Source organism: Megalobrama amblycephala, linkage group LG9, assembly GCF_018812025.1.
Source record: "Megalobrama amblycephala isolate DHTTF-2021 linkage group LG9, ASM1881202v1, whole genome shotgun sequence".
NCBI lineage: Eukaryota > Metazoa > Chordata > Actinopteri > Cypriniformes > Xenocyprididae > Megalobrama > Megalobrama amblycephala.
The window spans coordinates 4581319-4653407 of record NC_063052.1 but is presented as its reverse complement, the minus strand read 5'-3'; the positions used below and the strand labels follow the sequence as shown (position 1 = coordinate 4653407).

The window sequence follows — 72089 nt, the reverse complement described above, 5'->3', positions numbered from 1 at the left end:
CTAAAAGGGATGAAAGATCTCAAGCATTTGTTTTTGCAAGCTCAAAGCTCAGTTGAGTCTTTCTTTTGTTTGCTGACGATTTTCTCAGTATTGCCCATCTCACCTTGACTCCTTGTCATCCTGGCTGGTTCAAGCAAATGATGAAAACAGATGATGTAATGGTGTGTAAGTCAGCAAAGCTTGATCAGTTGAATAGTGCACTTGCTCATTATATTATTAGAACCATCGACCTCCTCTCTGATCACGTCTCAAATAATCTGATCACAGTTAATGACCTGAGAGAGAGAGATGCTTTGATATTTGAATTTTTAAAAAATATTCTCCTTTCTGAGCTTAAAGTCAGCATGAAATGGAAGTTCACCCTATCTATTTTCTAAATGCATCTTATTGATCTTATTGTGAATAATTCATCCAATCATATATGTCTCATCTTTTGACAATAAAAAAGCTTGTAATTTTTAATCAAAATGTCATAACTTGATCTTCTGGTGAAACAGATTTCTCTCTGGTGATGTATGCTGGACTTTTCCAATCATTAGTCCACTTAAACCTGCTTCTTTTTTTACAATTGACTGCAATTGACCTGTCTTAAAGAATATAATAGAATACCATTATTTTAAATTGTAATAATATTTCACATTATTGCTGTTTTTCTGTATGTTTGATATACACCATATGATGAGCTTGAGATATGATCACAGAGGGTTTTTTCACAGCCTACCTGACTGAAAGAGCTCATTATTTATGCAGGTCATTACAGGTCTTTATGTGATTCTTTTGTCTTCCCGGGTGAGAATGACCCATTATTCATGATAATTCACGCCTCCACGCATACTGTGTTTCTTGACAAAAAGTGTCTTACAAAATTTAAATCTCTCTATTATTTTACATGAACGAGTAGGCAGCATATTTTTTACATCATTCTGAAGCAAAAACTCTAGTCTACAACCTCCAATATCCAGAAGTCTTGTGAACACATATATAATATTATTTTTTTGTCCTTATTTCAGTGAATTAAGTTTTTTGTTTTTTCAATAACCATGCATAAATGTTATTCCTTCAAAAATACAAACATGTACATACATGTTTCTCACATATTATTGTGGCCTAGTTTGTGCTGAATACAGTGTAATGACACTTTTTCCATTAATATGTTTATGAACAACTGAAAAAAGCACAAATGTCAGGGCATGTCAAAACTTCTCCAGGGCCCTGAAAATCCTCAGACCCCAGAGGGTTAAGCCAATTAACAACTAAGGGACAAAACCAAGTTCTCATCCGACATATTTTTCCGATAATCTGTTTCATTCGGATGTATGCCATGGTACAGAAGAAAAGATTTGTCATTACTTCCGTTATATTGCAACTTTAAAATGGCTAAGAAATAAGTCATTCGTAGCCTGATTCCTCTGAAGAGAGGGAAACATGTTTGAGAACAGTCATTACTTTTGCTGTTCCGTTTAGCTAGTGGCACAGAAATTACACAGCAAAATCCTCAGAGTTAAACCAACTCTGCTCAGATTACATATGGTCCCTCTCTATATAGTGTTAAAGTAACACTGAAGCAGAGTTAAAGTTAATGAGATAATTAAGTGATTAATTAAGTTATGATTGACCATTAGTGATGAACACCTGCTGTTAACAAGAATCACTGAAGAGAAATATAATAACTACAAATGATTTCCAGCCACAGCCTTAGATGAAATCAACTGAAGATAAAAGACATTAAATTAAACAACTCCACAAACAGCATGTTATCTCATTCACTAAATCAATTTAACCCTTAAATGCATGACTGTTTCACCAATCATTCTTACATATTCTGGTCTTTATCGACCCGGATCAATATCTAACACGGAAGGATCTCTACCTGTTGCCATAATATAAAACTGCTCTGATATTAGAGTAACAATTACAAAAGAATAAAATAAAGCATATTTTGTTACCTTTTGGAGCTTGAAAGGGTTCAGTTTGAGCAGATGTTTTATGCCATCACCACTGTCCTCGTCAGAGCTCATTTCCCAGTAAATTCAGCAAATAATAGGCTATTTTTATGTTTGAGGTCATGAATATTAGCCCATTTGCGATCTCAAACGTATTCTCAAAACTATATAATTTTCAACATCTTCAAAATCAATATTTTGATCGCTAACAGCTTCACCAGATCCATCCATTAACAGTTACAGTCATATTTGACTGCGTTCAGTACTTGCTCTGCAATAAATCGCTGAGCCATTTCATGTTTGTTTTATTATTTCGTTTTCTGTCTGAATGAGTCCTCACTTCAGCATTGTGTATCAGACATTGCCACCTTGTGAAATAAAGGTGAATTGCACTTTTTCCGTCATCTAAGATTCAATTATTGTTGTGCAGAAAAAATATACGTACACTCATACACACCTCGGGTCGTTCGCGACCCTATACAATTTTTATACAAAATGAACGCAAAAATAGCCATTCTTTTATAATTTTGTGATTTTTTTCTTGTTATATTCTTTATAATAAATTGATTGAGGAATACCAAGAAGGTTGGGTAGTGAATGATGTTCCGGGTCACTAAAGACCCGAGGTATGCATTTAAGGGTTAACTCTACTTCAGTGTTATTTTACCTCTATGTAGAAAGGGACCATATGTTCTCTGAGCAGAGTTGATTTAACTCCGGGGATTTTTCTGTGTAGGGACAATGGCATATAAGAGTGTCCATGATAAAGAAAAGGAAAAACCTATGCTGTTTACATGTTCTACATCAGAATGCTGACTCGTTATTGGCCGGCTCGTGCGTCAGCATCACACACATGAGTTGTGGTGCTCACGTCAACAACGTCGGCCAATACTGAATCGGCATTCTGATGTAGAACACGGAAGCGCTGTACTGTCTATACAATGTAAACGGCATAGTAGACTGACAGGGGAGAGACGAATTTGTCAAAGTCGATTAACTTTATTTTGTTTTTGCGCACAAAAAGTATTCTTGTCGCTTCATAACACTAAGGTTGAACCACTGGAGTCACGTTGACTATTTTAAAGATTTCTTTACTACTTTTCTGGACCTTGAATGTGGTAATTATGTTGCTTTCTGTGGGAGATAAAAAAAACATCTCGGATTTTATTAAGAATATCTTAATTTGTGTTCCGAAGAGGAACGAAGGTATTACGGGTTTGGAACGACATGAGGGTGAGTAATTAATGCCAGAAATTTCATTTTTGGGTGAACTAACCCTTTAAGATCTTTTCAAAATTTCATTGTTTTAATATATTATTATTATTATCATATTACAGAAGTTGTATCACTCTGAAATTTATGAATTAGGCCCACTAAAGAATATAATTGTTTTTTTCTAGTCATCTACCTATGAATTGCACTTTTATGAACTGAACCAGAAATTAAATAATTTAAATAATTTAAATAATTAAATAAAAATGAATTCCTTTTGCTTGTTGACTATTTGATAATGTAAGACAAGTGTGTGTTTGTTATGTCATGGTCAACAGGTAGCCTATGTGTGTGAGATGTAAAGATATTGTTAGAGATAGACATGAATGATTTAAAGTGAGCAATATACATTGAATGAATGAGTGTATGGAGCAAGGCACTTGATGGATGCAGATTTAATGTCCCGGTGGTAAATTGAGCTGCTCTCGGCAGTAAGGCGAGCGATTTGGTATTCTTATCATGAGAGTGTTTTTCTGTGGCCTGGTATTATAATGACAGATCAGAGCAAAGGGGCTGAAAAGGTCAGAGTCAGTACAAGCTCAATCTGGAGTACTGTCTTCATTCTACTCCTAATTAAATGTCAGCATCACGACCAGGAGGAGACAAAGCAGAGGAGAAAACCTGGATCTAAATGTCACTTCTTGCACAGGCCTGTTTTCTCCAATGACGGCCTGAGCAACTGTGGCGACAGAGTAATCCTGAACACTGAGGTGACAGCGTCTGTCTGTCTGTCTGTCTGAGAGATTAGCCACAGAGCAAAAAATTCTTACTGTGTACTGATATATATTTCCCTGCCCCCCTATTTAGCCTAATGATGCATGTTGTTTATTTTGGGCTTGTTTTGTCAGATCAGTTTTCTTGTTTTTTTTCTGAAGAGGTTTTGGCAGCTCTAGTTCTGCAACGTCTGCATTCTTCCATCTGATGTGGACAGAATATATGCATCAGAGTGGCCTTAAACTCTGATGCTGTCATGATGATCAACATGTATCATTTTAACACAATGCTTACAAATTTGTAACTATTTTACAACCCGATCTCACAGCAATTCGTACGTATTTTAAGAGGTGGCTAATTCGTATGAATTTGTATGACCTCATTTGTACGAATTCGTATGTTTTTTGCTAAACCGCATGTATTTTACGAGTTCGTGCTTGCATTTTTTTGTTCCCAAAAATAGTGTATTTTTGTATGAATCACATCATGTGAATTCATACAAAATTGCCACCTCGAAAATTTGTTTTCTTGAAATCTATTTTTGTCACAATGAATCAACTTTTAGAGATTTACAAGATTTCTGAGAGATAGTTACTAGTTAGACAGTGTAGTTGCTAGGTGCATCTACTGAGCAGGCAATAACCTTTTTTTTCCCCCTCAAGAATTGTATAATGTAATTTATTTCTGATTTGTTATTACGGTTTTGCTTTCAGAATTCTAAAATGATCACATATAAAATGCTGAGGGAATTGTGAATTGTCCATTTAATTCTTCTTCAAAATTATTTAAAAAAAAGTTAAGAAACCAGAAAAGTTAAGGAGAATTGCAATCAGAATCAGAATTGTGAAATTTCTTATTTCTATGGTCAGTTTATTTAGATCAGTTGGGGAACGTTTGACAATTAGGTTTTACTTTTTACGTAAATCGAGTTTTATGTAAATTACATTGATATAACACTGAAATTACACTGAAAATTTTGAGATCAGCCTCACAATGGGCCAGATTTACTAACAGCTTGCACCAGAGCAAACCCTCTTTTTGCGTTAAACTACTGTCCAGATTTTCTAAGGACACGCAGTGAAAAATTTACCCTGAAAAGACGTGGACACAGTTATTTTTGTGGCTGATCTTATTGCATGTGCATTTGTAGGAGTTTTCCTTTCAGTCGCAAAATTTATGGGAGGAGAGTATTTAAATGAATCATGCAACTTTACTAAGGTTTGTGCTAGTTCCCTTACCTGGCCAACAACAAAGAAGCAACTTGGGCATCACTACTAAGAAATTTTGTCATCAAAATTTTCTACCTCGTGCATGCTGTACACTGTAAAAAAAAATCCCAGTAAAATTTACGGTAAAAAACCGACAGCTGTGGTTGCCAGAACTTTACCGTAAAAAATACAGTAGCAACGTAAAAAAAAAAAATCTGTTAAATTTACGGTAAAATAACGTATTTCATTGACTGATATAATGTTAATTTACCAACCTAATGAAGTACTAATATTTTTTTTGTACCTTTATAATACACTGACAGTCACCAAACACAGTGGTGATAAGAGTCACATGATGAATCAAAGTTCATCACAAGCAGATTTTCCACAAGCTGAGAAGAACAACACTAACATATAGAAGGTGCACACAGTGTCATTCACACACACACTAAACACCATCATGGTAACATGCATGAAATTTTAAAAATGCAATAAACATTAATTTAACAACATTAGATGCAACATAAAACCCTAATGTACATAACTGATTAGAAAAAAATGAGAAAAAAAGTTATGATGAGAAACAGAGTTATTTCAAAGAAAATATATCAAATGTGAAGTGTCACGCAGGGAATTGTGGGAATGTCAATTTACGTTTTTTCACTGTAAATTTTACAACGAATTGTTATTTTTCACTTCCAAAACTGTGAATTTAACGGTATTTTACCGTAAAATTACATTAAATGTACCGTTAGATCTATTACAGTTATTCACCGTATATAGTACGGAAACTTTCGGCATTTTTACAGTCTTTTACACGGTCATTTTTTACAGTGTACCAGAGTTTATATTTGCTTCTTGTCTTTGCCAGTCGTTCTGTCTTTTGTCTTCTTTGTCAATACAGATACTGATTCTCCCATCTTTTCTGCTAGTAAGGCAAGATAATAAGTGTTCCATTATCTAATTTTGCTCTTTTCATCACCAAACAACACTACGCTATTAGTTTATCTACAGCGGCTGCAGACAATGAGCATTAGGATTCTCTCCAATGTTTAGTGTAACACCATGGGTCACATCATTTCAACATGCATTATTTCTTAATGTGTAAAACTTTTAAAATTACCAAACTACTGAATGCACCTTTTCAGGTCTCTTCTGAAATTATGCGAGATTACTGGAGTCTTTCTCAGAGAATATTTGGAGAAGTATAAAACTTATAAAAGTATAAAAGTAGAGTCTCCAGTGCTCTCCATTTAATCTCATAACTGTCTTTAGGCCATATTAAAGAATTTCCTTCTTGTGGGTCATAACTGAAGCGGGTGAATTTTAGTTATTGAATAGCCAGTATTTCTTATTAATGCGCCCCCATTCTGTTGCATAAAAATCTTTTCATGCAAACGGACGTGCGAGAGCTAGCTGAATAAACATGCATTGAATTACTAATAGTTATCCCTCTGTAGTTTAGTCTCGTCTTCTGTCTAACTTTGAATGACACTAGCTTATCGATCATATGTAGCATCAGTTGTAGTAGCAGGTTGAACTAATGACTTGTGTGATTTATAATTCAGATTATGGTATAATCCACCATGTTGTCTGAGACTTTTTCTATTTTTCTCCAAGACATACACAAAGTGTCTGCTTTTAAATGGAGGAACCTCATGAATAATTCATGTTGACCCACTTTTCCCCCCATTAGCTTGATATAGTGCTGGAGCTCAATAGCAGACAGTGCTTGACAGGTCCTCCAGGTGTGGGAGTTTGCTTTTGAAATAGACTTCACCTCTTTATTTTTTATTTTTATTTTTAGGGAATGTGCTGGTTTAAAATACCACGGTACTGGTAAGGGAGTGTGGGACTATCTCTCTTTCACACCATGCTCTCTCTCTCTCTCTCTCTCTCTTTCTGTGTGTGTGTGTGTAAGTGCAGTGTGTTTTGGGAATTATCATCACGCCTCTGTCTCAGGGGTCATATGGATGGATGTGTTTGCTGTCCACAGCCGGGCCATTACTGCAGCACAGCAGTCAGGAGAGAAGGAGTCAGGTGGACCTGCAGTAAGAAGTAGGTTACATTTACATGAATTACAGACATGTTCCCACCTCTCACGCTGCCCCTCTACCCCCCAGAGACCCGAGAAGAGACTTTGGAAATACAGTTAAAATTACAAACAATGTTTGTGTGGTTTCGAGTTTGCTTTCTTAATGACACGGCTTAAAGGGTTCATACATGTTCAGCATTTTATCATTTTCCCTGATGTTCACTTTTATAATCTTACTTAAGGTTACTTGTAAAAAAATTTGTGTGACAATTTTATATTTTGTCTACCCTGATTCAGTACTGTAAGTCAAGCAGCGCCAAAGCACAACCAAAACAATGATTTCCGCAAAATGCGTGCAGTTTTGTGCAGCTAGAGGGCCAAAAGTTAGTGTACCTTTAAAATAAGAGTTATGGCACAAAACTATATTAGAGCCCACTGATTCTCATTTCACATGCAAAGAGGCCATTTAAATAGAAATCTTAAAGGTACAACTACAAGAATGGGACATTTGAAGACATTTGAGAAAAGTGGATAAAATTATAAGTGAAAATGATAAAAAATGGTATGATATGACCTCTTTAATACTTCTTTGTCTTAAATGACCACTATTATGATGCCTCTGCAAATGTGAAATAAGTAACAACACCCCTACTGAACTGAAGATGCAACTGCATTGTGAACATCAGTCTCTTCAGAAGGGCAAGAAAATCCTGTTTTCTATCATCTGACCCCTTTATAATGAACAACACTCAGCTATTCAGGAAATGACATGTTGTTAACGATATTACAGAAAACGGAAGGATGGTTGGATTAGTTTTACTCTTGAACTTCAGCAGAATTGAGTGCATCTAAATGTGACAGACTCAGGAAGCTAACTGTTGATCAGTGGCATGCAGCTTCCATTTGCATAATGGTTTGAATGTTTTATTATTATGGCTTTGGGTTTTGTGCTGTTTCAGTCGCCTTATGGAATGAATATATTCATTCATTGTTCTTTTCGGAGTAAACTGTCAACAGTGAAGGTGTTTCTCTAAAATATATGCTCAAACATTCAGACTAATTCACCATCTATGTCATTTAAATTATTAAAACTCATGTTAAAAATTCACACACATAGTATGTGGTGTAATCTCAGATATTCGTGCCATATTAAAAATTTCCGTCATGAATATTTCAGCCATGGAGGACAGCGGAAATTAATCTCGGATCTATTATTAGAGTAACCAGACTGCTTTGGCATGCAATGAAATCAATCAAATTGTTAAGATTTTAAAATCCTTGAATACCGCAGTCTATTATACACCTTAATAACTGCTAAAGATGAATATCACAGGGCTTTAAATAACACACACATATATATATATATATATATATATATATATATATATATATATATATATATATATATATATATATATATATATATATATATGTGTGTGTGTATGTATTGTGTTACATATTTTTATGGATGGGTAAGTATGAGTAAATATGATGGGATTTTATGGTTAAAGGGGTGGTTGATTATGATTTCACTTTTTAACTTTAGTTAGTGTGTATTGTTGCTTTTAGAGCATAAACAACTTCTGCAAAGTTATGACGCTCAAAGTTCAATGCAAAGGGAGATATTTTCTTTTAAAGAATTCGCTGTTTAGGAATAAATGGCTGGTAGAGACTACAACGATCTTCTTCCCTGGTTGGTGACATCACTAACCCTAAAATTTACATAAACTCTGCCCCCGAGAGAGTGTTGTTGCCATGTCGTCATTTTATGCCGGACTGCTTCAGAAACGAGGGTCAATTCAAGCACATGCTAATCGATAAGTTGAATCAACTCCACAGCAACTACATACATTTATCCACTAACCATTCAGAAATGTCCAGATGCATTCTAAAAGTTGTAACTTCTTCCTGAGTCTCTCCATCAGTGTCCAACTCTAGTTTGAACAATGTAAGGCTGAACACCGTTACTGACAATCGTCATTTTTGCTGCATGAGATTCTCCCGCTTTGTTGTTGTTGAGCAACCAAAACGCGAGCTGTTAAAGCTCCGCCCTCTTCTGGAAAGCGAGCCAGGAGCAGCAGCTCACTTGCATTTAAAGGGTCACACAAAAACGGCATGGTTTTGCTCACACCCAAATAGGGGCAGATTTGACAAGCTATAATAAATAATCTATGGGGTATTTTGAGCTGAAACTTCACAGACACATTCTGGGGAGACACCAGAGACTTATATTACATCTTGTAAAAGGGGCATAATAGGTCCCCTTTAATCAGTAAAGTGGAGTTAAAAGTTGAAGGCAGCTCAAAAAAAAAAAAGTAGATTTAGTTACATTGTTCAATGAAGGTTAAAATAAATGAGGGGAAGCATTGTGAAAAGAAAATAATATACTGCAATCACAAACATTCCTATCTGGACAATATTACATTTCTCAGAGGACCCTTGAGTTAGCTGAAAAACAAAGGGTAATTTGTTCGGTAATTCCAAGTTGTTTCCAAACACAAATTTACCAGACTCTCCTCAGGGAAAACTAGTTCTATCTGAATAGGGCTATGGATTTATATCACCCAGGTTTAGCATGTCCTTGAAAAATACAGGTTCCATGTGGTGTTGTTTATAGGATCCTGTCTTTTATGATGTAATGAGAATTTCGGTAGCTGTATGTTACCATTAAGCTGGGCACCATTGTCACTTGTCGGCTGCATAACGCCGCTTTGCTTGACTGTCTCGGTCGTGAGTCATACGCTCTCTGCGGTGGATGAACGTGGAACCATGTTCATTGCTTAAATCACAGGATTTCTCACCACGCTGCTGGTGAGATAATTGTGCTTTTCCCCCTTTTCTTTGCATTTCACAGTCTCCGTTCAGACCAGTGACATTTGCTCCCAGCTACCCCCGCTATTCTCTTTTTCTCTAATGATGGGCCGTGTAAATGTGTGTTTGTGTGGGTATGGTAAGAGATGCGCTGTCAAAGAGAGCTGTCCACCCACTAGCCAGTTGTTACAGGAAATGTGATAAAGAAATGCTTTACACGTTGTCCTTCTCCTTCGCGCTCTCTCGCCATCGCTCTGCCAACTCGACACACAGACACACAAGCATGATCCGCACCTACTCTGGAACAACTGTTTCTGCCGAGGCATTGCTGTTGGTATGTTTGTGTATGATTTCTTGAGTGGAAGTCAGACAGTATTTTCCTCTCTCTCTTGGTCCAGCTGTACACACACAATTTGTGATTAATGAGGAAGCCGGCCAATGTGGCTGTGACAGTGCTCCCCGACATTGAGTGGCAGTCTTGGTGAGCTCTTTCGGAAACCAAGGAGCACCTTATTAAGCTGATTGATTACCAAGAACTTTTTCCAGGTTATTGTGGCCTCTCTTAAAGTTCAGCTCCTATATAGCATTAAACATATCTGGACCCCATGTCAATGAGGATTGGCCATGTTTATTTTGCAGGTTTAGTGTAATCAGTTATCAGCCTGTTGCATCATACAAACCCGATTCCAAAAAAGTTGGCACACTGTACAAATTGTGAATAAAAACAGAATGCAATGATGTGGAAGTTTCAAATTTCAATATTTTATTCAGAATATAACATTGATGACATATCAAATGTTTAAACTGAGAAAACTGTATCATTTTAGGGAAAAATTTTAAATTTCATGGCATCAACACAACTCAAAAAAGTTGGGACAATGCCATGTTTACCACTGTGTGGCATCCCCTCTTCTTTTTATAACAGTCTGTAAACGTCTGGGGACTGAGGAGACAAGTTGCTAAAGTTTAGGAAATAGGAATGTTGGCCCCATTCTTGTCTAATACAGGCTTCTAGTTGCTCAACTGTCTTAGGTCTTCTTTGTCACATCTTCCTCTTTATGATGCGCCAAATGTTTTCTATGGATGAAAGATCTGGACTGCAGGCTGGCCATTTCAGTACCCGGATCCTTCTTTTACGCAGCCATGATGTTGTAATTTATGCAGTATGTGGTCTGGCATTGTCACAAAAAGACGACATCTGGATGGGAGCATATGTTGTTCTATACCTTTCAGCATTGATGGTGCCTTTCCAGATGTGTAAGCTGCCCATGCCACACACCCTCATGCAACCCCATACCATCAGAGATGCAGGCTTCTGAACTGAGCGCTGATAACAACTTGGGTTGTCCTTATCCTCTTTAGTCCGGATGACATGGCGTCCAAGTTTTCCAAAAAGAGCTTCAAATTTTAATTCGTCTGACCATAGAACAGTTTTCCACTTTGCCACAGTCCATTTTAAATGAGCCTTGGCCCAGAGAAAACGCCTGCGCTTCTGGATCATGTTTATATTACGCACAGAGATTGTGGAACTCGGAAAACTGTGAAATTTAATTTGGTCTTGAGGGGATATATTGTACACATAACATTGAAAGCTAATGCTGTGCAAAGCATGTGTCCTAGTGATATCACCTAAAGAAGGCATGTTCAAGATGAATAACAAGGGACCTAAAACCGAACCTTGTGGCACATCATACTTTACCTTTGTTGGACTGATCTTCATTTCCACAAACAAAGTGGTAGTAAACTGACGGATGGGATATAAACCAGATCAGTGCCTGTTGATCATACTGATTGCAGAAAACATATATAGAGCTATACTTTGCATAAATTACATAAAATGCAAATGCATCTGTTAGAGCGCTGACCTAGTGGTTGGCCTACATATATTTATTTGTATACATACATAGATAAAAGTGGCAAAAAGGACGAAAATTAAATAAGTGCTTACGTTTGTGGTCGGTGGCTTGTATTTGAGTGGATAAAAGTCATATATATGATTAGAACAATACCAGTGTGAGAAGAAGCAGAAAAAGGAGCCACATAGTTGTTCATGCAAAGATCCTCATTTTCATTAATCCAATCATTTGCACAAGCATTCACACTAATCAAAGAGCCGCCACATTGCCAACAGTGGCCTACATACAGAAGCCAGTTTCCTCTACTTATTTATTTAAATGCTATCTTCATAATACAAATACTCTCATAACAACACGCCAAGAGTGTGAGGATGTTGCCAGCCTTCATCCTCATTAGGAGAAATGTGGTGAAACACAAGATGAGAAGCACTTTTCGGCTCCTAACGAGGCCTCAGGAAAAGAGACCTGAGCTCCGTTGCATGAAACCTGACTCTCCGCCCTGCTCCCCATCATTGTTTGCTAATAAGCACAGAACTGTGTCTCTGCCGACTATTTTCGCTCGCGATCCGCAACATCATTATTACGGCTGTTTGAAGTTTTGCTCTCCTTTCGTGCACATCTGCTCGCCTGGCATGCTCGGGGAGCACAGACACCGGGAAGGAGGCAGGGATGAGCGGCAGAATCGAGAGAATGAGGGAGAGAGAGAATGCAGAGGCGAAATTTGCATATCACATAAGGAGAGAGGTTGGAGAAAGAGTCCTGGAGCAGATGTCGATTTGCATATTCAACAGTGGGCCGGCTGAGAGGGGGTTAGGAGATGTTAGCTGGACACTGGCCTATTGTGTTGCTAACCTCTCTAAATGCGTGGAGAGCCCGTGTGCTCGGGAGGGGGCGCAGGTAATGAGGACAATAGGCAACCTGTTTCGTTCTTGTATGTTAGTGTTGGTTCTCCTGACAGACTGCTGCGAAGAGCCCTGGCCTACTTATAACAGGTGCAATAGGACTGAGCCTCCCCACAAAATGGAGGAATTTTTATTTTTTTTCTGCTTGATACAAAAACTGATGGTTCAGTAGCCCAGAACATTACCTATAGAGAAAAACACTGGGTTTATGTTGCCACTTGCTTTTGTTCTTTCTTCGGTCAGCATTAGGGCAAGCCTAATAATATCTTAGAACAAGCCTCTGTATCTTTGATTAAGCTGAATTTGAGAATTTGACTGAAGAAATGATAGGAGGAAAATTAGAAAATGAGGCAAGGAAAGATAGAACGAAAACATTTTCAGTTCATTGCGAGGTAGTGGTGAGTCACACTGAGAGACTGAGTTTGGACTTGGAAAAGGAGCTCAAATGGTAAAGATGGAAATTGAAATGATTGGGACTATTTCAGTTCCTCTTCCAAACCCATAGCTTTATGTAACCTCTCAACTTAGAAGGTTCATCCACTTCTTGTTTTCATCTATTCCTGAGGGAAGGGAACTTCCCCGGGTATTTGAAGTTTGCCAAGCTCGGAGCCAAGCTCTCGTTTGAGTTGGAACGGATGATTGACAGGTGCTGTTTGCAGGCATATTTTTGGCACTTTAATATCATCAAACAGAATGCACTCATCTGACCTGACAGATGTTAATTAGAATGAAAATACACTATGTATATCTTATCTAAAAACGCGCAGCACACAAATCATGACCGCCTTCATCATGTGTAATTTTAAGTCTCTCCCCCTGCCCCAACCCCCCCTCACCCTGTTTTTCTCTCTTTTTCTTACTTCATATCTCTATGGACTCATATTAAGATTCAGTCTTGCATCTACAGTTTAAAAGTTGGACTCCCACACAAAGACGTTCTACTAAGAAATACTGTACATATGAATCATAACCCTCAGAGCCTGAGCAGAATGAGAGAGGAAGGCTGAGTTATGTGTGGAAAGTGCAAGGAAAATGGGCCTGACCCATAACCCAATGAACTGTGAATCCCTGAGCCCTGCTGATACATGAGCACGCCAAGAAGAAAGATGCCAAGCCAAATGAACACACAAAAATGCTGTGTATATCTCTATCACATGACCCATTCCCATAGCAAATTTCACACCAAAGGCAACCAACGTTATCCAGATTGCTGAGACTGGAGGCCAGATGTGGATGCACACAGCACATAAACAGATGATTACGCTCAAACGTTGCTTGGTATCGTGGGCCATGTTGAAGAGACAGACAGCCACAGTGGAAAAACAACATGCAGTATCAAACTGCTGTGCCACTCCACTGAACATCCTATAATATCTTTTATGGTAATGCAATACATATATATGCAAATGTTTTGTGTTATCTCTCATTTCTTTTATTGTGTCTCTGGTGTTTCTTTACATCCCACTAATCTTTTCTTTAGGGCTACAACAACTAATCCATAATTAAATTAATAAGAACATAAACAAATTTCATTATCAGTTAGCTGGATATGTGTGCCGAGGCATTGAGAACATCAGTCAGTGAGTCACTTTATGGTACAGATGTATTTCTATAGAAAATGTGTGACTGAAAAATGCCACAGGTCACATAGAGAGCTGGAGGGGAAAAAGTGCATGATCCAATTTGTTCAAAACATGGAACACTATATGTTCAGTGCTTCAAATAAGCTCATACACATACAGTTTCATGCTGTTTTAATGTGATTGACATGTTTTTTCCCCCCCTCAGAACTTGCGTTTCAATATCTGTAAATGAAGGTGATTCTCTGATATAAAGTCAAGCGTATTTCATATTTCAGATTTGTCCTAAGAGCTATTAAGTTGTCCTTAAATCTTAGACATTGTAAGGGTGTGGAGATGTACCACTTGAAGACATGAATTAGGAATTGTAATGGTCAGTATGACAAATGTTTGGATGTGCATTAAAGGTGCTAAAGAGGATGTTTTGCTTTATACATTTATGCAGTATTACTTGAAACTGTCTTTACTAACTGATAAAAGACTATTTATTAGGTGCACTGAAAGGAATAATATTAATATACATGATCTGTGCACGAGGTAGGGCCTTAAAAACATCAGCCAATCGTTTACGCGATTGGCCCTCTGCCTTGTCAATCACTGCCATTACGTTCCTTGTGAGAGACGTGTGCGGATTGACCCTCTGGCTTGTCAATCACTGCCATGAGGTTCCTTGTGAGAGACGAGCACGGCTGCGCGCTCCAGTAACTTTCCACACTCTACAGGCGCTGCATGCAGTGTTTTTGTCAGGAGACAGGAGTAACAACTGCAGATTATGAGTTACATGCGGTGAGTCCGACACAATGAATCCACTAACACGACACAGCGAATGCCGGTGGTAAACACTCGTGTTCCAATACTCGTGCACGAGTTTTGGGAGCCGTTCCCTCTAAATTCTTACGCATGCGCTCATTTCAAAAACTCAGTAACAGTCTTTGGTTTCTCAGTCGACGAAAAGATCCTCTTTAGCGCCTTTAACTGGAACAGCCTAAAAAAAGTTTTATAATGTTATTGTACACCTTTTGAAGTTAAAGTAAATAGAGAATGCCTTTGAAATTCCAAATCAATTCCTGAATTTGAATTAAGGTAGCATATGGAATGCAGAATTTGAATATCAGGAAGTAGAATTAAAATGAATGGAAATTTATTGAAATTCTGTTAAACTAACTTTTTACTATGAGGCATACTTTATTAAGATAAACAGTCTTTTAAAATGTTGAAAAATGTTTAAAAGGTTTTTGAAGGCTTTATACGGACATAGAGAATGATAAATGGTTAAATGGATAAATAGACTGTGGATGTTTGAAATGCCACCTATAAAAAAATTGTATTTCATTTATATTTCATCATATTTAATAAATGATCTTTTGAGGATTAGGGTGGAAGAACACTTAATTTCTCATAATGCATAAAGTGTTGAATTTCTTAGAACACCATGACGGAATTACCGTAATAATAAGATTCTGACTTGTAAAAAGGGGAACTCAGAATACAACTTTGCAACTTGTAAACTCAGAATTTTCTCAAAGCTCCGACTTATAAAACCTTGCAAAAAGCTGCAACTTGCAGAAACACTCAAAATGTCAGAGACTTCAGCAGTAAAATGTAGTTAAGCAGTTATTTCATAGTATTTCTGTTTAGTAATTCCTATAAAACTGTTTAAGGTGCAATAGCTGATTTTCTACAGAATCATTTTTTGTTATACTGGTTGAAAGTTGCCTCATATCCTGATAGCAATCAATACGTTAACCCTTAAATGCATGACTGTTTCGCCAATCATTCTTACATATTCGGGTCTTTATCGACCCAGATCTATATCTAACACGGAAGGATCTCTACCTGTCGCGATAATATAAAACTCCTCTGATATTAGAGTAACAATTACAGAAGAATAAAATAAATCATATTTTGTTACCCTTTGGAGCTTGAAAGGGTTCAGTTTGAGCAGATGTTTTATGCCATCATCACTGTCCTCGTCAGAGCTCATTTCCCAGTAAATTCAGCAAATAATAGGCTAGTTTTATGTTTGAGGTCACGAATATGAGCCCATTCGCGATCTCAAACATATTCTCAAAACGATATAATTTTCAGCATCTTTAAAATCAATATTTCGATCGCTAACAGCTTCACCAGATTCATCCTGTAACAGTTACAGTCATATTTGATTGCGTTCAGTATTTGCTCTGCAGTAAATGGCTGAGCCATTTCATGTTTCTCTTATTATTTCGTTTTCTGTCTAAATGAGTCGTCACTTCAGCGTTGTGTATCAGACATTGCCACCTTGTGGAATAAAGGTGAATTGCACTTATTCCGTCATCTAAGATTCAATTATTGTTCTGCAGAATAAATATATGTACACTCATACACACCTCGGGTCGTTTGCGACCCTATACAATTTTTACAAAAAATTAATACAAAAATAGCCATTCTTTTATAATTTTATGATTTTTTTTCTTGTTATATTCTTTATAATGAATTGATTGAGGAATACCAAGAAGGTTGATGTCTAACTTTAAAAAATGAACGAGGAGGAGGGTAGTGAATGACGTCCCGGGTCACTAAAGACCCGAGGTATGCATTTAAGGGTTAAACGGTCTAAATGTATTTTTATAAATATATATCGTCTGTGGAAGGTGAAATAAAATGATGTCCTACCTGCCTGTCAACGTATGTTTTTGCATACCCTCACGCACCCTGTTTGCGCAGATATCATACGTCATCAGTGTGTTTCATGCTATGCAGAGTTTGTACAGACAGACCTCAGTCACAGAGCGCCACAAACAAACAGCAGCTGCCTTTTTTCAGTTACTACCGAATCAAAAAAACAAACTTATGATGCGTTCACGCCATAACTACCGTAATTGACCCTTCGCCGGGAGTTTGATTGACAAGTGATCTAACCAATCATGATGCCGAATCCGGCATTTTGTCCAACAAAGCAGTCAGGAGTTAGAAGATTAACCTCGGTGGACTTGAACTTGAAAAATGGTGTGTACTGACATCTTTCCGCATTTGAAACAACATTCCTTCTGATGTTCATACATAATTATTTGATGCTATAAAGTAACTAGTAAATAAATGATCGGTTCACGAGCCGCTTGAGCTGAGGCGCTACAGCAATCTGTCATGACACATTAAAGAGCTACAAAACGTTTTTTATTGTTCAAGTTTCTTAAAAAAAAAAACTCAGTTTGAAAGGTGGGACTTTGTTTAATATCATAAGTAACCTGCTCTGTGTTGTCAGTGTCCTCTTTGCTCCACGATGTATTTTTCACTCTGTGTGGTGTGACAGCGCCATGGCTTGTCGGACAAAGCAACAGTAACTAAGGGGGGCGGGTCTTTGTGAAGGGTCAATTAAGAGATGGAAACTCATGATGTTCTTACCAGAGCTGTTCAGTCAAACTCGGGATCATGCGTTTCCATGTCAACAGTATCAACACTGAAATGAATCTGCAGCAGTATGGTACAAGCTCTCTAAGTTGTTTATGTTTATTATTTTTGTAATATTATGTGCTTTGAGACATGAGGTATGTTAACGTCGTCTCTTGTCACGCTTTGCCGAGAGCAGCTGTGTGTGTGCGTGTGTTCATGTGTTTAGGCGGAGGTGTGGCTTTGGACGGCGATTTGTGGGGAAGCTGGGATCATATGCTTTCAATGCTAGCAGGCTAACGTTAGCATTTCCCATATCGCCTACTACACCTTTAATGGTATAATTATGTAAGAATAATCTAATGTCCCGCTAAATAAATGAAATAAAACAAACAATGGCTTGACTAACAGCACCTAGTATTTTTTTTTTTAAATGCTCTGTGCTTTGCTTTCTTTCACTAATGTATTATTTATTTTTATTTCACTCACATCCATCCTTCTTTCTATTATTTGGCCCTCTGTCCTCCTCAGTTCAAACTTGTAGCTGCTGCCCAACCAAAATGATATCGATTGGTATCCTTTGCAGCCTGATAACCTTGTGGTAATAGTGTTTCAAGGGTTGCATTGAATTTTTTTTTTCCAAACAACAACAAAAAAACCCTGTCATTTTCTATGATTTATTGTTCAGATAAGTACCAATTAAAGCTGCACCACTCTGCACCACACCGACTACACCAAGCATCCTGGGTAGCTGCGGCTGCCTGATTCATTCATGTTCTGATAGCCTGTGTCTATTTCTAATCATGTCCATTAATCAAAACGGACAGATGGAGGGACGGAAGGGAAAAACATATGAGGTTTCATCCTCCAGGCATCATAGAGTGTGGCTATTTTCTTCTTCTTCAGTGCGTGATTTGCACCTCTTCTCTTTGTCATCCAGAACTTATAGCTGAATAATAGAATGGCTCTCAGCCGCATGAATGCTTCGGTGTCCCCGAAAGAATGGCGAATGGCTCCAACAGATGGAAAGAGCGAGAGGGGGATGGAAAAAGAGTGCGAGAGAGCATGAAAGCAAGTGTGGAGCGCCATACACAGTGACACCTTCATAAAAATTTTAACGTTCTGTCCAATTGAGGACATCTTTTTCTTTGACTTTTTCAAGAAAACAGAGCAAAATGCGGACATAGGTGAGATTCCCTCTGTGTGCTATTGTTAAAAAAAAAAAAAAGTGCTAAAGGAAGTGACAGCATGAATTATTCTTTTTAAGGTGAGTCACCAGTATTCATATCCTTGCGAAATATAATATCATCATCTATTATACATCTTTACAGTGAGCGTCCATTAGCCTGCCCTTTATATATATATGGAAAACTGTCTGGCTGATATCCATACATAGAGAGCTTTTGCTGAATCAACTGATTCATTTGGACAAGTCAATATATCAATCTCAACAGCTGTATAAATATATCATGTTGTCAACTTCGATGGAAAAACAGGATAACAGCATTTCCCTCACATCTCTTGTGGCGTAGCATCTAAACAAAGTTTTTGAAAATACAAGTTCCTCAAAAGTTTGTTTAGTGAAATATCTTCAAAGAGCATGTATTGATCTAACAAAGTGATTTTAAAGGGTACTTTGTCAAAAGATTTGACAAACATCCCAGATTAATTATGGATTCAGCCCAACTCGTAAGATCTTTTTCCCTCCTTGGACTGCCTCTGAAAAAATGCTGTCTTACCAAAATCTCTTTTTTCAGAACTGTCTTATATAACTGTGGTATGTGTTTGTGTGTGTGTATTTGTGTGTTCATATGCTCCAAAAAGTAATTCTTGGGCTGAACTTCATTCAGTTGTGGACAGTGGTTCCACAAAATGGTAATGAGATTGGTCAGCATTAAATTAAGCTCAAAACACTGCTTAAATACCAAACTGGATTGAGTAAAACAATAAAATGAGTCAAACTATCCCAAACGGAATTTCTTGCAATTAACTAAAATGTTATTTTTTTTAACCATGGCTGCATCCAGATGATGTAGGTGACATCAAACATTCCCAAATCCAATGGTACTTTGGAAACTGGTCTGTAATAGGAGTTGCCTTTTCAGTTCGAAGCAGCACACAGCTGCAGCTTCATCTAAATTTTCATCTTCAACATTTACTTTACCCATCCAGTTACATACAAAGCATGCCGGGAATTAGAAAATACCTGCCCATGTAACAGACGTAGGCTACTAAGAGCTGTGCATGTAAACCTCATTCCCCTCATCTCAAAAGATGCTCTAGCGACTGACGCTAGAGGTTGCAGCCTTTAGCCTCCTTGTTAGAGTGTCCGACTCCCACGCCAGAGATCCAGGTTTGAGGCCTGCGCAGAGCGGGGTGAGTAGGACCTGGGTGAGGGGTTACATTGGTGCCATGAACCAGATGGGAGTGAGGTTTAGGGGGGTGAGTGTAACGGTGACCAGCTAGTAGTTGCTGTGCAAGTAAACCTCACTCCTCTGATCTCAAGAGATGCTCTAGCGACTGACGCTAGAGGTTGCAGTCTGTTACACTGTGAGTGTAACAGACGTAGGCTATCGTAGGCTATAGATATAGAGCCAATCGCCAATTGGTGAAGTCACTGCAGTGGCCATTAGAAGGTACGGTTCCTATAGAAACAATCAGAAGCGCGCCGAAATGACACACAACAGACGCACGCTTAGGACTGCACATGCGCATTAGCTTGATCCAGCCTGAAAAACACCTTTTTTTGGGCATGATTCAAGCGTTTAGAAACACAATTTATGAGACAGTTGTTGTCAGATTTCATTGGTGATTTCAAATATGAAATTTAACCAAAAGCTTGGCAAACAGCTTTGGAGAAGTTTCCCCTTTCAAAGAGATAGGAGCTGCACTTGCATGCCCGAAAAGCATTTCAAAGATGGCCACCAAGTGAAATGACTTGTCTTGAAGGGACTTTGGCATGGTCTTAAACTTCGTGGCTGAGTTGCTGCTGATACTAAACGCTTCCACTTTTCAATAACTCCTCTTATAGTTGACCGTGGAATATCTAGCAGGGATGAAATTTCACAAACTGACTTATTGCGAAGGTGGCATCCTATCACAGTAACACGCTTGAATTCACTGAGCTCTTCAGAATGACCCTTTTTTTATTTATTTTTTTTTTAATTTTGTAAATGCAGACTGCATGGCAAAATTGATTGATTTTATACACCTGTGGCAATGGATCTGACTGAAAAACCTAAATTCAATAATTAAGAGGTGTGTCCCAATAGTTTTGTCCATATAGTGTGTATGTTTATTTTACTGTATACTAAGTAATGCAGGGAGTCCTTGCTTTGCTGTATGTGCATGTGCAAGAGGTTTGAGAGTCTGAATGAGAAATGGACGAGAGTGGAGTAGCTCTTTTATTTATTCAGTCTTCTGCCCTCACACCCAGTCCTCTAAAAGAGTTAAATCTGGCAACAGTCACTAGGGACCCACATGCTGCATCCCAATGAGGAACATGTCGCTCTGAGATGTTGAGTGGGATGGAGTGGTGAGAGGGTGAGATGTGTGTGTAGGTGTGTGTGTGGTAAGGAGGACTAAGACTGTGAAGTTGCTTGAACAGGGTTAGTTGTCTTAACCCTGTCTTGATATTAGCTTTTTTTGATATACTGTGAGAGGCAGAAGCCATTTTTATTTTATTACAGTGCTTGGAGGGAACAAAATTCCTTTTTTTTTTTTTTGCTCAGCAGCCACAGTGGCTGGTCAATATATCAATCTTATATATCAATTTTTTTACCTGCCATCTTCATTTTTCTTATTCAAATATATAAAATTGTTTATTAAAAATATGAAAAACAACAACAAACAAACAAACAAAAAAAAAAACATGCAAATATGTCTTTAAGTGGGCTAAAACAAACATGAAAAAATAAGGGAAACAATTATTTTTGCAGTCACACTGTCCCTGTTGGTTCGCTTTTTGTCTTTTATAACTGTCCATTTATTTTTTACATTTTTTATTTTGTAATCCAGACTAGGTTCCAGATATTACTACAATATTATTAAATATTGTTGAATTAGAAAATGGTCATGTAAAGTGAACATGCAGAGCTTTACGTTCACAATGTAGATACTAGATATTAGTAACCACGAAATCAAAATGGACAATTTTTATTTTTTATGTAATATTGCAGTATTTATTACAAATGATTTATCCGTGCACATCTTTTTTTTTTTTAATTCATGTGTCCTCATAATCTTTAATCAGAATTAAACTTCCCCTCCCACTTGCAGCGACATCACTTTTCTTCTCTGATGGCGTGTTTACTGGTGTGACAACCTGTCACTATCATGTGATCACAGCAATAGAAAACCACAATGATTCAATGATCCAATCAATTCCCGATGGACAAAGTCCCGCCCTACATCTTTTCTTGTTCGAGAAGCCATTTCACTTGGATATATGTCACAATAGGAAAGAAAAGCCTATCACAACTTCTGTCTCATGCTGACTTTAATTGAATTGTTTCCTTGCAAATGCAAATTTTTTTTATGTTTGTTACTTTTTGTCACCATTTGAGAGAGGAGTTGAATGATATGCCAAACTCGAACCCACATCTCCAATACAAGCATCATGACTCGACATGTCTGGTGCATATTTTTTTTTTTTTTTTTTTTTTTACAAATATTGGTGACAGAGCCACGATACGCACCCTTGGACAAAGCTCGCCTGCCTTCATTTAATCACTTAGGGTTAGATTAAAATCTACCAAAAAAAGGGGCACACATCTGGATGATCCATCATTCAAAATAACTTTCTTAAGCCCAACGGACAGTTTCATTTTTCCAGTGTTTACACTAATTACATTTCCAACACATTTCCAGGAGGCTCTGATTAGCTAATCCTGGCTGTGATTGATGGACTGGTTAAGGAAAGAAAAGTTATTTGCCAGTGGAGTGTTAAATGGATGGTTTTGTATTACCAGCTTAATCTTCTGTCTGAGTCACTAATTATCCCTCTGTCAGCAGAAGCAGCGTCACTGACCTGCATGGTGCCGTCTCTAGGGTCTTGTTAGCGTGTTGCTGGCAGCAAATTGTGGCCTAATCGTGAACGATTGGATGGCCCTAAGTCTTTCAGCCCAACCTCATCCCTTGCTCTGTCACATCAGTCACACATTTTCCCTGGAGAATGTCATTCAGGCAAAGTGGAGAAAAAAAAAATAAACCTGTTGAAAATGCTATCTGTGTAGTGGAAGAGGGCTGTTGAGCGATGTCAAGGCTGATGTCCAGGAGGGGAATTTGGAGATTTGAGCTGACTGGCTGTGAAACCTGTGGCGATGAGTCCATGGTGAACATTTATTCAAGGACTGCAGCATTTCTTATAGGCTGTTCTTTTGAACTGACTTGTCGTGATTTTTTATGGACGTGTGATGTTATATGTGTCATGTTATTGACCCATCTATTAATTTATTAAAAAATAAAATTATTAAGTACAGTGACTTCAATACATGTGTTCTATGATGTTTTCATTTCTGTATTTAAAAATATATATATAATAAGTAGTTGGCATAATTTTGTATTATTTACTGTTCAAATGTTTTTATGTTTTAGGAAGTTTAGAAAGCATTTAGAAATGCTTACTAAAGCTGCATTTATTTGATTACAAATACAGTAAAACAGTAATATTGTGACTATCATTTAAAAAACTGATTTCTATTTTAATATATTTTAAAATGTAATTTATTCCTGTGACTTTTGATCAATTTCATGCATCCTTGGTTAGTAAAATGTGTGTAGTATGTATAATTATTTTACTTTTTCTGAAAATAAATAGGTGTAACTAATGTTATAATTCTTCTTTACTAAATTTAAACTTTTCTTGAAAATAGTAAAGTTTTCAAATACATATGAAACCAACATGAACATAATGAGTGCAATTCTAAGAACTTGACGTTTTAAACCAGATTTTTACAAACCCGATTCCAAAAAAGTTGGGACACTGTACAAATTGTGAATAAAAACAGAATGCAATGATGTGGAAGTTTCAAATTTCAATATTTTATTCAGAATACAACATAGATGACATATCAAATGTTTAAACTGAGAAGGGAAAAATAAGTTGATTTTAAATTTCATGGCATCAACACATCTCAAAAAAGTTGGGACAAGGCCATGTTTACCACTGTGTGGCATCCCCTCTTCTTTTTATAACAGTCTGCAAACGTCTGGGGACTGAGGAGACAAGTTGCTCAAGTTTAGGAATAGGAATGTTGTCCCATTCTTGTCTAATACAGGCTTCTAGTTGCTCAACTGTCTTAGGTCTTCTTTGTCACATCTTCATCTTTATGATGCGGCAAATTTTTTCTATGGGTGAAAGATCTGGACTGCAGGCTGGCCATTTCAGTACCCGGATCCTTCTTCTACGCAGCCATGATGTTGTAATTGATGCAGTATGTGGTCTGGCATTGTCATGTTGGAAAATGCATGGTCTTCCCTGAAAGAGACGACATCTGGATGGGAGCATATGTTGCTCTAGAACTTGGATATACCTTTCAGCATTGGTGGTGCCTTTCCAGATGTGTAAGCTGCCCATGCCACACTCACTCATGCAACCCCATACCATCAGAGATGCAAGCTTCTGAACTGAACTGATCTGAACTGGCTTCTTTTTTGACCTGTAGAGTTTTAGCCGGCAATGGCGAATGGCACGGTGGATTGTGATTTCTGGAAGTATTCCTGAGCCCATGTTGTGATTTCCATTACAGTAGCATTCCTGTATGTGATGCAGTGCCATCTAAGGGCCCGAAGATCACGGGCATCCAGTATGGTTTTCCGGCCTTGACCCTTACGCACAGAGATTGTTCCAGATTCTCTGAATCTTTGGATGATATTATGCACTGTAGACGATGATAACTTCAAACTCTTTGCAATTTTTCTCTGACAAACTCCTTTCTGATATTGCTCCACTATTTTTCACCGCAGCATTGGGGGAATTGGTGATCCTCTGCCCATCTCGACTTCTGAGAGACACTGCCACTCTGAGAGGCTCTTTTTATACCCAATCATGTTGACAAATTAACCGAATAAGTTGCAAATTGGTCCTCCAGCTGTTCCTTATATGTACATTTAACTTTTCCGGCCTCTTATTGCTACCTGTCCCAACTTTTTTGAAATGTGTAGCTCTCATGGAATCCAAAATGAGCCAATATTTGGCATGACATTTCAAAATGTCTCACTTTCAACATTTGATATGTTATCTATATTCTATTGTGAATAAAATATAAGTTTATGAGATTTGTAAATTATTGCATTCCTTTTTTATTCACAATTTGTACAGTGTCCCAACTTTTTTGGAATCAGGTTTGTAAAAATAATTCCCCTTTTCTGTATTGTGGATGCTCATATTTATCATTGACCCACCTGCCTTAAGTGTTTTAAATAATTGAAAAACATTTTTCATAGTCACTCAAGTTCTGTTTGAATATTTGTCACTTCATCTTTAGAATATCTTTGACACTTGTATTTGCCTCACGTATTTGTAACTTGCAGATGCAGCACCACTTGACTTTTCCTAGAAATGATCAGTTGCTGTAAAGGTAACCGGATTGTTTTCAAGCCATAATTTGTGTTTCGGTACCAGTAATGGCCTGCAAATTGCAGCTATTACATTTAGTTCTGTTATTTTCCTGCATATGACAGCTTTATGCCTGTCAAACTCTTGACTTGATGGGATCAGAAACAAAATAATGATGGTGATCACCTTTCATCCTGATGTTCATTCCATTAATTTGGGTAAGAAAACAATGTTGCAACTGTTGGATACCATTTTGGATGTGGTACTGTGTGCCTTTGAGATGCTCTCATTCGTTTCTCGGTTAAGAAATTGCCTCATTGCATGCAAACTTCATTGTAATTTTTTTCCAGGACTCTATGGGATTTGAATATTTCATTATAAAGAATAATGAAACTAGAAACTCCCATCCTTATTTGCCTCAAACAGAATAGTGCAAGTAGGAGTATAATGTTCATGCTGGCACCATTTCTCACAAACCATGAACTTCATTGAAAACAAGACAAATTTATCAACTGGGTTCTAAGTATATCTGGAATATAATGCTATCAAATGTTTGGTGAGCTGCAAATAGAGGTTTCTTATTATGTTTTTTAAATCTGTTTCATGAAATCCTAGCAAGACACCTGTTATCACTATTGAATAATATAATGAAGCAAACATCTTAAATGAGCTCTTATTATAAGCAAGGGTAAAACGTGGAAAATCATTTATAATACTATAGAATTATATCATATTAGTTTTATGCTAATGATGTATAAGTGACTACATGCAACATAGAGATATAAAATACAAAATAAAAACTAAATTACATTTATGATATATTTTAGGTAGCTCAGAGATGCCCAACCCTGTTCCTGGAGCTCTACCTTCCTGCAAAGTTTAGCTCCAACCCTGATAAAACACAATCATCTAATTAAGATCTTCAGGAGCACTTGATAATTACAGACAGGTGTGTTGAGCAGGGCTGGAGCTGAACTCTGTAGGATGGTAGATCTCCAGGAACAGGATTGGGCACCCCTGCTGTAGCTAGCTGTCATACAGGAAAGTTATGGTTATCTTAGGACTTTAAGTTGTCTCAGTTACTCGGGTTTTGAACCAAAAGGCATGTTGTCAGTAAAGGTCAATGTACGATCTGTGAACTGTATCTTTTTTCCTGTTCAATAAGTGGAAATGTTCAATAGCTTATTTTTTGTAGCCAAGGATTGAATGCATGTATAATAATCTATATAGAAACTGGGTTACACTTTATATATACACTACAGTGCTGTAGTTAAATTGTATTATACATCACCTAGATATTAGAGAATGACAAGCCGGCTGGCCCTTTGGCATTGTATAGAATACCTATAGGAAATGCCACTTATATAAACCATGTCATACTTTGCCTACAAACTTCAGGCAACATATGTATTTTTTTTTCTTTTAACATGAGAAAGTGATACAAGTTTAATTTTTGTCACTTTACTATCCCTTTAAGGAGCCAATTTGCTGTAATTCATGGTCAGTGGCATCTCGGGTCTCATGATCTTCAATGGGAAACTCTATCTGGAGTGCAGGTTCTGTCTGAGGTGAGTCTGATCAATTACACTGGCGATATTTTCTCCCTCGCGTGCGATTTAGATCCTGTGCCGCGTGATAAGAGGTTTTCGTTGCAGTCGCTCCTCTCCTGTTCCTGCAGGAAAGACTGTGAAAAACGAGATTGTGTTTTGCTGTCATCTGTTCTGTTCTTTCCGCGACATCTGTCCCCAGCAGCCTCTCCTGGTTAGATGAGAACTAAACCTCGCCAAAGCTCGCAGGTGCTGGGCTGAATATTCATTAGGCTAAGTTGCGTTGTTGTGGGAGAATGGAGGTACTTCGCTTTGAGAGAAATCAGAAAATCGATGCGCTCCCTCCCCGCCTCGTTCACCCCTGGTTAGCCACGGTGGATTAATCCAGTGCAATGCAATCTACTGCGCCTGTATCAGATTACACAGGCCCAAATCTCAGACAAGACTTGGCTAATGGATAATGTATGCAGGGCTGAGAGCTGTAAGGAAACCACAGCAGAGTTAAATATTGCCCTGTTTCAAAGGGTTGGAAGTTTAGACATGGGCATCAATCGATATTTGCCTTGTGACATATAGAGAGAGTCAGTAAATGCAGGCAGTTAAAGCTGTCCTTTATTTGTTTGGGAATTGTACTGCTGTTTTTCCTTAGCCTCCTTCACGCATTAGCAGTGGCAAGTATATTATCAATCTGCTAGAAGTGAATCGATAAGGTTCGCCACAGAAGTAAGGTGATCTACAGTCCAGCTTTGAGAAAAACTATAATTTTGCTGTATCATGCAGTATCTAATCTGATATTGACATCTGAAAAGAATAAGGGCATTACATTTCGCCTAGGAACATCTGGCAGTAAATCTTGTAATTCATGTAGCTCTTCTAGAATATGGAACTAACAAAAACAAGTTCATGGGTTCAATTCTCAGGGAACACACAAACCGATAAAAATTATGTTTGAATGTATCATAAGTTGCTTTGGATGAACACATCTGTCAAATGCCTAAATATAATGAATTTGGTCCAATAAGTTGTTTTATACAGTTTTTTTTTATTTTTTATATTAAATCCTGACATGTTGTGCAAAATGATATAGTATATCTACTGTATACAAGCATTATTAATTAAATAAAACTACTGTAAAGATGCAATGAAGTGAGCTCCTTAAAACAAAATAATTCAAAATGAATAAAAGCAAATATATTGTATGAAACATTTAACAAGAAAACACCAAGAACATAATTCTGTTAAATATAATTTACTTGTAATTTATGTATATAGAATCCAGAAAATAATATGTAATAATATTTCAAAATATTGAATATTACAATTATGAATATTATAAAATATTACATAAATCTGTTATATAAATATATAAAATACAAATAATGAAATATTTATATATAGTTTTAAATATTAAATTTGTTATTTTATGATATTTTTAAAATTATAAAAATATTATAAAAAATATATAAAATTGGTAATATTTAATATTATTACCCTACAAATTAAAAAATAAAAATAAATAAATAATAAAACACCAGGAACATAATTCTGTTAAATTTAATTTACTTGCTGCGTTGTTATGGAATACAGAAAATAATTTGTAATAATATTATAAATTATTAAATATTACAATTAAAAATATTATGAAATATTACATGAATCTCTTATATATTGTTTAATATATATATATATATATATATATATATATATATATATATATATATATATATATATATATATATATATATATATATATATATATGATAAAATATTAAATATAATTATAAAAATGTCATAAAAATGATAAAAAATCAATGGTAATATTTCATATTATTACCCTATATGTTGTATCATTTTTATTGCACTGAATTAAAATTTTTCTGTAAACCGCTAAGGTACTGTAATTCTGTAATGGTTTTAGTTCAAGTTACTTTGCTTTATTTCTAAATCCCCACGCAACCGTCTGTTTTTTCTAAAGGCCTTCTGTTTTTGCACTGTAGTTATTCTGCTCCAAATGATGAATTCCATTCATTACTTCCACAGACCTTAGGGTCAATGCAAGCCATGGCTAAACAGATTTCATTAACCAAGAGCAAGGCAGGCTGGAAAAAAGAAGCAGTGCTAGTCGACCTTGGCCGTAAGGTTACACGTTTATTGATTGTTATCCCCTCCCCTCCGTCCCTGCCTTTCTTTTGTGGGCTAGCGGGTCAGCTCGATAATGTTTCACCCTTTGTGTACAGTGTGTGGACCGCATCTTGTTATGTCTACGTGTAGAGTGGTGTGGAGATAAGAAATGCTTGTGCTTTTGTGGTACTGCGGATTTCAGGCTATAGATTTTTGGATTATGCGACGTATACTGCTTCACACTGCTGAAACTGCTACAAGTGTATATGAAGATGTTACAAATTACTGCACCCAATTACTGGCTGAGGGTTTCTTTACACTGTTACCTTCAAAGACTTTACATTTGGCCATGTACACACTGCAGTTAAATACGGTTGTCAGCTGTCTTCTGAAGGCTTAAGGCTGTTATGTGCTTAGGATTTTGGTTATTTATGGGAGTGACGACCGTAACTACAACTGAATTCAGGTATAGTGACAGCAAAATTTTCATTAAATTAGCATAATATGTACAGAAATTAACAGAACAAATAGTTATTAATGCAGATTTAATTAGAAGAAGCTCATAAGCAGCTTAAAGTCAACATGAAATCAAAATTGACCCTAATTATGTCTTAAAACATATTCCTGGATTCATTGTGCACAGTTCACTGGTGCACATTATTACAAAGAGAAACAGTATTGTTGTCATAATCTTTCATCAAAATATAACTTTCTCCATTCTGACTTATTTTGTGAAAAAAAAGTAGCATACTTTAAAAAAAAAAAGTAATTATTTTGGAAATAATATATGGAAATAATATACTTTAAAACAATATACCAATAGTTCTAACTGAATGTAATGTTTTCAGACTTTAATGAAAATGTATTGGTTTAAATTTACATTATTTGCAATTTGCTGAAATTTAGAGTGCTTTTTTGACCAGCTAAGTAGGAATTAAGTACATCTTTATATGTAATTTCAATTTCTTCTTAATGTCCCAGTATCGACGTAACGTTGAACGTGACTGAATGAATGGGATTGTCTAAGTTACTATTGTAACCCCTGTTCCCTGAAGGAGGGAACCGAGACGTTACGTCGATACTGACGTAATGGGCTTCCAGGCGAGACCCCTTTTCATCATTATCGATGTAACGTCGAATGTGACTGACTGAATGAGAACTAACATTCTTCAATGTAATTTCTATTAAAGTACACACACACACACACACACACACACACATATACATATATATATATATATATATATATATATATATATATATATATATATATATATATATATATATATATATATATATACTTTAAAGAATTGAAGTACAAAACTACAAGTGCACTATTGCAAAAGTGCAATTATTTTTCATAAGAGTTTTGTTTATTATTGATTTCAGCATACACTTCTGTCTCCAATGGAGTTTGGGTTCCTTGCCACAATTGCCTTTTTGCCTGCTTATAGTTGGGGACGCTTAATATCCGGCAAGTTTATTGATTTGTCTACTGAGACCATTGGAATGAGAACTGAGCTGGATGATGACAACACTGTTTTCTACATTATAAAAAAGTTAGTTCCTGTCCTTGATTCTGATTGGTCAATAGCTGTGTTTTTTTCACGAGAAAACACAGCTATGACCGCTTCACCCAACGGTGTATCACTACACAACACCCTAAGCAACCACTCTTAGCAACGTAAACTGTACGCCATCATCATTTTATCCCAGTAAAGTTGCTTTGAAACAATCTTTATTGTATAAAGTGCTATATAAATAAAAGTGACTTGACTTGAATTGACTTGACTTGACTTGACCATAGACTGTAAAAAAAGATTGGCGACTCACCTTCGCTCTCTTTCATTGTAGTAAGTAAAGCTGCCAGTGTGCCAATATGGCGCTGACACCTTGAATCTCGAGTCTGCATAGTGAACTTGGAGCCCAAGTCTGCATAGTACTGTGTGCGAATTGGAGGTGCGATATCAAGGTTCCACCCACACTCCTGCAGAATCGGTTAATACTGCAGAACAACTCATTATGTTGTTGTGAAATAAACAATGTAGAAATGTACAAATTAAAGGTGCTCTAAGCGATGTCACGCGTTTTTAGGCCAAAACATTTTTTGTCACATACAGCAAACATCTCCTCACTATCCGCTAGCTGCCTGTCCCCTGAACACACTGTAAAAAAACGTGGTCTCTGTAGTCGCCACAAGCTCCAAAAACTGCAATAAAAACAAACTGGTGCAGCCTGGACCACGAAACATAATAAACATGCTCCAGCCAATAACTGACAAGAATGATTTTAAATGTGCGTTCATGACTGTTTCAGGAAGCACGGAGGGGAGGGGAGGAGGAGGAGGAGGGAGGGTCTAGCTAGCCTGTTTTGTTTGACAACACTTTGAACGTCAACAGGAAGTTACTCCACCCAGGATCACTTAGAGCACCTTTAAAGTTAAAGCTCCAATCTCCTCCCGAAGATCCAGAAAAAAGTCTGTTGGCAGCACAGTGACTACTTCGCTCAGAGAAGTTGTCAATCTCAGCTGTCAATCATGACGTCAAAACCCGTGTTTTTATAGCATCAAATGACTAACTAAAAACAAACTTATTTAAAGAATGAACACTTTAATTAACATCAGTGTGATAAAAATGGCCTAAAGTGACAGAAACCATCTTTGGGGGGAAAAAATTGATGTGTAATTTTGACTGTAATTTAGTTTGTCTCACGTCTCATTACATTACATGGAAAGGGCGGGGTTTATGACCTTTACTGCATCCAGCCACCTGGGGGCGATCAAGATGCTTTGGCTTCACTTTTAAGGACTCATATGGCACGCTTGGACTTGACTTAAAGGGTTAGTTCACCCAAAAATGAAAATACTGTCATTTATTACTCGCCCTCATGCCGTTCCACACCCGTAAGACCTTCATTAATCTTCGGAACGCAAATTGAGATATTTTTGTTTAAATCCGATGGCTCCGTGAGGCCTCCATAGGAAGCAATGACATTTCCTCTCTCAAGATCCATAAAGGTACTAAAAACATATTTAAATCAGTTCATGTGAGTACAGTGGTTCAATATTAATATTATAAAGCCAATATTTTTGGTGTGCCAAAAAATAACGACTTATATAGTGATGGACGATTTCAAAACACTGCTTCAGGCATTGTGAGGGTCAAGGCTTTCCCATCCTAGTCTGGCATGCAAACACATGATAATAACAGGCATTCTGTTCTGCAAACAAACATGCTTGACGCTCTGCAAAATTAGCTTTTTGTGAATGTGCCACTAAGTGGTTTATATTCTTGTTGCCATGTTGTGCAATGAGAATACTAATCTTGTTGGTTGTACAGTAGGTCTTATAAATTGTGCCTAGCAGTGTTTTCAAAGACATATTGAGTGCTGTACAGCATGGAAACCCTCTCAGACCTCACCAGGGGTCTCAGTTTTCACAACCAACTTCAAAGAGCTGAATCTTAATCTCGCTCTGGCCAGAACAAGACGTCACTATGGCACTGAGCAACATTTGCTCTGCCGGTGTTGTGTTGTGGACTGGTGTGAAATGGGAATAATTCTTTTGTGTATGGAGAGCAATTTAATTTGTATGTATGCAAAGTACATTCCTCAGCATACATGCAAGTTCAACATGATGCATTATTTATGAAATCTTATAAGATAGATGGACGCATATGGACCACATTTATGAATCCCAGGCAGAGCCACATCACAAATGCATTCTGTGCAGAAAGTGCAGATGCATCATGCGTGAAATCTGTTTTCTGCAGTGTGTGACCTCAGTAATGCACATTTATAATGGAACGAATAAAGGTAATTGTTATGATGAGATAGCAGCGTCCAGACTAAGTTCATTCTTGGGATTTAAGGGAGGACATTAGCCATGGATTATCCGTATTTGTATTTTGCACACAGTTTTACAAACACCCGTCTTTTGTCATCTGGTTTTCAAAACGCCTGCTCGCAAATGACCTGCAGACACAAACTGCATTTAATTAGCATCAAATGCCAATCACTGATCTGACTGACTGTGACTAATTAGGATCAAATACTAAGCACAGGTGTGAGTGACGGCACAGAGCTTTTCCTCACATTTAATCTGCAGTTTTCCCCAGCTGCTGTTGGGTGAACCTGACAGTGCTGTGGGGACGTGTAGCATTAGTGGGATTTGTTCTGCTGGAGTCCTCATCGTGCTTCAGAATACTGGCCTTTGATGCAGGATTATGCCTCTGATTGTGACTCATGCCCTCGATTAGTGTCTGTTTTTGGACTGGAAAAAAGAAACAGGGATGTTCACAGCGTGGCAAAGACTCATAGGCCCTATCATCACTCTGTATTAGTTTCCTTATCAGTCAAAGGGGAAAATTAGAGCCTATTAGATACCCAAGCAAATGCTGATGAATCAGAAGAGAGTAGATATAAATAGAGCATCATTTCGAAAGTTGATGAAAAAAAAAAAAAAAAAAAAAATACACTATTGGATAGCAATTTCTGCTTTCTATGTAAGAAAGAAAAGATACTGGGTCTTACTCACTGACAATCATTCTGACATGCTCTTGAATCTGTTTTATTTTAAATTGATGGTGCCCAAACTGTCTCTGTAAAAGGGCTTTTGTACAGCCATTCTTCACTCTCTCCAAATGTTTTTTTCACTCTGTAGAATTGAATTCTCTTATGCCCACCAAGGCCGCATTTATTTGATCAAAAATACAGTAAAACTGTAGTATTGTTATATATTTTTACAATTAAACCCTTGAATGCATGAATGTTTCGCTAATCATTATTACAGTGCCCTCCACAAATATTGGCACCCTTAGAAAATATGAGCAAAGGTGGCTGTGAAAAAAAATCTGCATTGTTTATCTTTTTGATCTTTCATTCAAAAAAAAATTCACAAAATTCTAACCTTTCATTTAAGTAAAACAATTGAAAATGGGGGAAAAAGCTCATTATGAAATAAATGTTTTTCTCCGATACATGTTGGCCACAATTATTGGCATCCCTAGAAATTCTTCTGAGTAAAATGTCTCTGAAGTATATTCCCATTCACATTTACATTTTTTAGCACACCAGGGTGACTAGGAGCATGAAATTGTGCAGCCATGACTTCCTGTTCCACAGGAGTACAAATATGTGTAAACACAAAGGCCAAATCCCCTTAATCATTCATCACAATGAGAAAAAACAAATAATATAGTTCTGATGTGTAGCAAAAGATCGTTGAGCTTCACAAAATAGAAAATGGGTATAAGAAAAAAGCTAACGCATTGAAAATCCCCATTTCCACCATCAGGGAAATAATTAAGAAGTTTCAATCAACTAAAAAAGAGGACGTGTGTCTAAATCGTCCTAATGTGCGGTGAGGAGGAAAGTTTGAGTGGCCAAAGACTCTTCAAGGATCACAGCTGGAGAATTGTAGAAATTAGTTGAGTCTTGAGTCTCAGAAAGCCTAAAATAAATTACCAAACAGCACCTACATCCCCACAAGTTGTTTGGGAGGGTTTCAAGAAAAATCCTCTGCTCTCATCCAGAAACAATCTCCAGCATATTCAGTTGTCAGACACGACTGGAACTTCAAATGGGACTGGCTTCTGTGGTAAGATGAAACAAAAAAAATTGCTTTTTGGCAGCAAACCCACCAGATGGGTTTGGTGCACACATGGATAAAAAGTACCCCATGCCCACGGTTAAATATACTGCTGGATCTGCTGTGAGCCTATTTTTCTGCTGGAGGTCCTGGACATCTTGTTCAGATACATGGCATCATGGATTCTATCAAATACTAACCGATAAAAAATCAAAACCTGACCACTTCTGCTAGAAATCCAATAATGAGCAGTGGTTGGATTGTCCATCAGGACAATGATCCAAAACAAACATCAAAACCAACACAAAAATGTGTCACCGAGCATGAAATGAAGCTTCTGCCATGGCCATCCCAGTTCCCTGACCTGAAACCTAAAGAAAATGAGTAGAGTGAACTGAAGAGAAGAAGCACCAACATGGAGCTGAAATCTGAAGGATCTGGAGAGATTCTGTATGGAGGAATGGTCTGATCTCTCCTCAGGTGTTCTCCAAAATCATCAGGCATTATAGAAGAAGACTCAGAGCTGTTATCTTGGGAAAAGGACATTGCAATAATTGGGTGCCAATAATTGTGGCCAACATGAACTAGAGAAAAACATTTATTTCATAATGAGCCTTTCCACTCATTTTCAATTGTTTTACTTAAATGAAAGGTTAGAATTTTGTGAATTTTTGAATGAAAGATCAAAAAGATAAACAATGCAGATTTTTTTTTCACAGCCACCTTTGCTCATATTTACTAAGGGTGCCAATATTTGTGGAGGGCACTGTACATATTCAGGTCTTTAGCTACTTGGATCTATATCTAACACAGATGGATCGCTAACCGCCGCAATTGTATACAGCTCCTCTGATATTTTAACAACAATTACAAATATATATATATATATATATATATATATATATATATATATATATATATATATATATATATATATATATAAAATGCAATATATTTCATTACCCTTTTTTAACTTGGAAGGGCTCAATTTGAGCAGATGCTTTTTTACCATCATCACTGTCATTGTCAGAGCTCATTTGTCCAGTATGTTCAACATCTGGCTACGTTCAGCATCTTCTCAAAACCATAATTTTCAACATCTTCAAAATCAATATTTTGATCACTGACAGCTGCTTCACCAGATTCACCATCAAGTAACAGTGACACTAATATCTGATTGCGTACAGTACTTGCTCTGTAATAAATTGCTGAACCATTTCAAGTTTTGCTGATTATACTTGTGTATTCTTTGTTTTATGCCTGCAGTGATTATGAGTGAAACATCACGTCATCATTTGAGGAATAAAGTTGAATTGCACAAAAAATACGCTTACACTATTACATACCTTAGGTCGCTTGTTAACCTATACACTTTTTTACAAAAATAAATAAATAATAATAATTAGAAAACATTCTTTTATAATTTTTTTCTTGTTATATTGTTTATAATGAATATATTAAGGAATACTAAGAAGGTCTAACTTAAAAAAATAAAATAAAATAATGAATGAGTGGAGGGTATCGAACAAGCGGCAGCCTCCCCTAGTTTTTCTTGAAGCCAATATGGAAGTGACTTAAACTGCAATACATCGACTCTCAAAAGAGAGCAGAATCTCATTGACCCCCATGTTAAAATGGCCAACTTTACAGAAGAAAAAAAACATATTTAAAGCCTGGTACAAATTGTGGTTTTGGTCTATACTGCTAATTTTGCCCTTCATGACAAGTCTGAGGGGGGTGAATTTTTTTATAACTCATCCGTTTAAATTATTTTAAGTCTTAAAGTTCTGCATAATTAAGGGTGTGGTCACTTGAGTGACAGGTATATTGCCGTTGCTGTCTGTGAGCCGTCATGTTACCTCAGCTAATTCTAGCCGCTGTATTTGGCATCTCTGCCGTGTTTAAGTTTTTTTCCGGGATTATTTCATACAATTATCAAATAATATGGCTTGCTTGCTGTGTGGTTAATGACAGAGACAGATGTGTGTCTGTGTATATGTGCACACATGCGGAAGATAAACAGAACTCACATTGTTGGCTCGTCTTGGCATTGGCTAAAAGTTTTGTTTGGGAGATTTACTATGACACTGGCTGGAGAATATGCTTCTCAAGACACCACAAACTACAGCAGCACTGCTTGGATATTATAACTAAAGCTGCTGCACTATTTTGAAAAATTATACTTTGGACACAGACTCATTTGTTTGTGAATGTCTAATGTATACGATCATATACAGTTTTACAACATAAACGCTGCTCAGTTTGCATAATTTCTTAAAGAACGATGATGGAGAGCAGATCATTCAGAAGAAATGTGATGCAAACAATGGACAATGTATCAATATTTCATGGATTTAATGCTTTTGTGAACAAAAAGTGCTGTTGTTTGTTTTCAATGGACGCTTATGGACATTTTACCCAAGTGTGATGGATTGGATTCATCTGGCGATCACTATTTAATTACAAAGATATGGAGTCGTGTTTTGGTTTTGCGTGTTGTCATTTGCACTCCCGACACAAATTACAATATTACTGTTGCTGGAGCATCTATATTGTAAAAAAGACACAGAAGATCGACAGTTAACCTTTAGAACTTTCAAATGATATAACTTGTTATCTTTATTAATATTTTAGATAGTGTCTAAGATAGATAGATAGCTTCTTTAGCCTGCTAACATGATCACGTCATGCTAGGCAGGTGTGGTTTCAGCAACCAGGCACCTCAGTTCCAACCACGTCCCACCTCTTTGCCCATTTTCTGTTATCCGGGAGTGACGCGTGATGATGCACCATCAAAATGGCAATGGCCACTTTTTTAAAAAAATTCCTTAAAAATGCTCTTCAGAAATCTATGGGTGACGTCACGGACACTATGTCCTTTTTTTTTTTTTTTACAGTCCATGGTATTGAATGACGTCCTGGGTTCCCTAGTGAAAAAAAAGTATACTTTATTGTATTTTAAATATATTCCCTTTTTCTATAGTACACTGCAAATATACTAACAAAAAATGTACTATCATTAAATATATAAAAAGTATATTAGTATATTATATCATATATTAGTATATTATATCATATTTTCACAATGCAACTTTTAACACACTTTAAAATAATTGTACTTTAGTATATTTTCTAAAAAATATATTTTAGAAAAATATACTTGAATTGTAAGTTCATTTTATTTTTTAAAAGTGTATTTATTTGCACTTTATAAAAATATATTTGAGGTATATTTTAAGTCAAGTCAAGTCACCTTTATTTATATAGCGCTTTTTACAATGCAGATTGTGTCAAAGCAGCTTTACATTGATAGCTGGTACATAATTTGGCTGCACAGCAGCTCTTAAATAATAGTATCAATGCAGGCAGATCAGAAGCACTGTTGAATAAATGTCAAGAATACTATTGAATATCAAATGTCAAGTGTCCCCAACTAAGCAAGCCAAAGGCGACAGCGGCAAGGAACCCCAAAGGAACCCAATTCTGATACAGTTCCCTGCTGCTAATCCTCATTTACTGTTCAGAAATAGTATTGGATCAATGTAGGATTTAGACAGACTATTGTAAACGTGAATAAAGAGTTGAACATGCTGTCTTATATCTTTGGTATATTCTGTCAACAGATGCTGTTCCTCACGAGTCTCTGCGGTCATCATTGTGCCATCAGACACAATGAGAAGCTCATCAGAACATGGAATATAATGTGTAATTTGTATTTGTGTATAGAGGGTCACCATGGTCCAATATTTTTTTTTTTTCTTTAATGAAAAACATGGTAAGTTTTGCTGAATCTAAGTTTAAATAAAAACTATTGGATTTGTCAATGAAATATGTCTCTTCATTAGTGATGTTATTACATTTTACTTATTTTAATGGCCTTGAAAACAAATGCATTCAACTTTGGGAAAATGTGTTAAACTGTATTTAAGTAGTAGCACAACTGTATTGTGTGAGATTATGTAATTCAAAGTACAGTAGTCAACATTTGAAGTGGATCAAAAAAGTTAGGACAACTTTGATTAAAGGTTTTGATCCGCTTCAAATGTTGACTATATTATACAAAGTATAAGTAATAACAAAGTGCGTTGTTATGGACTGCAAAGTGTGTAATGTTTAATATTTGGAATAAGCCAAAGGTACTGAGCATACAGTATATACTATTACCTGTAAAATAATATATTCAGTGTATATTGCTTGTGTTTTCTGAAGACACTCGTAATTATTTTGTAATGTACTTAAATCACAAATAAAGTGTACTTACAACACAAAGTGTACTCCTAACAGAAATAAAGTATACTTATAACACAAATAAAGGTATACTCATAACAGAAATAAAGTATACTTATAACACAACATATATTATAACAAAAAAATATACTTTTAACACAAATAAAGTATACTTATAACACAAATTAAGTACACTTTAATATCACTAATCAAGCATGTAATTAGTCCCTACACAGACATATACTTAAAGTGTACTAAGTATACTTGAAGTTGTTCCAATTTAGCACACATAAGTATACTAAATATACTTAAAGTTGTATTTTAATACTACTTAATTTCAAATTAAATATACTTAGTACAAAATTAGTTGTTTCAAAATAGCACACTTTAAATGAACTAATCATTAACCCACTTGAAATATACTAATAATTAGTCTTGCTGCAAGTATACTTAGTATACTTTTTTTTCACTAGGGTTGATAAAGACTGGAGGTATGCACTTCAGAGTTAAAATAATTTTTTTTCTATTTGAATATATTTTATAATGTAATTTATTCCTGTGATGGCAAGGCTGAATTTTCAGCATCATTACTCCAGTGTTCTGTCACATGATCCTTCAGAAATCATTTATATGCTGTCATTAATATGCTGCTTTGCAACATTTCTCATAATATATCAATGTTGAAAACAGTTACAAGTGCAAGTGCAAACTTATTATGAATCATGATTTCTGTTTGAAAACGTCTTTGAACAAGTTAAATGCAAATAAGTGCATATGCACAATTTATGAATGAGACCTGTGCCTGTGCATTGTAAGATATTCGCATAAGCATCTTTCTGTAGGAAATCATTTTAAGCCCAGAACTGTAATTTCTTTGTAATCAATACATTTTATTTTCTCTGTCAAGCAGACCGTGCAAGAGCAGTGTGCAAAAATCTAATTAAATTCTGCCTCACAGTACACCTCATGTGAGCACACATACACCACTCATTCAGAAAGTGTTTTTTTTTTTCTTCACATTTTGTTTCCGTTATTGGTTCTCCTCACAGATGTATTTAGCTCCAACAACTTTAGTCACATCAGACTACAAATGTTTCTTCTAGGAGGTTTCAGATGTTGTCATATATCTTCCAGCAAACCCCAGGCTTGACGTAACATTGGTCTTCCTCAGAAATCTCTTCTAGCCACTCAACCACAAAAACAGGCAGTTCTTTGTTATATTTATCTGAAATTCACAAACAAGTCATACTTTTCAATGTATTAGACAATCCAGTTTGGAGCGAGACCTTGTTCAGCATTACACAAACAACTTGCATCCTCATTCAAACATGAACGACAAGAATCATTACTGATTTGCTCCTGGTCCACAAAACCTCAAGAAAACACCATCAATGGGTGAGTAAAACAGTTAGTAAAACAAAGCAGAGGCATGTAGAAAAATGGTAATGGTTCACCTATAGCTGAATCCATCTTTCTACAATGTCATTTAGGCCATTTAACGATGCCTATTGAAATCTTATTCTACCCACATCACCTGCACTGAGAAATAAACCATTTTTCTTCTCTGTAGTGTGTAGCATGTGGGTGTGTGTACATATAGGGAAAATTGAGCTATTACCAGGCATAAAAGACAGTATAATCATTCATTAAGACAAATGTGATGTGTTTATGAAAAGCACAGAAACATTCCCAAACCTTCTCCATGCAGACTGATTTATGGGATTTATGGGATTGTTCATATTGTGTCTGCATTCTTCAGGATACAGACAGTAAGTGGAGTGGGATGTTAAGGATGAAAGCGTTCCAGCCTACGCCCCATAGCTTTCATTAATGAGTCTAATTAGAGTGCTGTTAATTTGCCATTTGTGCCCCTGGCCATGATCTAGTGCCTTCATTTGCATCCTGAAGGATATTTTTCTCATCTCTGCCAGCTGACCGGAATACCAAGAGAAAAAGGAGAGATGAGAGGACCATTCAAAAGAGATTGAAACAAAAGGCAGCGAAATGAACAGAAAGGAATGGAATGAAATATTTTCCCAGAGGAGAATTTGATTATTCAGTGGTTGCTCATTTAAGTAACTTTGTTTCCTGATATTTCACTTAAAAATTCCTTTTGGAAAATCTCATAGGAACCTCAAGAAGAGATACATGGCATATCTGTAATAGGCCTACCACCATTCAGAAGCAATATGTTTTCTAATAGATCATTCATATTTGACATAGATGTCAATCAATGATCTATCTAATGTAACGGTACATGTATTCGTCCCGAACAGTCAGTCACGGCCAATCCACACTACAATCAAAGACGTGTCACTCGTATTGTTTTGAATGGGAGAAAGTGTAACACGCAATATGGCGGAATAAGTCCCGCCTTCTAAATAAGAGCCAATCGCCGACTGGTAAAGTCATCGCGTTACTTCAGCGGCTGTTAGAATCACCGGTTTCTATAGAAACAGTCAGACGCGCGCCTCCGAAGAGACGCACATTTAGGTCTGCGCATGCGCATTAGCTTGATCCAGCCTGAAAAATACAGTTTTTTTGTCATGATTCGAGCGTTTAGAAACTAAAATTATGAGCCGGTTGTTGTTAGATTTCATTGGTGATTTCAAATATGAAATTTAATCGTAAGGTTGGCGAACAGTTTTGGAGAATTTGATGTTTCCCCATTCAAAGAGATTGCATGATTCCCAGGATGCCCGAGAGACGTTTCAAAGATGGCCGCCGAGTGAAATGACTTGTCTTAAAGGGACTTTGGTATAGTTTGTTTTTGAGGCGGCGTGCTGGTTATACCAAAGTCCCTTTAAGACAAGTCATTTCACTCGGCGGCCATCTTTGAAACGCCTCTCGGGCATCCTGGGCATCATGCAATCTCTTTGAATGGGGAAACATCAGACGAGTTTGTTGGCGTTGGTTGGCTGTTGTCGGTGCGGTGTGAATTGGCTTGTTTAGCTTCATTGTATATGCTTATGGGTCTCGTTAATAAAAAGGGTCGTGCTAAAAAAAAAGTTTAAAAAACGGTGTATAACCAATAGGTTGCGATCAGATGGATGGCTACAGCGCTTGGGATTTCAGGTTAGTATTTTTGTTTTGCCTCAATACTTTAATACAATGAAAATATATATGATACTATATTATTAATATGATAAACTTGCCTGACAATATTGTTAACATGGTTACACGTATAGTTTTGGAATTTTCCCAGTCAGACGTCACTCAATTGTCGGTGTTTGTTGGGGCGGTGTGAACATGACAGTTTTTTTCTCATCGAATTCTAAATCCAACGGCCAACTTGTTCGTTGGCGTTTGTTGGTGTTTGTTGGCGTTTGTCAGTGCGGTGTGAATTGGCCTTTAAAGGGACTTTGCTACAATCCAGAAGGGGCGTGCGCGGTAATGCTTTTGAGTCTAACCACTTTTAAACAGCATTAATCACCAATAATCACAATAAGCTCTGTGTTTTGTTATTTTCGATAAGAAACAAAATACCATCTTTCAAATTCTGTCCATTTTATCACGAAATTCAAACAATAAATGCCGTTTTGACGCTTTTTGATGTGCCGTGACAGATCGCTGTATAGGCACCTCAGTTCAAACGGCAGCGCAGAGCGCGAATGAACGTGATCATCCCTTCCTCTTCACTACTACAGAATGAGCATGAATGAACATGAAGGTATGTTGAAAGAGACAGTACAACTTACTGAAACGTATCATATCTCGTGTAATCACTCAGTGTAACAGTTTGTAAATATGTCACGTAGTATTACATTTACCTCAGAAAATCCATTCAGTGTCAACAAATGAACTGTTTCGCTAAATATATGCACTATATTAGCCTATATATTAATTATATTTTACTTAACCTGTTAGTTAATGTAAGGCCTAAATAAATCCGTCATGAAATCAAGTTAGGACATCCACTGTGTAATTGATTATATTTCAACAACGAATTGGAAAACAGAAGTAAATGCAAAAACTGCCTTACGTGTAATTTACATGTTTACAATACATACATTTTTATTATTATTTGAGTGTTGATGATTATATCTAAAAATAAATAGCAACTGAATTTAATAATTTGGGCTCTGTTGTTAATTGTAACCTTTATTTTAGTAATGTGCAAGTAAGGGCTCCCTAGTTTACAGCATTAGCAAAGATATATTTTTTTATCCTTAAGAAAATTTTTAATTATAATTGAAAACATTTAAAGACAGAGACATCTATCTATCTATCTAATCTCTTTGTGGTTCTAGTATGGATGACAGTTTTAGTATGTCTGTAGTTCTGTATATCTGTCGTTCTATCTATCTGTTGTTTATCGTTCAAATATGGATGTCTGTCCTTTGTTCTATTATGTCTGTCTGTCTGTCTATCGTTCAATCAATCTTTATACAGTTCTATCTGTCTGTCTGTCATTCTAGTATGGATGGATTGATGACTGTCTGTCTGTCTGTCTGTCTATTTGTTGTTCTAATTTCGATGTCTGTCTGTCTGTTTATCTGTTGTTCTAGTATGTATGACTGACTGACTGCATATATTTTCGTGGTGTACCTACCTGACATGAATGTATTTGTTGTGTAAACAGCAGTAAACCATGAGTCCATCTCGAGCAAATCTGGATTTGTAGTTTGTTTTGGCAGTGTTTTGTTAAATGTCAGAGCTGTGTGTGGTGAATTGAATCAGCTGTCAGCTAGAAGGGTCTAAATATAAAGCTGTATTATTCGGCTGAGTTTGGGGGGTTGTTCCTTTGCTCTCGTCTAGAGTCTGTGAAGACTGAAAGCTCTTTGTGAACCTCCATTTACTCCCGTCACCACTGGGAATAGAGGGACACATGCCACTCCGAACCCCGCTGTCCATTATTAACAAAGAAATCTCAAGTAGACGCAGAAAGAACATATTTGCGTAAAGGTTCAAATGTAAGTGTGTGTGTAAGTCTGTGCCACGGGAGACAGGAACTCTGTGTGTGTGGAAACAGTGGTGTGACCTATATTGGCCACAAAAGACTCAGCCAGGGGTCGGTGTGGATCTTTCTCCTGTGCCTGCAAGGTTGGTGTGTGAATTCAGGGCAGTGGTCATCTCTCAGTGGGACATCATGTCCTCTGTCTCAGCCTGAGCTGCGCTCCAGAGGCGCCGGCCTTTCAAGCCCAATCTCTTTATCTGACGCTTTGTGGGGAGGCGAGCTTTTGCTCACAGAAACACATTTCTGCTAAACAATAGCAGATAGGCCATGGAGAAGTGTGGGCGGAGGTACGGCATTCTCCTGCCGAGTGAATCTGTGTGAGGCTAACATACATGTGTGTGTTCATTATCTGTGTGCAAATAAATAGATTTCAGGCATATGCAACTGGATATAAAGCAAAGGAAATTTAGCTTAAAATTTTGAAAAATACAGATTGAGCAAAAAAAACATAGGGCTCTATTTTAAAAATCTAAGGAAGCACATGGTGCAGGTGCACTTAGGGCGTGTCCGAATCCACTTTTGCTAGTTTAATGACGGAAAAAACAGTCGGCACACCAGGCGCATGGTACAAAGAGGGATGTACCTAGTCTCTTAATGAGTCATGGGTGTGTTTTGGGCGTAACGTGCAATAAACCAATCAGAGTCTCATCTCCTATTCCCTTTAAAAGCCAGTTGCGCTTGCACCATGGCTGATTTGCTATTTACATGGCGGAATTTGCAAGCGGAAAGACTGAATGCTTCTCCAGAGAGGAATCCTTTCATATTTAATATTTAAAAATGTCTATGTGCTGCTGCCTGTCACTGTGTGTTTAACAAGCAGAGTGTACACGTGTTTTGCACCCACCTATAGGCGCATATTACTAAAGAGCCCTCTAAATAACAAAAAATACTGTGCCATTGACTTTAGACCAGGTTTTTTTTTTGGTCAATGGTGCAGTCGTTTTCAGTTGCCTCAAAATAGCAATGTGCCAACAATGCACCTGAACATACCTCGTTTTCAGACCAGGACGCCTATGGGCGAACAGATGGGCATGCGTCCATTTGCTATTTAAACAGCATGGCGCTGGACGAGAAAATCATAACTGCATCAGGCTGAAACTATAGCAAAAAACATTTGCATCATGCCTGATTATGCTGTGATTATGCTAATTATAGCTGATAGATTATGCTGTGATCATATAATGGAGTAAATCAGATAGCCCAACATTTTGGGCAGTAATGATGTAGGTTTAAATATACAGTACAGTCCAAAAGTTTGGAACCACTAAGATTTTTAATGTTTTTAAAAGAAGTTTCGTCTGCTCACCAAGCCTACATTTATTTAATTAAAAATACAGTAAAAAACTGTAATATTGTGAAATATTATTACAATTTAAAATAACTGTGTACTATTTAAATATATTTGACAAAGTAATTTATTCCTGTGATGCAAAGCTGAATTTTCAGCATCGTTACTCCAGTCTTCAGTGTCACATGATCCTTCAGAAATCATTCTAATATGCTGATCTGCTGCTCAAGAAACATTTATGATTATTTTCAATGTTGAAAACAGTTGTGTACTTTTTTTTTCAGGATTCCTTGATGAATAGAAAGTTCAAAAGAACAGCATTTATCTGAAATACAAAGCTTCTGTAGCATTATACACTACCGTTCAAAAGTTTGGGGTCAGTAAGAATTTTAATTTTAATTTTTTTGAAAAGAAATTAAAGAAATGAATGCTTTTATTCAGCAAGGATGCATTAAATCAATCAAAAGTGGCAGTAAAGACATTTATAATGTTACAAAAGATTAGATTTCAGATAAACACTGTTCTTTTGAACTTTCTATTCATCAAATAATCCTGAAAAAAATTATTGTACACAAATATTTTGTACAATTGTACACATTAAATGTTTCTTGAGCAGCAGATCAGCATATTAGAATGATTTCTGAAGGATCATGTGACACTCAAGACTGGAGTAATGATGCTGAAAATTCAGCTTTGCCATCACAGGAATAAATTACTTTCTGAAATATATTCAAATAGAAAACAGTTATTTTAAATTGTAATAATATTTCACAATATTACTGTTTTTTACTGTATTTTTAATTAAATAAATGTAGCCTTGGTGAGCAGACGAAACTTCTTTTAAAAACATTAAAAATCTTAGTGGTTCCAAACTTTTGGACTGTACTGTAGCTTGGAACAAATACTGGCAAAAAAGCCAAAAATAAACTCCTGTTCAAAAGTTTGGGGTCAGTAAGATTTTTTTTTGTTTTTGATAGAAGTATTTTATGCTCACCAAGGCTACATTTATTTGATCAAAATTACAGTAAAAAGTAATATTGTGAAATATTATTACAATTTATAATAACTCTTTTCTATTTTAATATATTTTAAAATGTAATTTATTCCTGTGATGTCATTACTCTTCAGTGTCACATGATCCTTCAGAAATCATTCTAATATGCTGATTTGGTGCTCAAAAAAAAAAAAAAAAAAAAAAAAAAAAAAAAAAAAATCACTGTTATCACTGTTGAAAACATTCTTCTTATTATTTTTCTTAATATTTTTGTGGAAACCATGATACAGTTTTTTTCAGGATTCTTCTATGAATAAGTTGAACAGAACTGCATTTATTTAAAATAGAAAACTTTTGTAACATTATAAATGTACTGTCACTTTTGACTGTTGGCTATATGGAGTTACAATTTGTTTGTTTTTTTAACCATGTATTTCTCATACATCCAAAAGTGAGCACTGAGCAGAGTTAGGAACACTTGTTTCCAAAACTTAGGAACACTTCCTTGGACATTGTCAAGGAAGTGTTCCTAACTTCTGGAAACATTTGAAATCAATGCATGGCACATACAAATGGAAAGAACTGCAAAGAGAACATCTAAACCCTGAAAACAAATTCTGTGCCAGATGGTTATGGAACACTGTAACCCTTTATTAAATGAACATCAGTGTCTTACCAGCAACTCACAAATTAAACATAAATACTGAGCAGACACAAAAACTACAGCATTAAAAGTGTAATGTTGGGAAAATAATCAAAAAGTCAAAAGTGAAGTAAAATTAAAATGAAACGGGAACTTACAAAGAGAATGTTATTAGGTAGAATGCGCTTATGAATTCCTGAATTTGTTTCGGTCAGGGTTTGCTTCTAATTCTGAGAATGTACAGACTCAGCAACCACAGTCTAGTTACTGAATAAGACACACACACACACACACACACACACACACACACACACAAAAAAAAAAAAAAAAAAAATCTGTGATCTCTGGGCAGTGGGAACTCTCTTCTGGAACAAATACAGTACAACTTTTTTTCAGTTTCAAAGTTCCTCGCTTTCTCCACTGAGTGAAACTGACACACTGGCTCTGTTCCAAAACCTAGTGAGTCTCTTTGCCCTACATAGGCAGCATTTTAAGCCAGCATCCTAACTGAAAAGCAACTTGATAAGTGACTGATCTGGAACACTCAGAAGCAGCAACTCTATCCATGAAGTTCACGGGAGATATACAGTTTGCCATTAGCAAGTTGCTAACCTAACAATGATGCTCCAATAAGCATATAAATACAAAGCAAACACAAACATTTTTAATTAGGTTGAACCTTTTTCTATGTATACTTTTTGTTATTGAATAGATTTCATTCAAAATTACATTTCTCTTGCTTTTCCCTCTTAGCTTGTTGAAAAGCATAATGGGGTTGCTGTCTTTGCAAAGGCTATTCTGCCTTAAAGAATTGCCTTAGAAGGCAGCATAATTAATACTATTAGTCGGTTACTAGCTAGACTAACACCAGACCAGCATGAGCCAGAAAAGTATTGGCTTGTCCATGTTCATGTTAATCTAAGCAAGTCTTTTCAGCAGGGATGGTTTATCATAATCATACCTTTTGGAACAGTGTGCCTATGATGCCTTACATACTGTCTGTATGTAGCTCAGTGATTTGGAACAGAGCCACTGCCCTCATTGCCACTAAGGTACAGCACCTTAGTATATTTTCTACACTTATACCTTATAAGTACTATATTACATGCTTTGGTTGTATTGAAAATCTTTACAGTCATGCCAATAAAGCTTTGTTGACTCAGGGACAGACGGAGAGAGAAATGCTTTGTGTTGGTTTTGCTATGTGGTCTCTGGTTTGTGTGTTTCTCTTGGCAGCAGGGCTCGTTATCCGTGTGGCTGCATTGATCTTTCCCCGCTGGCTGGCCTTACCGCAGCACCTTCACGGCCCATGGCCAAATCCATTAGCACAAACATAAAGCCCACAGACACACATTCTCCCTACATAGTCATTGACACACACACATAAACCCCTATAGACTGTCATATACTGTATCAGCATGAATTGTAGTCCATTTTACAGCTTATTCTGGTCAAGAACCCCATATTTAGACAGAAAAGATCTGTCTGATAAACATCATAAGTAATTTTTACTAGTATTTTTTTTAAAAGTGCATGACAAATAAAGTTAGTGGGTCTTATTCACTAATAATTATTAATTATTTGTATTTGTACGCACAGGAGATATTCTCACCAAAAATCGCCGCCTAATTCACAACACGTGCGTACGCACATGAATTTGTTCTTATTTTACTGAATTTGGAGTATTCTAAATGTATTTAAGATTAAATGTTATTTATATATATTATTTATTAATTTTATTATATAATTTTATAAATGGATTATATCATACAATTAATGTAACATACTCTAATATAATTATAGTTGTGTTAGGATGAAATTTCATATTAATATAACTTCTTAACATGATTATATGGCCGTACAGAGTAAGTGCTTTTTTGCGTACGAGTGCTTTCAGAGGTTCCTATATTTTGTCATAAATTTAGAATGATTTTTACTACGAAATTTTTGGTGATTTGTTCTTAAAATGTGACCCTGGACCACAAAACCAGTCATAAGGGTAAATTTTTTTAAATTGATATGTATACATTATCTGAAAGCTGATAAAATAAGCTTTTCATTGATGTATGTTTTGTTATGATAGGACAATATTTGGAAATACAACTATTTGAAAATCTAGAATCTGAGGGTGCAAAAAAAAATCAATATATTGAGAAAATCGCCTTTAAAGTTGCCCAGATGAAGTCCTTAGCAATGCATGTCCTCTCACAAAAACAAATTTTTGATATATTTACGGTAGGAAATTAACAAAATATCCTCATGGAACATGATCTTTACTTAATATCCTAATGATTTTTGGCATAAACGGAAAATCGATAATTTTGACCCATACAATGTATTGTTGGCTATTGCTACAAATATACCCCTTACGACTGGTTTTGTGGTCCAGGGTCACAAATCTTTCCTACACACATTTTGAGCACAAATTTGTGCGTACGCATGCTTAGTGAATGAGACCCAGTGTCTCTTAAAAGAAAGAATTGATTTTGAAATGCAGAAAGGAGTCGTTGGCTATTCCTGTCTCACTTCCTTTTACATACCTACGTAACAATGTAACAAATTTGCATAATGCCAGCATATGTTCTTAATTGGCTTCCCGTGAACAACATCTACTTTGACACGTCCTCAAACACTATAGTTGTAGCTGAGGCCTGCAAGAGTTTGGTTGGTGTTCATGTCAAGAAGATGCTGTTCTCTGCTGCCAAAGCAACTACACTTTGATGCACTTCCAAAAGATGAGATTGATATGGTAAAACCGATGCCATCTTTACTGTTCGTATCACTGTGTGTAAAAGTGCTGAGGAAGCCTCCAGAGCCGAAACTCAGATATGCTAATGGCCTTTGGTCAACCAATCATAACAGACTTTGCTATCTGAACAATCGGAGCAGAGTAGGCTCACAGAAAGGAAGGATTTCGAGAGACTGAATCTTTGAACAAAATGTTTTCAGACTCTTTGAGAACTGAGGTGATGTGCAATGTATACTATGAGAAAATTTATAGTGTTTTTTCTTTTTACTTGAATGCATGCAAATATAGGAGACCCCCAGAAGAAAATTTGGAAAACTTTAAAGTTCAGACAAAATATGTTTGTTTTGTTTTTAATCACATAAAAGTCGTGAACCCATGTTGGTTTTGTTTTTATTATGGAATGGATTAGATTCATATTCAGCATTTTTTTGTTACTACTAGCTATTACCCAGATCTCACTCTTCAGGTAAACACATTTACCGGTGCTCTGGTGATTTTATTAAATATGTGCATTTCTTGTAAAGCATATCTGTTTTGATATCAAAATCGAAGAAAGTCCTAACAAGGATTTTATGGTTATCAGTTCATGTTATTTGCAGGTTTTAAAAGCTCATGGACTGGACTTTGGATGATTTGGATGGACACTTAAAATATGACAAAATTCCTTATGGTGACAAAAGGAACATCCAGGACATAGTTGAAATTTAGAAGTGAAGGAGCTGGAAAAGCTCAGATATGTGCCATTTATGTGGCTCGGGAAACAAATCCCAGCAAAAGGGCCTGTGTGTGTGGATTAGATGAAATGGGAATGAGCACTTGAATGATGATAGGGAGAGTGAGACAGAGAAAGAGTGGAGAACAGGCCCGCTGTGTGTTCATAAAGCTCCTTGTAATCCTGACAGATGGATCGAGCTGTTCTGCTAGGAAGGATAGATAAAAGGAATTCAGATCTGGCATCTTCCCTCTGCTCCATTACCCTTCTATAAATTTCAGGTCAAAGGTCATGCCCTGTATGAATGTCACGCATGTTGGCTCATACCGTCACACACCGAACATCTTTTCATTGACGAGTCAAGAGCCAGACTTGAGGTTCGCAAGTGAAGAAAGGCTCGACAGCATTTGGGATTACTTCTAAAGGAGCAATTGAAAGATAGAAGGAAAAAGAGTGAGTGTTGAGCGAAATAAGGTGAAGGCAGAGTGAGGGAGGGGAGGAACAGATAAACAAGATGAAGGAGCATTGTTGATGAGTTTCACGTCTGTGTTTGTCAGCAGTAAGGGAGTTTAGTGGTCCTGTCCTTGGATGGGCTTATCTGGTATTAGCAGGTCTTCTGCCCCATTGTCCCCGCTCAGAGACTCATGGGATGTTCAAGTCAGCCAGCCAGGGCAGTACATAGCCTCTGTTGCATTCTGCTTCATCTGGATGGAGGCTCATTTTCCTTTCAGACTCCATGAGTGCAGCTCTTGCCAATAAAAAAGCCACTGGTCAGATTAAAAAATATATATATATTAAAGACAAAAAGTTCTTAGCAACATTCTTAGGAGCATCATATTATTTATTCATTTAAAGCACAATTCTTAAAAAATTCTTAAACTCTCAGAAACTTTCTTAAAGAGACATATCATGAAAGTTTAAGTGCTATAATCCCCAGTGCATCTACCAACCCAGAAAAGGTGAAAAGAGACAACCCAGTAACTTTGTTTTGGTAAGCCTTTCTCTGTAAGCATGTGAAAAAACGAGCCGCTCAGATTGCGCTCCCCTAGTGATGTAGGAAGGGGATCTTATTATACTTATTACCGCCCCTTAATCTGCACGTTTCCACCCACGGCGCCACCATTTTGTTTTCGCAAGCGACAACGGTGTACCAGTTCTAACACCATGGCAAAAGTTTGAACAAAGCATGCTAACTGTTCTGTCGTTGGCTGCATAGATGAGCACAGAACACTATTTAGAGTCCCAGACTAAATAGAGCAGTTTATTTATTTTATTTTCAATGAAAATCCCCCAAAAAACAGTAAGCAAAAAGCTGCTTGTGTGCGCTAATCATTTCAAGCCAGAGTACTTTCTCAACTTGGGACAGTACAAAGCAGAAGTTGTTCAAAGTTGTTCCTGAACGAGGGAGAAGAAAAGAAAATAATTTTAAGTAGGGGTGACCCTGAATAGTTGACGATTCGAATCTTCGATAGGAGGAGTCTGATTCGACTACCAATCTCACAGTCGAATCTTCGCAGAGGTGTTATGAGAAGAGATATGGGGGTGCTCAATATCTGATTTTACATAGACATACTGGTTCTTTCCCAATAGGTTAATATACAGCCTATTATGTTAATACCATAAATAAAAATGTGAAAAGAAAGAAGCTTTTAATAAATATTTTTAATGTGCGTGAATAAATCCAACCACCCCTGTTAAGTTTCACTTCCATGATCTGTGACCGGCAGAGGAGCATCTTTGCGGCAGGGATTAAATCTTTAACAATGTCTTGGATAAAGTGTACAATTGGATGCACTTTGAAATGGTAAAAGATGATCCAAAAATCGTATGATACAAGTTGTGCCACAGCTCATGTCCTAGAACTCAACAATGACAAACACTGCGGCGCGCTTCTGCCGGCCAACGAGCTGACTATAGCGCGCTATTTAAAAAGACTCTAACGGACACAGGCAGATCACGTGAAAGACTGGATTTTTTTTCTCTCAATCAGGTAGGGTAGCTACAAATGATTTCAAACTATTTTAGACGGATGTAATTTGATTTTTGAATGTTTAGCTAAAAAGACTGCCACTCCAGTTCAGCATTTATTGTCTCTGCAGTTAAAAAGACAAAGTTGACAATTCTGGCTATACTTTCGTTATTTTAATAATTTCTTTAATTTTAATTTATTTATTGATCACTCTGGGTTATCTAATTTAATTATTTGTGGCTTGTGTTTTGAATATATGTTCCCCTGCACTTCAGGCATTTTGCAGTTTCACTCGATCATATTTCTGTTCTAATTCAATTCTGTAAATTAATGTTTGATAAAAAAAAAATATATATTTTTTTTTATTAAATTAATTACATTTTTTGGTGCATCAATGTTGCGCTGTAGAGTTAAAGCTTGCTTGCACAGACAGTTTAGCCGATGTAATTTGATTTGCAGACATATGAAATGTATATCCGCAGTGTGGCTTTTCTGCAGTTATTTTTATATATATTTTAAGGTTCATTGATCCAAAATGTTTTTATTCGTTTTCTTCTATATCTTTGTGTGGTGTTCTGTACATCGTGGCTGTGAATGTTTATCCACATTGCCTTTCATTTGTTTAAAAAAGATCAAATCATTGTCAGTTTCGTCTATCACTTGACAGGCAGTTCGGTCGGTTTATTAGAAAGACGTTTCTCTGTGCTGTGTGTGAAAGAAAATAAAAGTTGTCTTAAGCCACGCCCGCGGGTAGGCTATAGGCCTTAGGCCTACTTCATTTTCCGTGTCCCGCTCCATCTCGTGCACAGTTCAGCGCGCAGCCCTTTCAAAGTCCGTGCGCACTCTCTAGTGGACAGCTGTTTTTCAATCTCAAATCAACCCCCCCCAACCCCAACATATATGATTCGACTATCAGTCGAATATAGGCAATCTGATTCGAATCGGATTCGACTATGTAAATCCGTAATCGAGGACACCCCTAATTTTAAGTAATGCAATGTTTGTTTGTTTTTTCGGTTCAGGCAGCTCCACTTTCTGTATGCTTTCCCTTAGCCTCAATATACTCTATTACTTTATGCTTGCACAAACAGAAGTTGTGTTTGACATAAATGTCATTTTATGCCGGACTGCTTCACAAACGAGGGTCAATTCAATGCTGGATTTGCACAAAAGATTAACATGCTAGTCGATGAGCTGAATCAACTCCACAGCAAGTACATAAATGTATCAGTAAGCAAGGACTACCATTCAGAAACAAACCATTCAGAAACATCCAGTTGTGACTTCTTCCTGAGTCTCTCCATCAGTGTCCGACTCCAGTTTGAACAATGTAAGGCTGAACACCGTTACTGACAATCATCATTTTGGCTGCGTGAGATTCTCCAGTGTTGTTGTTGTTGAGCAACCGAAGTGCGAGCTGTTATAGCTCCGCCCTCTTTTGGAAACCAGTTCAGTCCTCTTGGTTCTTTTGTTATTGGACCAAAAAAGAAAATAATACATTTAGCACTGGCTTAAGGCCCGTTCACACCTAGAACGATAACTATTAAGATAACAACTATATTTGCGTCCACACCAACGAACGATAATGGTCTGTTTGATTCTAAGCTCACGCACTGCGGTTTCCAAGTGTGTACAATATGTTTTTGCTGTTTTTGTTGCATTCTTGGCTTTAACCAGCAGATGTCCTCAGCATGCTATGTTTCGAGTGAATAGCTAGTGTAATTGATCTAATCTAACAGTAAATTTAGCTGAAGAAGTCAATGTAGTGGAATAAAAACAATGCATAGTCTTTTTCACTGCAGCTTCAAAGGAAGACAGACAATGTTGTCGAAACTAGCGCTGGATACCTGTGGTAATTTTGTGTTACACTGTTTGCTAGCCTGGCATAATGATCTCATCGTTAATACACTATTCCGAGGGTATGACGGATTGTTTTACATATATCCATTTTCTTTAAAGTATCCTTGAAAAGGGGGTTTGACTTGTCAAACAGTGGTGGCTTTATCTGGACCTTGGCTATTAACTTCTCTGCAATGTCGTCTGTCATTTTAAATGCGCAAGCCTTTAAATTCGAATGGATCCTGATTGGCTGTCAGTGTTTTATTGTTCAACAGCTGGAAAAAAAAGTGAAAGTGATCCCAACTGTATTGTTCCTCGATATATTGTTATAGTTATAGCTGTGATGTGGACTCTGCTATTCTTCTACATTTAGAAAGATTTTTAGAACTATATCTTTATCGTTATCTTTATAGTTATCGTTATTGGTGTGAACGGACCTCTTAACCTATAGATAATAAAGCAAGAAACAGATTTTATGGCGTATATTTTGCCACTTATCAAACATCTAAAACTGCATGCTGGGCTAATTGCGTTCATTTTATGTGCGTACATATGATGGTATCTTTACCAGCTGAGAACTCACAAAGACATTATAAAATGTATAAAGGAGTCAAAACAGCAGCAGGAATTCCTCCATTACACACAAACAAATGAAGAGCTGCTGCAAGGAGATGGCGGTTCTGATGCCCATACTGAACTGTAACAGACAACATTGCTCCTATGATGAAGAAAACCAGGTATCCTTGTGCATTCTGTCCTTTTTAGGGTCGCATCTCATAACATCATGTCCTGTTTTTGGTTCGTTTAGATGTCTTTGGTCCGTGTTGCATTCACATTGCAGTCGAATTTGTTTGTTTGTGGACCAGAGTTTGTTTGGAAGTGGACGAAGACCTCCTGAAAAGGTGGGTTTTGGTCTGCTTTTTTGGTGCACACCAGGATTTGGACACACTTATTCAAATGAACTGCATTAACAGAGCACTTGAAGTTCATTTTAATTAAACAAAATTGGTGAAAAGCACTTACCATTCTGGAACAGCATTAAATTTTGTGCTTGTTTTTTCAGCGGGATAGTGGATTGACTTTTTGTGTGGTATATGCATTGGCATTTGACACTGTTTAAGTGAGAATAGTTATTTTTTCCTCAGTTCTCTCTCCAGTGTGATGAGTTGATTCACAGCTGCGAACTGCAGTTTTTGTCCTGACCTCGTCTGGCACCGGAGGGGGGAGACTGTCTGTCTGATTAACTCAATACAGCCAAACTGACAATGATGAAAGCCAACAGAAGAAAAATACTACAGTGCTTGGAAACCATTTCTGACATTTGTCTGATGGGCAAGACCATAGGCAGCAGTATATCTAAGACATTTTACCATTCAAAAGCTTTAAGTCCATGTGATCTGAAGCCGGAAAATTTTTTGCATGACACTAACCTATTAGCATTATCTTTCTGTGCTTCTCTCACTTCCTCTGAATCTCTCTTTCACCAGGTTTTAATGGGTTATCTGTCACTCCTAATGCTGAAAGTCACCTTGCTGTCTCTCTCTTATCTGTTCATACTGAGAGTGAAATGGAGACTATTTTAAATGCGTTTTAGACATTTCAGTAAATGTCACTGCAAACGGAAAGTTCAGATAACGAGCAGAACTATCTCTTATGTCTATCTCTTATTAAGTCTATGATTGGACTATCCCAAAATATATTTTTCCTTAAAAGTCACTGACTATAAAACATGGTTTTACTTAAGCTTCAGCAAGATGTTGAAAATGTAATTTCGTTTCCACAAAATATATCATATTTGTTAACTGTGCAAGGTCGGTTAAATTACTACATCAGGTTATCAGATTACAATCAAGTATGAATATGACATTTTCTTGACTTTAACCCAAGTGAAAAATCATGTGCCACGGAAAGCACCTCAATTTGTAGCACCTCTAATGACTGTAATAAACAGCAGTTAACAGTTGGTTACACTCCAACCATTTCACCACTTATCGTGTATGATATCAACATGGCTCATATTTTAGTTGTGGAACATTTGATATTGATTTTATGATATATTGCCTTCACTTCTGATAGATACAGTCATCTGCATCACATTGTGTGGTGAAGGCAATTCTTTCTGACTAAATTAGTAGGGCTGGGTATTGACACAAATTTCACTATTCGTATTCGATTAGATTTCGTTTCGCAAGCTTGCGATTTGATTCGATTCGATTCAGTATCGATGATTTAGGATATATATCCGGTACAGTACATGGCAAATTTTCTCATGGAAAAAAATCTCTCAACTAATGCTGTAAACACATGGGGGTCAGTTACTACATTACTATATAATACTGAAGGTTAAAATTAACTGATTTCTAATTACATTATACCCAAGGAAGTTTTTGTTATAATAAAGTTATAAGACTACCTTTACAATCACATAATTATTTCTACTCCAATACATTTTTTGAAAAAATAGACATTTAAATGGTGGCTGTCATAAAAACTTAACGGATTTATTGAAACATGTATTAAATATTGAAGAACATTAAAAATTATAATGAATATGTAATATGGTGCTAATTTTCCTAGCTGACTAACGAGTTTATGGTCAACTAATATGGTTTTCCTGAGGTACACGTGACGTTACGTGGCATATTGTTAGTTGTTTTATTAACGTCTTTTAGCGGTTGAAACACTGATTGAGCAAATACATGAGACATGATACAGATTTATATTTCAACATACCTTCAGATGTTCATTCATGTTTAATTAGAAACATCAGCAATCTGTCACGCCACATTAAAATGCCAAAACTGTATTTATTTTTTTAATATCGTAATAAAATGGACAGAATTTGAAATCTGAGACTTTGTATCATATCACATAGCACAAAGCTTATTGCGATTTATTAGATGGAAGACACGCTACAATGTTCCGTTCATTCATCAGCTGAAAAACAGGACTAATCGATTCTTGGGATTTAAGAATCAATATCGGTTCGTAAAAATGAGAATCGATTAAAATCGAGAAATCTGTATTTTTTTACCCAGCCCTATAAATTAGCATACTTTTTTTTTTTTTTTTTTACCTGTAATTAAATCAATAAAATAAGGGCATTTTTAATTGGACTAAACCGCTCAATTCATATTGATTAGTTTTACGAAGCGTCAAAGCAGCAGTTGCGTAGCTGTCTATGGAGGGACAGAAAGCTCTTAGATTTCATCAAAAAGATCTTCATTTGTGTTCAAAAGATGAACAAAAGTCAACCCCGAAAGGGTTTGGAAATTAATGATTGCATTTTCATTTTTTGGGTGAACTATCCCTTTAATAGCTTAAAGATTATATGGGCAAACGAACTTGTGAATACCAGTTAAATTGGCTCTATTTAACACGAGTAGCCTCTGGCTAAGCGTATGAAGTAATCGCTTATTGATTATGAGAATTAAGGCAGTAAAATGTGCTTAGAGCTCTTTTTTATTATTTTTCTCCAGATTAACCTGCAGCCCACAGGCATCCTTTTGCCATGGGAAATGAAGGAGGGATGGAGAGGTTATCCGTTGACTCATTCAATCTGCATCGCCATCTGCTTTTTGAAACACATACTCAGTTTGGTATTTCTGAGATTTGGATCAAGGAATTTGATGATATCCACTGGGGATCCTGAATTGAAGTAATTGAAATAATCATCTTGTCGTGCCTCCCCTTAAATTAGCAGGTTTCATAAGATTTCAAAGAACGGTTTCATATCTAAAAGCTTCAATCTATTGTTCTCAAAATAACCCAGTCTGTTAATTAAATATAACCAGTAAAAAGATGTAATTACTGATCTGTAATCACTGTTTTATTTATTTTTAACTGAATACTTTTGAGTAGATTGCTCAATGTGGATATCCAGTGGCTATCATCTTTTCCTCAAAAGCTCTGTTGTTATATTAAGACTTTGTCTAGGAGGAATTGAAAAGTTGCGTTATTGATTTTGCCCTTGGGTTGACCCTCAGTGTCTGTCAAACACTATCAGCCATCACAGGGTGGAACATGTCCGACTTAACTGACACTGACACACACATGGACTCGACAAAAAAGTGGAAATGTCAGTCACCCTCTGAAAGCCTCAAACAGACATTAGAACTGGAAAAGGGAGTAATTGTTAGATAGCAGAGATGGATTTGCAACTAAATGATAAACAGTGACTAAAATGAAAATTTAAAAAAATGAAATTAAAAGGAATATTTTAGGTATGTATGCTTTCAAATCTCACAGACAATTTTTATTTGTCCTTCAGTGTGCATTAACAAACAGGAAATGCTTTTATGACATCATTTCTGTGGGTGAGATTTTCAAAAAGGGGTGAGGTCATGCAAATGCAGTTAAAGCATATTCTTCCTTGTTCATTTGCACACACTGAGAGATGAGTCCAAATTGTCTGGAGTAATTGAGATTGTGCCACAGATGCAGTATATACCAAATAGGTTGAAAATAGCATTGACATTTCTTCAAATTAACAGTTATTTTAACATATTCTATCTAATATAAATTAGCAGTGAAAATTATCTTAAAAATGGAAGATATGGACTTCTCTTTTAAGTTGGAGCTCATATAATAACTTGTTCAAAATGGTTCAGTTTGGCCCCATTGGTGATTCACAATCTTCATAAAATTAGGAATAGGAGTTCATCCAAAAATGATTGACATCCATCAAAGGATCATGAGAATTTATGAAAGAAGAATCTGTGGACGATTCATGAACGAATTGTTCTTTTGAGTCTGATCTTTTCAGTGAATCAGTTGATCTGGTGTGAATGATTCATGCACAGAATGGACATTGTTTCTCTCATAAATTTGAAAATGAGCAACATTTCAGTCTGTTTCTTACACCAAGACATGGAATATGCCACAAGAAGTCATATGGGCTACTTTTACACTTTTGTGTCCCTTTGGTGCGTGAAAGTCCCAGGACCCATTCATTGTAATTTCATGGGAAAAAACGACTAGGACATTCTTCAAAAATTCTCATTTTGTTTCCCACAGAAGAAGGTTTGCAAAGATATGAATAATTCATTTTTGAGTAAACTATGACTTTAAGATGGGAAATTAACCTCTGAGACAGTCTCTCTCTGTGTTTCTGCTTTTTGTCTCACTAACTAGCCTGTGCAGCAGGAAATGGAACAAGAGTGAAAAGAGAACCGAGAGCGCTTTAAGCACTTGTTAAATGCCAATCAGCAGAAATGTCAACTCTCATGTTGCAGATGTTTCTAAAATGGATTCAGTGCTGTGAAAAACATCATTCCAAACACTCTGCCTATAAAATTGCTTTCCCTCTGCCTAGATTAGCACTCCTCTCTCACTTCCTTTTCCCTCATTTCCCCCTCCTCCATTTCTGTTTCTTTTTTCTCTCTGCTCACAGCCATTACCTGAAATGTGCACTTTCTTTTCTCTCCCACAGAGAGTCTTTCCAGGTTGCTGTTGAGGACAAACTGCTTCACGCTGTCTCCGCTCAGGGGGAAAAATGGGCTACCGGAGCGTCCGAGTGCTCTTTCTGACGAAGAGAGATGGGTGTGTGACAGAAAGGGTAATATATTAGTTCACGTACAGAAGTAGTCTCACATGACCCTCTCATGAGGGAATACCGGTGGAATATCGAAATAGCTTTGATTTTGAAAGGACTCAACATTCTCGACATAACATGACTATGATTTTGTCTTACTCATTGTAATTCAGGCCGGCATGTAGTCAAGGTTATATTCAAAGCTGATGCAACAAAGGCCTTGAAAGGAGACGCTAAAACTAGGTCTTTCAGTCTTGATTGTATTCTGTTTCAACAGTTTGGAAATGTTTTCATCCTCAATCTGCTAAAGTTTCTAATTTACCAGTCACAGTAATGTTAGCCATTATTCTGGCAGGTTTAGCAATTGTTTAACACAAACCCCCTTTTGTTAACACCAACACCAGCAAAATAATATTGTCATATGTTTAATGCTGATTTTAATTTTAATACTTTTTAATGCTGCTTTAACTTCCACACAGTAGTGTTAACCCTCTGGGGTCTGAGGATTTTTGGGGCCCTGGAGAAGTTTTGACATGCCCTGACATTTGTGCTTTTTTCAGTTGTTCATAAATGACAAAAGTGTCATTACACTGTATTCAGCACAAACTAGGCTACCATAATATGTGAGAAACATGTATGTACATGTTTGTGTTTTTGAAGGAATAATGTTTATGCGTGGTTATTGAAAAAACAAAAAACTTAAGTCACTGAAATAAGGCCAAAAAATATATATTAAATCTGTGTTCACAAGACTTCTGGGTATTGGAGGTTGTAGACTAGAGTTTTTGCTTCAGAATGATGTAAAAATTATGCTGCCTACTCCTTCATATAAAACAATAGAGAGATTTAAATTTTGTAAGACACTTTTTGTCAAGAAACACAGTATACGTGGAGGCGTGAATCATCATGAATAATGGGTCATTTACACCTGAGAAGACAAAAGAATCGCATAATAATGACCTGAAATGACTTGCATATTAATTAGGCCTTTCAGTCAGGTAGGCTGTGAAAAAACCCTCTGTTGATCATGTCTCAAGCAATCATGGTGTAAATTGAACATACAGAAAAACAGCAATACTGCGAAATATTATTACAATTTAAAATAATGGTATTCTATTATATACTTTAAAATATGTATTTCTGTGATGCAAAGTGTCTAAATAATTATGCTACCTATATGGCATTTCACATAGGCTTTTAGCTTAAAAGCATGCACATTTTGAGAAATATTGATGGATTCTCATATGTTTATGTCAATTTTCTATACAGAGGAGTAATATTTATTCAGGATTTATTGACGTCACTATGAACGCTGGATACTGTGTTTTCAATTCATACTTGCAGCCGGAGGGCGCTCTGTGCACCTTTAGTCCACAAATTCATCTAAAGAAGAACAACCATGTGACTCACCAGGAACTAACAGAGGCCAGAGATCGCTATAACATCCAGATAAACACTTTTCAGGACAATAAATACACGATTGAGACGATGAATGCATGTATTGCCTCAGAATTTGCGTCTGAATAGCGCTGGCTCCGTGGGCGTGGCCGCATTAGCGGATAATGAGCTGAATCACGGACTTCTGACATGGCTCTCTTTTCATACAGATTACATAAACACAGAATTTTTGTTTTCGATTTGACTTACACGATTTAAAACCTGACATTTCAACATTTTTTTAGACAGAAGTCTCATTTTTTTGTGATTAGTATTCACTAAGTTACAGTTCATTTTATGAGAACTATCAGATTGGACTTCATTCAGAGGGAGACGAGAGATCACGCATCATGTTAGTTTTCTTTATTTTACAAAAAGCACAACATTTTGTTTTTACTCTGAGTGTACACAAATAAAAGAAGATATCCCACAGATTAAAATGGTGTATAGCTCTTAATTGTATGTGCAACATTGACGGAGTATTTTGAGTCTCTTTCACACTGGTAAGAAAAAAACGAGGTGGTCACGCCGGCGTGACTGCTGACCCGAGGGAGTTAATTTAGTGTTATTTATGTACCATTATAATATTTATTAATATTTTAATTAGCTTTTTATTTTAGTTTTAATATTTTATGTGCTTTTGTCTTTATTAGTTTATTTTGTATATTTCTATTTAGCTTTGATTAATTAATTTTAGTACTTTAACTTAAGTTTATTTCAGTTAGTTGCCAAGGCAAAATTTCTAAATTTAGTTTTTCATCTAATATTTATATTTAATTTATGGAGCCCCGCACATGACATGCGGGAAAAAATATGTATATTGTTGCCATGAATTAACAATTTGTTCCCATAACTTAGTAGTATGTCACGTTTTACTAATGTGGTCCCTCGTTTTAATTAAACCGTGCGCACAATATAATAATATGTTACCTTGTTTTACTAAATCGTGACTATGTGTTTCAACCATAGACCGTAGGTTTCTGAAGAGCACTTCTGAAGCCTATAGTGGGCCATCGCCATCTTGGCAGAGCGTCACCGAGCGCCACTCCCGGATATCTGAAAATGGGTAAAGAGGCGGGACGTGGTTGGAACTGAGGTGCCTGGTTGCTGAAACCACACCTGCCTAGCACGACATGACCAAGTTAGCTCATTCTAAGGAGCAATCTATCTATCTTAAATACTATCTAAATATTAATAAAGATAACACGTTGTATCATTTGAAAGTTCTAAAGGTTTACTGTCAATCTACGGTGTATTTTTTATGATATAGATCCTCCAGCAACAGTAATATTGTAATTTGTGTCGGGTGTGCAAATGACATCATGCAAAATAAAAACGGGACTCCATATCTTCGTAATTAAATAGTGATCGCGAGATGAATCCAATCCATCGCACTTGGGTAAAATGTCCATGAGCGTCCATTGAAAAACATCCAACAGTGCTTTTTGTCCACAAAAGCATTATATCCATGAAATATTGATATATTGTCCATTGTTTGCATATATTTCTTCTGAACGATCTACTCTCCATCATCGTTCTTCAAGAAATTATGCAAACTGAGCAGCGTTTATGTTGTAAAACTCTATACAATCGTATACATTGGACTCTTACAAACAAATGAGCCCGTGTCCAAAGTACATTTTTCAATATAGTGCAACAGTTTTAGTTATAATATCCAAGCAGTGCTGACGGACAGAACTTTTAGCCAATGCTGAGACGATCCAACAACGTGTGTTCTGTTTATCTTCCACATGCATGCACATGCGTCTCAAGCATTAACCGCACATTAAGCCATATTATTTGATAATTGTATGAAATAATCCCGAAAAAAGCACAAACACGGCAGAGAGGCCCAGTTCAGTGGCTGGAAATAGCTGAGGTGACAGACAGCAGAGGCAATTCACCTGTCACTCAAGTGGCCACGCCCTTAATTATACATAACTTTAAGGCTTAATATAATTTAAGCGAATGAGTTATTAAAAAAAAATTCACCCCCCTCCTACCTTGTCATGAAATTAGCTGTATAGACCAAAACCACAATTTGTACCAGGCTGTAAACATGTTTTTGTTTTAGATTCTGCTCTCTTTTGGAGCCAGTCCCTAGTGGCCAGTCGATGAATTGCAGTTTAAGTCACTTCCGTATTGGCTTCAAGAGAAACTGGTGTTGCTGCTTGGTTTCAACTCATTCCCTTGTTTTAGTAAGATCAAAACAAGGAACAAGCTAGTACAATGTGGGCATGGCCATGATTTACTAAAATGAGGGAACAAATTAATAAGTTGTGGGAACAAATTATTAATTTGTGGCCATGATTTAACTAAAACAAGAGAACTGTTTTAAAACGAGAGAATGTTAGAGTGCAAAATATTTTGTAAAATATAAATTTTGTATAAAAAAAAATGTTTAGTTAAGTACATTTGCTTTACAGTAAATTTAAACTTCTAACTCTTTTCAACCTACGTTTGTGTTCCAAAGCATTCATGAATTACAGGTTAATAGGTTAACAGGTTAATAGTTTTACTTAAATAACTACACTGCCTCACTAGCTTCCTGCTTCTCATATGTCAGCCTTGCAAACATGGAAATGATTGACAGGTGAAAAGCGCTTCAAAGTCTTTTGACTTGCTAAAGAAAGTATTATTATTATCCCTAAGCCTGAGTGTCATTCCACGAAACATTGACTACAACACATACATTTCTATGCAATTTATTCTCCAAAGTATTCTCAAATGCGATAGCTTGTATTTGTATAGTTTCCTTGAACAGAACTGGCAAATGTTTGTAATGCAGGGATCAGTTTTCATTGTAACTTTATTTTCCATTTGCATGTTTTGTCAGCATTTGGCTTTTGTTTGCTGAATTCAATTGCTCAGGATGTCTTTGGGAGAATAAATTTTTCTTTACCTTGTTTTTTTTTTTTTCCTAAGACCAATTTGCATTTGACTTTGTACCTGCTCAGCTCTCTTGGTGCTGTTTGTATGTCACCACTTTCTAATTAAATGCTAAAATATTTATGTTTGAAAACTTGTTTATTTCAGCCTCTGCTTCTGTTTGCCGAGAGACTATTTCAAAAAGAGTGAAGGGGTGATTTTGTGAGCCATCACCTCCTGGTCACCATGTGCAGTAGAATTAATGAAAGTGAATATAAAAGAAGGCTAGGGACACACATACACCTCTAAATAAAAGAAAAAGAGGGCTACTTGTTTTTTCCCCCCTTCCCTTTTTATTCCCTCCCTCCCTGTTTTTTCAGCATTCAACTTTTGAGACAACTGCCCATGGGTGACATTTTAGTTCCTGATGCACTCCTGAATTCTGGCTTCAATAGGCACCCTGTCTTCCAGCGCCTGGCTTTGAATACCGGTGGGGCCAGAGTCCTGGCAGACCTGCGCTTAAAGAGAAGGTCTCTTCAAAACCCTTTCTCCTCCTCCAGCCTGACTTTCCATATTTAGTATACAGCAGAGAGGGTGAAATTCCCCACTGACCCTCTTCATGGTCTTTTGAAAGCCACAGACACAATCAGGGTAATCCTTAAGACATGGTTTGTGCACACAGTATTGAGACAGTACTTGGGAAAGAGCCTGTTCGGTGATACAGAAAAATACTCCTGACAGTGGCACGCTGAGAGTGAGAGAGAGAGAGAGAGAGAGAGAGAGGGAAAAATGCACAATTTGTAAAATAACCTAACAATGTAGTTCATGTGTAAATTGACTTAAAGGGATAGTTCACCCAAAAATGAAAATTCTGTCATCATTTACTCATGCACCCTCAAGTTGTTCCAAATCTGTATACATTTCTTTGTTCTGTTGAACACAAAGGAAGATATTTTGAAGAAAGTTTGTAACCAGGCTGCTTTGGGGCACCATTGACTTATATAGTAGGAAAAAAAAAAAAAAATACTACGGAAGTCAATGGTGCCCCAGAACTGTTCAGTTTCCCACATTCTTCAAAATAGCTTCCTTTGTGTTCAACAGAACAAAGAAATGTATACAGGTTTGGAACAACCCGAGGGTGAGTAAATGATGACAGTATTTCATTTTTGGGTGAACTATCCCTTTAAATTCACCTTAAGGGTGCGTTCACACTTGTCATGTTTGGTTCGATTGAAACGAACCCTGGTGCGATTGCTCGGTTAGTGCGGTTCATTTGAACATATGTGAACGCTGCCATCCGAACCCTGGTGCGCACCAAACGAACTCTGGTGCGGTTCGAATGATATATGAATGCAACACGGACCAAAGACATGTAACCGAACCAAAAACAGGAAGACGAGACCCTAAAAAGGACAGAATCCTCACGCATGTCGGTTTTTCTTGTCATAGTCGCGAGTTTGCCCATCACAGGCATCAGACGCGCGTCTCCATGCAGCAGATCATTTGTGTGTGTGTGACGAATGGCTTCCCGCGGCTGTTTTGACTACTTTACTCATTTTATAAGCTCTTCACGAGTTCCCAGTTGGCCAAAATACCATCACACGCAGGCTACACACACACAACGAGCGCATTTACCTCAGCACACAGCTTTGTTTGGATGTTCGGTAAGTTCCGTCTCAAAATAGGCAATACGTCATAAAATCCGACCAATCACGTTGTGAATGTATCCCTATGCCTTAAGGTTCGGTATCTTTTGGTTCGGTGATAAAATTGCCAATGTGAACGCTAACCGGACCAGGACTAAATGTTTTTTTTTTTCTTCTTTGGTCCGGACCAAATGAACCAACGAACCGAACTACAAGTGTGAACGCACCCTAATTTACTTACAATCAAGTCTAAAGATCAATAATATGATTCATTCGACCTGACTATAGGTTACACCAATGAAGGTCAGTTTTGGCACTTCACAAATATGATACACTTTGTTTTGTTCAAAGTTAAACACTTTATTTTAAGGTTACTTGTTACACAAGTGACATGTACTGATAGTAAATTGTGCATAATTACAAGCAACAAACCCTAAACTAAAACTTAACCCTAATTAACCCAATAGTAATTAAGTGTAGTTAATATTACTCAGTACTTATTTGTGTAATTACACTGTAACAATGTTACTTGAAAATAAAATGTAACCCTTTGTTTTGATAAGCCATTAGATAATATTGTAGATACTAGATACCCAGCTAACCAAAATACGTGACTGTTACGTAACTGCAACGTAATTTGGTGACCAAACTTTCGTCGTGGCGACGTAACTAGTTACGTTGTGGCAACCGGAAAAGTGAAATTCCCGGATACGTTGCCACAATGTAACTTTGTGACGTTGCCAGTTAGTAACTGCGACGTCGTGGCAACGTCGTGTATCAATAGTTGTGTGCTGGTAATCAGTTGGTAATTTTTATATTTATTTGTTTTTCTATGGGCGGACATGCAGTATTTAACCTAATTTATGTCCTCATTTGCCCAAACTAATTTAAAGGCTATTCCAACAGCTGTGAATGATGAATGCAGACCTCAAAATGAATTAAATTCATTTATTGTGAAAAACACACAGAACATGATCAAAACTCTAAATAAAAATAATAAAATAAAACATATAGCCTACAGCGAAACATAAAATAAAAGCATTCAAGACGTTTTGCACTCAGTATTATTAAAAACATATGCTATGCTAGCATAACATTTTGCTAACATATATTTCAGACGATCAAGGAAAGATACCATATAATCAAAGAGGTAAAAATATTAACAAAAGTACTTAGTAGAGAGTGGGTAATGTTACTTAACCAATCTGACGCAGTTGTTGAAATTTATTGCTATAAAACTGACGAGAAACACGGAGAAACGTTGACACTGTCCTCTCCAGCAGCTTGAATGTTTTCCCGGTTGCCATGGCAACTCTAACGGCCACCAGCACTAACGTAAACATAACAATAAAAAAAGGTTTTGTGTCTTTCCAAAGTTAACTTTATACATTTTTATAAAAGCCATTTATTCGTTGTCACCTCGGAAAAATAAATTCTTCTCTCAGAAAAATTAACTTCACTCACTTGTCAACATACTGTGGGCGCGCGCTGTATGTCACGTCACTATATAAAAAGCAGTCATCCATATTCTGACTTAAGCGACATTTCAGTCTTGTGTCTGACGTTTAATTACACATTTTAAATGGCAAATTCTGTTAATAATAACATATAAAGAAGGTGTAAATGATGGTGGTAATGAAATTACCAGCACATGACGTTGCTGTTACGTTGCCAGTAAGTCATGGAATGACCATTATATTACCAATAGAGTACGTATCTGCAACGTCCTTGGTTTTCTTATAACGTTAGGAGATCGTACTGACGACGTTGTGATATGGTAATTTGATGGTATACAACGTTGTAGTTACGTTACTGGTAAGTCATGGAATGACCATTATATTACGAATAGAGTACGTATCTGGAACGTCCTTGGTAATCTTATAACGTTAGGAGATCGTACTGACGACGTTGTGATATGGTAATTTGATGGTAATAATATTACGGGTATACAACGTTGTAGTTACGTTACTGGTAAATCATGGAATGACCATTATATTACCAATAGAGTACGTATCTGCAACGTCCTTGGTTTTCTTATAACGTTAGGAGAACGTACTGACGACGTTGTGATATGGTAATTTGATGGTAATAATATTACAGGCATACAACGTTGTAGTTACGTTACTAGTAAGTCATGGAATGACCATTATATTACGAATAGAGTACGTATCTGGAACGTCCTTGGTAATCTTATAACGTTAGGAGATCGTACTGACGACGTTGTGAGATGGTAATCTGAAGGTAATGACATTACTGGCATGCGACGTTGCAGTTACGTTGTCAGTTAGTAAGTCATTAAATTACCAAAAAGTACGAATACATTACGTAACTGTTACGTCGTGTGTTAGCTGGGTAAACTATCATCTAATATAAAATTAACCTAGCATGAAAATTAGGTTTTGAAGGTTAGGTTTTAAATTTAGTCTTGTTTGTCCCATGCACCTCAAATATTTTGATCTTCTCATTAGTATCCAACAATATAAATCACACTACAATGACATAACTTTCATGTAATATGTTAAATTGATAATATTCAATTCATCTTCAATTTGCAGCCCTTTTCCCCCATTCTGTACATTTTGATCATTTAATGTGTATTTAATGTTTATTACTAGAAGAAAAATCACATACATCAGTCTTTTATGCACTATTTTCACTTGGCCAGAAAAAAAAAGGGAAGCGAATAGCCTTGAAAATTTTGATCATCAGAACATTTGTTGTAAAAGACAGACAGGTATTCATTTCAGGCCCTATTTTGTACTTGTGTAAAGTACTGTTTAAGACTCAGATTGAGTTGAAATAGCTCCTAAATGTAACAACTGCCCATATACACATTTTATAGTGTGTTTCTTTTAAAAAAAGGTGACCTTGCTGCTATTTTTATTACCCTTGTGCATTGGTTAGGCAGGAGGTATAAATCTATTATATTAAAACTATAATACATAAATATTTGATAGTCCATGTTAGTTATAAGTCTATTGTTTTGTAGTTCACATAATCTTTTAGTCTCCTGGGTGTGTTGGAGGCCTGCAATATTGAGTTTTTTATATATATTTTATATATTTATTTATTTTTTTATATGGTTGCTAAGCATGGCTGTCTTTGTGGGATTTTTCCCTGAAAAAAAGCGTCTGTCCACCATGCGGTGATGTTAACAGGGACTGTGCATGTGTGTGTAAATGTGAGTAGGTGTGTGCCTCTGTTAGGGGGAATGTATTGATTTGTGGCAGAGGGAGGCTAACTCAGATGGACGTCCCCTGAGCTCAGAGACAATGAGTAAAGTAACAGATCAATTTACACACACACACACATACACATGTGTGACACATAAACAGACTCCTCAGAGCTTTTAAAAACAAAACAAAAAAATAATTCTATTTCTGGACCCAAACAGAAGGGAATTTTTGTGGCGTTTTTTTTTTCCTCTTCTATTTCTCTTTTCGTTTTTTACCATGCTATGTGGTCCTTGAGATAACTTCGCTGCTTTTGTGGAGTGGGTGCTGGTGAACAACAAATCGGCCCAGCTGTGGATGTCGTCACCAGCCACACCCCAGATCCATCAGATCCAGAGCTCAGTCAGCCTTCACCCTGCCAGATGGAACTACAGCCAGATTCCACCACAGACACGGAGCCTGAGCCTGCTGCGAATAACATGCCCTTCATAACGTGCACTTCTTTTTCTTTTTACTAAGAAATTCAGCAGTGTTGTTCCGTATGGTTTTTTCTTTTTCTTTTTTTGCTTTTGAGGTGTATGAATGCCTTTTATTTCTTCAAGGATAGAATCACACTAAACAGGGATGCCCCAACCCAGTACTTGCATGTGTGTGTCTATGCATTCCTGCATGTTGAGCCCCTTGGCCATGTAAAATTCCCCTCACTGCTCTGCAGAGAAAGCAGGTGAATGAGCAAGAGCGGTCACTGCTCAATCGTTAATAACGATTTGCAATTTGTAAACAGTGGGACCCATTTCAGCAAATGCCAGGCCTATTTCAGCACAATAGTGTCTGGATTATTTTCGCATCGAGCACCAGACGAGGACAAAGTGACTTCTCTCTGGTGAAAAGCGAGCAGGAGAGAAACGAGAAAAGGCTATTTTCTCTTTCCTTTTCTTCTCTGCCAAAAGAAAGCCATGCTGAGACAGAGCGGGGAGCCATTTTCAAATGTTTGGAAACAGGAAGAAGATGGGTGTTAAGTCAGGGATGGTTTCTCTTTATAGATTAATGCTCCCTCTGTTGAATGTGTGGCTGCAGAGCACAAATGTAACAAACTCAGTTTTTTCATCATTTAAAATTGCACCAGAGAGACTGTGCAAACTAGGTTATAATGGCTGCACCTCAACATGACTCCTCTGATAATGAAAATTTCACATTTGAACTGGATATTTAAGCAAAAGACAGGGGTTGCATCATTTTTGGCATACCACAGATCTGTGCCTTTTGAAATCCATGAGCAGAGCTTTTATAGTTTAGATTCAGTTTGATCTTTCAATTTTTCATTAGTTTTTAATGTATGACTGTTTTTCAGTGTTTCATAGTTTCAGTTTCTTTAGTTTAGTGTTTTTTTGTGCTGGCAAAGTTAATGTGTTAACTGAGATCGTTTAAATAGTGGTAATGCGTTTCTCAAGGCATTTTGATTTATTTCAGTAAAATAATTTTCGGGACCTAACCTATGAAATGCATGAGTTTTTGTTATTTGAGATAAATCAGACTTCTCTTTAATATTTTTCTCTTTATTTTGTCTTTTCTGTTCATTTTTTTTTTTTTCAATATTTCTACACTTCTACAATTTAAGTTTAAATTTGGCGAGCTACATAGTGTCACGTTTTGAGTTTGTTTTTTGATTCTCTTTCTGTTCCATTCATATCTGAGTTTTCTTTGTTAATCTTCTAGGTTGTTAATTAGTTCAGTCGTCCTCGTTTACCACCTGTTTGTCTCCTAGGTTACAGGTAACAGAAAATGCATTAATAGACCATAAGTGCATTAGACCGATGCTAATGTAAACATTTATTAAGCTTGACGTTTATCATGTGAATCAACAATCAGCATTCGGGAATTTCTTTTTGCTTGATAAGTACGATTTACACTGATCAGGCATAACCAAAGCCACTGGAAGGCAAGCCTGCAACCTTTAGCCAAAAAAGTGTAACAATGGTAAAATATACAGACCCTCTTATCTCACTATAATAATACGATCTCTGGAATAACATTATGAGCACTGACAGGTGAAGTAAATAACACTAATTATCTCTTCATCACGGCACCTTTTAGTGGGTGGGATATATTAGGCAGAAAATTAGCAGAAAAAGCATGGGCAAGCGTAAGGATATGAGCGAGTTTGACAAGGGCCAAATTGTGATGGCTAGATGACTGGGTCAGAGCATCTCCAAAACTGCAGCTCTTGTGGGGTGTTCCCGGTCTGCAGTGGTCAGTATCTATCAAAAGTGGTCCAAGAAAGGAACAGTGGTGAACCGACGACAGGGTCATGGGCGGCCAAGGCTCATTGATGCATTGAGTGAAAGCTGGCCCGTGTGGTCCCATCCAACAGACGAGCTACTGTAGCTCAAATTGCTCAAGAAGTTAATGATGGTTCTGAGAGAAAGGTGTCAGAATACAAGGTGCATTGTAGTTTGTTGCATATGGGGCTGCAGACCTGTCCCATGCTGACCCGTGTCCACCGCCGAAAGCGCCAACAGTGGGCACATGAGCATCAGAACTGGACCACGGAGCAATGGAAGAAGATGCCCTGGTCTGATGAATCATGTTTTCTTTTGCATCACGTGGATGGCTGGGTGCGTGTGCGTCACTTACCTGGGGAACACATGGCACCAGGATGCACTACGGGAAGAAGGCAAGCTGGCGGAGGCAGTGTGATGCTTTGGGCAATGATCTGCTGGGAAACCTTGGGTCCTGCCATCCAGCTTTGGCAATGGTGTGTTACTTTGACACGTACCACCTACCTAAGCATTACTGCAGACCCTTTCATGGAAACGGTATTCCCTGGTGGCTGTGGCCTCTTTCAGCAGGATAATGCACCCTGCCATAAAGCAAAAATGGTTCAGGAATGATTTGAGGAGCACAACAACGAGTTTGAGGCTTGGCTTCCAAATTCAGATCTCAATTCAATCAAGCATCTGTGGGATGTGCTGAACAAACAAGTCCGATCCATGGAGGCCCCACCTTGCAACCTACAGGACTTAAAGGATCTGTTGCTTACATCTTGGTGCCAGATACCACAGCACACCTTCAGGGGTCTAGTGGAGTCCATGCCTCGACGGGTCAGGGCTGTTTTGGCAGCAAAATGGGGACACACTATTAGGAAGGTGGTCATAATTTTATGCCTGAATGGTGTATATTTTACATCAGAGTTCTTCAACCCTGCTCCTGGAAGCCCATTGTCCTGCAGAGTATTGGTCCAACCTTAATCAAACACACATGAAGCAGCTAATCAAGCTGTTCAGGATTGCTTGAAAATCACAAGCTGAAGCAGGTTGAATATAAACTTTGTGTCATCAAAGTAGTTTGGTATAATTACCTCCCAGAACTGTCTTACACGACTGTGTTCCTTTCCCAAACAGCAGGCATCTGCCTCCAAAAGCAAGATAACATGCATTTATTGCATTTTGTGTGTGTGCTCTGAGGCGCAAGTAATTTATTACATGAAAAACGACCCACAGCGGCTTAGTGATATTTGGCGCCAGTTTATCAGGAAGTTACAATTTTGCAAATGT

General features: G+C 36.9%; 3 long non-coding RNA genes across 4 annotated transcripts in view; 2 read left to right on the top strand and 1 right to left on the bottom strand.

The window, feature by feature from the left end:
• The window catches only part of LOC125274793, a 22866-nt gene extending 22436 nt beyond the window's left edge, over positions 1–430 (bottom strand). Inside the window, exon 1 of the long non-coding RNA XR_007186322.1 lies at positions 1–430. This exon is cut by the window's left edge and continues 620 nt beyond it. This is a non-coding gene — a long non-coding RNA (uncharacterized LOC125274793).
• An 18148-nt stretch (positions 431–18578) lies between these two features.
• On the top strand, positions 18579–38167 carry LOC125276292. The gene is made up of 3 exons (XR_007186618.1): positions 18579–18874; positions 26723–26813; positions 38124–38167. It is a non-coding gene; the product is annotated as an uncharacterized LOC125276292 (long non-coding RNA).
• A 3412-nt stretch (positions 38168–41579) lies between these two features.
• On the top strand, positions 41580–59973 carry LOC125274792. Of its 2 annotated transcripts, none has more exons than XR_007186320.1 (3): positions 41580–41802; positions 42294–42397; positions 59310–59973. It is a non-coding gene; the product is annotated as an uncharacterized LOC125274792 (long non-coding RNA). The 2 variants fall into 2 exon arrangements; XR_007186321.1 differs by lacking the exon at positions 41580–41802 and adding an exon at positions 41816–42117.
• The last annotated feature ends 12116 nt before the right edge of the window (positions 59974–72089 follow it).